Source organism: Plecotus auritus, assembly GCF_963455305.1.
Source record: "Plecotus auritus genome assembly, chromosome: 9".
NCBI lineage: Eukaryota > Metazoa > Chordata > Mammalia > Chiroptera > Vespertilionidae > Plecotus > Plecotus auritus.
The window spans coordinates 117,166,675-117,238,763 of record NC_137783.1 but is presented as its reverse complement, the minus strand read 5'-3'; the positions used below and the strand labels follow the sequence as shown (position 1 = coordinate 117,238,763).

The 72,089-nt window shown below is 38.0% G+C and overlaps 1 protein-coding gene and 1 pseudogene across 2 annotated transcripts; one reads left to right on the top strand and one right to left on the bottom strand.

The window, feature by feature from the left end:
- Positions 1-11,544: 11,544 nt before the first annotated feature.
- On the bottom strand, positions 11,545-70,201 carry IPO7 (importin 7). Its single transcript, XM_080641018.1, has 25 exons — positions 69,961-70,201; positions 54,710-54,791; positions 48,594-48,747; positions 47,992-48,150; positions 44,686-44,842; positions 42,939-43,028; positions 40,972-41,066; positions 40,783-40,867; positions 38,790-38,924; positions 38,066-38,165; positions 36,128-36,204; positions 35,622-35,738; positions 31,956-32,045; positions 30,737-30,902; positions 30,391-30,551; positions 24,872-25,000; positions 21,367-21,433; positions 21,158-21,283; positions 20,587-20,684; positions 18,920-19,015; positions 18,015-18,235; positions 17,712-17,917; positions 16,828-17,034; positions 14,383-14,499; positions 11,545-13,655 (listed from the first exon to the last, which is right to left on the bottom strand). Exons 1-25 carry the CDS (start codon positions 70,042-70,044, stop codon positions 13,558-13,560), a joined length of 3,117 nt encoding a protein of 1,038 aa, XP_080497144.1. The 5' UTR covers positions 70,045-70,201; the 3' UTR covers positions 11,545-13,557.
- LOC308233945 (large ribosomal subunit protein uL22-like) lies at positions 31,213-31,763 on the top strand (annotated as a pseudogene). The gene has a single exon. The product of its transcript is annotated as a large ribosomal subunit protein uL22-like (transcript).
- Positions 70,202-72,089: the final 1,888 nt, after the last annotated feature.

Here is a 72,089-nt window from a genome sequence, read left to right as displayed (position 1 = left end):
CCATTGTTACAGGAGGTGCGTGCTCTGCTTGCAAAGATTGGAGAGAGCCGGATGATGTTAGATTTAGTGTCTGACATTTCAGATGGTTATGAAGTGGCCAAAGGGGTAAATATCTAAAGGAAGTTAAAAATAGTTAAGTGAGGATTATTTAAATGTCTTGATTGACAGGTGAGTCTAGTTTGAGATTTTAACTGATACTTTATTTCTTGGTGGAGCATGGGGGGCATAATCGATGCCCAAATGCCATTTGGAGGAAAATAGAGATTTTGAGTTTCATTTGAATACTATTACTTAGACATTGAAAGAAGTTATTTTTTTTCACTCCCTTATAAAAATGAAAAATGTGACAAAAATTGGATTAGGTTATTTAAATTGGAGGAATTGGCTCATTTAAAACAGCTTCATACCCAATGCATAGATTCCTTTCGTCATATGGGAGTACAGTATAAGAATTCAAATGAAAACCAAGGTGTATCTTTAAAAAAAAGTGTTTAAATTTTTATTTTCTTAACCTTCCAGGTGTTATAATTGTATTTGGTAATCAGAAATGTTATTAAACCCTGGGGGCGGGGGGAGTAGGTCAGTTGGTTAGTGTTTTCCTGATAACGCTAAGATTGCCTGTTCCATCCACCATCAGGGCACATACTAGTACAAGAAGCTACCAATGAATGCATAACTAAGTGTGGAGCAACAAATCAATGTTAAAAAAGAAAGAAATGTTATTAGAAGAATCAGAATACTTTTATGCAGTTCAGCTATTTATTACTAAGTCTCATGCCTGTAGACTATTCCTTAAAACACTAATAATTTTTAAATTACCAGTTAATTGCAGATTGCAGCCACAGGACATCTTTTTGTTTTGTTTTCTTTTAGTCCCCCTTTTCAAAAAATTTAAAATTATTTTACATACAATATTATTTTGTGTTAGTTTCAGGTGTACAGCATAGTGGTTAGCCAATCATACTTTACAAAGTGTTCCTCCTGATATTTACATTACCCAACTGGCAGCATGCATAGTTATTGCAATATTATTGACTATATTTGCTATGCTGTGTTTAACATCCTCATGACTATTATGTAACTACCAGTCTGTACTCAGTCCCTTCCATCTTTTACAGCATCCCTCAACCCTGTTCCCTTCTGGCAACATGAATCTGTTGTACTCTATGAGTCTGTTTCTTTTTTTATTTCAGAGAGGAAGGGAGAGAGAGAGAGAGAGAAACATCATTGATAAGAGAGAATCATTGATAGGCTGCCTCCTGCATGCCCCACACAGGGGATCAAGCCCCAACCTGGGTGTGTGCCCTGACCAGGAATTGAACCGTCACCTTCTGGTTCATAGGCTGATGCTCAACCACTGAGCCACTGCAGCCAGGCTATGAGTCTGTTTCTTATAGGACATCTTTGTATCCCCAGAATTGAGTAGTTATAAAAATTAAATGGTGGTGGTGGATAGAATGCTGTAATTCTAATCTGATTCAGAGAGAAATCTTAATTCTGATTTTGTCACAGGTAATGGAACTTAGTGTTAACAGTACTTACCAGTGACTATAGAGTTCAAATGTACAAAGTATTCAGGGTGGTGATCCATAATCTTCATATTTTCTCCAAATCACTTCCTGTCCCTTATATCTTGATTTAATGGCTTGAAAATATTTAACTTCCAACCATTGCGAGTCCAGGCTCTTAAATAAAGCTGGACCATTTGGCCAATTTTCTCAGTAGGCTAATTTATCACTACTTTAAACACTATTACCGTCATGTTTTTAAGAACATTTCGGTAACAAAACTTTCTGGAGAATTGGTTGAATTTGGCATATTTCTACCATGATAACCATTAAAGTATTATCCTATATAATAAAAGAATAATACAAACAGCTGAACAACTGGTCGCTATGATGGGCATTGACCACCAGGGGGCAGATGCTCAATGCAGGAGCTGCCCCCCTGGTGGTCAGTACACTCCCACAGGGGGAGTGCTGCTCAGCCAGAAGCCAGGCTCACAGCTGGTGAGCTCAGTGGCGGTGGGAGCCGGGCTGAGAGACACCCCCTCCTCAGTTCACTAATTGTGTGCACTGGGCCTCTAGTCCCATGGTTGGCAAATTGCAGCTCGCGAGCCACATGCGGCTCTTTGGCCCCTTGAGTGTGGCTCTTCCACAAAATACCACAGCCTGGGGGAGTCTATTTTGAAGAAGTGGCGTTAGAAGAAGTTTAAGTTTAAAAAATTTGGCTCTCAAAAGAAACTTCAATCATTGTACTGTTGATATTTGGCTCTGTTGACTAATGAGTTTGCCAACCACTGCTCTAGTCCTATCTAATAAAGAGGGAATATGCTAATTGACCATCACTCTGTCACAAAGATGGCTGCATCCACAGCTGAGGCAAAGTTCCTATAAGGAGCCTTAACGAGCAATCAGCAGGGACCTGAGGCTACTCCCTCACCCCCATGGGGCTTGACAGGGGACCTCAGGCCCCGCCCCCCACCCGGCAGGGCTTGACAGGGGACCTCAGGCTGCGCCCCCACCCTGGCGTCAAGCTGGGGGACCTCAGGCTGCACCCCCTGCCCCAGTGCCAGGCCAGGGGACCTGAGGCCATGCCCCCCACCCGGCGGGGCTTGATGGGGGACCTCGAGGTACACTTCCTGTCCTGGTGCTGGGCTAGGGGACCTCAGGCTGCTCCCCCAGCGCCAGGCCAGGGGACCTCAGGCAGTGCCCCTCACCAGGTGGGGCTTGACGGGACTTCAGTCCATGCCCCCCACCCCGGCACCAGGCTGGGGGACCTCAGGCCGTGCCCCCCGCCCCAGCACTGGGCCAAGGGACCTGAGGCTGCGCCCCCCTGCCTGGCTGGGCTTGACAAAGGACCTCAGGCCATGCCCCCCACCCAGCGGGGCTTGGTGGGGGACCTCAAGGTGCACCCCCAGTGCTGGGTCAGGGGAACTCAGGCTGCGCCCCCCGCCTAGCGGGGCTTGATGGGGGACCTGAGGCTATGCCCCCTTCCCGGTGCTGGGCCGGGGGACCTGAGGCTGTGCCCTCCTGCCTGGCAGGGCTTGATGGGGGACCTCAGGCCATGCCCCCCACCCAGCAGGGCTTGACAGGGGATCTCAGGCCATGTCCCCCACCTGGCGGGGCTTGATGGAGGACCTCAAGCCATGCCCCTGCCCCAGTCTGGGCTGGGGGACCTCAGGCTACGCCCCCCATCCTGGCGCTGGGCCAGGGGACCTGAGGCTATGCCCCCTGCCCCGCAGGGCTTGACAAGGGTGGGACTGGCCGGGTCTGGATCTAGCCCAGTGCGGGGGCTGGCTGGGTCTGGGTCTCATGCGATTTTGAGGTGCATGTGGGTGGGTGGGAACTTGACTCTGGGTCCCATGGTGTGCCCCAGACTCTTGACAGGAGGAAGGTTTTCATATACATTTTACTAATTTTCTTTCATCTCTGACACTTCTATTATAGAGAAAGGGCAAATAGCAATATTAAATTATTTCCTCTAATTAATCCCCTTTTAATGTGCACGAATTTCGTGCACTGGGTCACTAGTTATCTATATAAAAAGCTAATATGCAGTGTCCCCTCCGGAGTTTGATTGCTTGCTATGACGTGCCCTGACCACCAGGGGGGCGGCACTGAGCGAAGGCAAGCCCTGGCTGGCAGCCAGCAGCTGGGGAAGGAAGGCTCAGATTGCTGGACAGGCCTAGGGACCCTACCTGTGCACGAATTTCATGCACCGGGCCTCTAGTATGTGTACAAAAAAGATAGAAATGATGCATTAAATCCTTAAAAGTATCTCTGGGAGAAAGTGTTATAGAGATGACTTGGATTTATTAAATTATTTTTGCAATACATTTGAATATTTTTAAATCATGGATTTGTAGATTTTTAAACACTCAAGAATTTTATTTCAATTTTAAAAATGTTTATTTTTGAAAGTATTACATATGTCCCCTATTTTTCCCATTGATTCCCTTCAGCCCACCCCCACCTTAGGCCTTCACCACGATATTGCCTGTCCATGGGCTATTCATATATGCATACAAGTGTTTTGGTTGATCACTTCCCACCCACCCACCCTCCTTTGCCTTCCCTCCGAGATTCCCCACTCTGTCCCATGCTTCCATGTTTCTGAATCTGCTCTGTTCATCAGTTTATTTTGTTAATTAGGTTCCACATATGAGTGAACAGTCAAGAATTTTAAACCAAACTAGTAGCTTTGTATTGGTAGATGTGGCTGTAAGTGTATCACTTGTTTCAGAACCTGTTGCCTCATCTGAAAGGTAAAAACACTTAGGTGTGGTGTGATTGGCAGGATATCTGAGAATGCAAGTGAACAAATGTAGCTCAGTGCCTATCAGAGATGAACTCAAGTACAATGGAACTTCAGTTTTCAAACTGAATTTGTTTGGGAAGGCTGTTCAAGAAGCGATTTATTTGAAAACGGAATCATTTTCCCCCATTAGAAATAATGTAAATTGAATTAATCCTTTCAAGACCTCCAAATGATTCCTTGTTTTAACCTTTCTTATGTACTGTTTAATCCATAAATAAACACTTTTCTTAAATGTATCAAACCACTCCCTATTTGCCTTATAAACAAAATTTTCATATATCACTGCTTCCAAAATATTATCCCCGGCTGCTTTTCATTTATCCAATCAACAACAGTTTTGCTAGCTATTAAACTGCCAGTGATTGTTGTTTTGTGAGCACTTTCACACCCTTAGCAACATTAGCACTCATTAAAATTGTGCTAATCATCAATCTCATCAGCAACTAAAGCATCTCTTCTTTGTTGCCTGGAGACCAGCTTGTCATGCTGAGGTATCAGCATGAAAAGGTTAAGTTGAAAAGTTTTGGTTGACAACGGAAACATTTTTTTCTGTGAACAACTTGGTCAAGAATGGAATTGTTCCAGGTGGGAAACATTTGAGAAACCAGGTTTGACTGTACTTAATAAATGTTAGCCCATCTTTCTTCATTTTTCACTTTAATGGCCTCTATAGCAATTCTTAAGCACTCTGATATAGACTCCTTGAGATTCTGATGAAAAATACACTAAAAAGTTTATAGTTTAATGGGTCTCCTGGAAGTCCTTGGCCTGTAGACTAAACTCATTCAGTAAATCTCAGCCAGCTTCTATACTGAAAGCATTAATGAGGGCTTAATAAAAATATATTTTGGAAGTGTATAATTAGGTTAAAATGCTCCTTTCCAATCTCAGATAAATGGTTCTTTCTGTATATATGATGACATAAGCATTGCTATACTACAACTGGTAATGTTTTGTTAGTGGCTAATTGCATGATTCCCCTCATTCCCCTGATGTAATTTCAGTATGAATGCAAGTTTTCCATTTACCAACTCTACCCTTGGACCACTTGTTAACCCTCCCATTCATTCTACCTTTGAGAAATCACTCAGTAGTGTTCTCCAAGTTTACCAATTGTGGTTAATGTGTATTAGTTTGTTTTAGTGGCAAAATAAGGGAAATATACTCTTAATTTACAAATTGTGGTTAATCTTGTGAAGCCCTTGAAGATTCCAGGTGTCCCTTTGAAACTGGCTACCTCCACAAAATTCTGCCTTCATTTTGGCTTCTAATTACATTTATTTAAATTTAAAGTAGAGCATCCTAAACAAGGAAAACAAAGTTTCATTAATACAATAAGTCTGCAGTATTTAAGCAGTAGAGTTAAATAGTGCATAATACATGAATGAAGCCACTGTTTTTAACATCTTTTTATTACACTCATGAAACAGAACATTTTTGCTTTTGTGCTGAAGCTCATGTCTCCAAATAAGCAATAAGACATATTGTTTTATAGAAAAACACTAAGTGCTGTAATTGGGGGGAGAGGAGAAGATTTGTATTACATTGAAAGACTTAACAGGCCCGGCCAGTGGCTCAGTGATTGAACATTGACCCATGAACCAGGAGGTCACAGTTTGATTCACAGTCGGCACATGCCCAATCCCTAGTGTGGGGCTTGCAGGAGGCAGCCTCTCTCATTGATGTTTCTATCTCTGCTTCTTCTTTCCTCTCTGAAATCAATAAAAATATGTTTGATAGGGTAACAAGAATTAAAAAACAAGACTATTCTCCCCCTAATATGGTGACAGATACATAACCATGAATAAAACTATTCTTAATTTGTATAAAACAGTTCATACTACATTTTAGAGAACTTGAACCAAATTTGAAACTTGCTCTAAACAAAACTAAAAATTGAGATAATCATATACCATAAAATTTACCATCTTAAGTGTGCACCTAAAGTAGTTTTTATATTACAAGGCCATGGAACTATTAATATATGATAAAAAATATTTTCATTCCCAAAAGACCCTGTACCCATTAACCAGTTAACTGCCACGATATTCTGAATATAATTAAAAAAGGTCCGCCGCTTGAGTCTATAGATGCTTATGGCATACAAATGGCTAATAATCACTTCATTTCTTCCCCTGGCAACCACTAATCTACTTTCTGCTTCTATGGATTTGACAATTCTGCAATCTTTTGTCTGACTTTTTTCACTTTGTTTTCAAGGCTTATACACGTTGTATGTAACAGTACTCCATTCCTTTTTATTGCTAAATATCTGATTTTACATACACAACACTTTTTTATTCTTCAAATGACAGCTACTTGGGTTATATCCATATCTGGTTATAATGCTAGTATTAATCATATACAAGTTCTTATGTGGACATGGCTTCCATTTCTCTTGAATATGTGTATCTAGGAGTGGAATGTTCTGACGAACTGCTAAACTTCAAACTTTTCCACAACACAACAGGTAACCATTTAATGTATTAGTGGTGTATGAGGTTCCTAATTTCTCTACATCTTCACCAATACTTGTAAATTGCCCACTTTCTTGATTATAGACAAACTAGGTATGAAATATTTGTATTCTAATTTGCATTTCCCTAATGACTAGTGATGTTGAGCACCTATCCAATGATAGTGGCTATCTTTGGAGAAATGTCTACTTGGATTATTTCCCATCAAAATATTTTGCTATTGAATTATGAGTTCCTATATACTTAGGATTTGCATCTGCTTTACTTTTTTAAAAAAATATATATTTTGATTTTTTACAGAGAGGAAGGGAGAGGGATAGAGTTAGAAACATCGATGAGAGAGAAACATCAATCAGCTGCCTCCTGCACACCTCCTACTGGGGATGTGCCTGCAACCAAGGTACATGCTCCTGGCCGGAATCGAACCTGGGACCCTTCAGTCCACAGGCCGATGCTCTATCCACTGAGCCAAACCGGTTAGGGCTCTGCTTTGCTCTTATATCCAAGAAACCATTGCATTGCCTAATCCATAGTCACAGACTGTTGCCTACATTTCCCCCCTTGAGTTTTATACTTTGAGATCTTATTAAATCTTTGAATCACTTTCATTTTTGTGTGAGGTAACCATCCAACTTCAGGCTTTAGCATGTAAATACCCAGCTGTCGTAGAGCCATTTGTTGAAAAGATTCTTACCCTTGTTGAAAACCAATTGACCACAAATTTTAAGTTTATATCTGGATGCAATTTTATACCATTGGTCAGCATATCTGTCCTTATGCCAGTACCACTGTCACAGTTACTAAATCATATTCCCATTTAAGATTGTTTTGGAAAAAGAAAAAAAAGGGGAGGGGATTGTTTTGGCTATTCTAAATCCCTTGTATTTACATTTTAGGATCCCTTTGTCAATCTTGCAAAAAAAGGTAGCTGGGATTTTATAGGAATTACACTGAATCTGTAGGTGAACTTTGGGAATATTTGAACATGGGATTTCATTTTTTAAGGTCTTCTTTCAAGTTTTTATGTTTTTCATTTTGTTAAATATATCCATAAGTACACTTTCATGCTATTGTATATCGAGTTTCCTTATTTCATTGCTATATAGTACAACTGATTTAAGATTTTTTATTTTTAGAGGGAAACATTGATGTGAGAGTGAATCCTGTATTGGCTGCCTCCTGCAGGCACCCCACCAGAAATCTAGCTCACAACCTGGGTATGTGCCTGATTGGGAATTGAACTGGCAGCCTTCCCCTGCACAGGACAATGCTCAACCAAGCCACACTGGCCAGGGCACAACTAATATTTGTATATTGATCTTTGTCCTACAACCTTGATGGTCATTAGTTCTTTTTGCATGGATTTCTTAGGGTCTTCTGTAAGATTTGTCATCTGTGAACTCACGCCTTTTCCATCTAGATGTCTTATTTCCTCCTTTAGTGTAATTGCCCTGGCTAGAACCTCATGCAAATGTTGAATGAAAATGGCAACAGGGGGGCATCCTCATCTGGTTCTTTTGTTGTTAATCTTCACTGAAGGATGAGAGAGAGAGACAGAAACATCAATTGGTTGCCTCCTGCACTTGCCCCAACTGGGGATCAAACTAGTTGAGGTACGCGTCCTTGACCAGAATCAAACCTGAAACACTTCAGTCCATGAGCTGCTGAAGCTCTAACCACAGAGCCAAACTGGCTAGGTCTGGTTCTTGATCTTAGGGGGAAGGTTTTTAAGTTTTGTTTTTTTAAAAATTGATTTCAAAGAAAGGAGGAGAGATAGAAACATCAATGATGAGAATGATCAGCTGCCTCCTGCATGCCCCACACTGGGGATGGAGCCCACAACCTGGGGCATGTACCCTGACCTGGAATCAAACTTCAACCTTCTGGTTCATACGCTGAAGCTCAACCACCAGCCACATCAGCCGGGTGGTTTTTAAGTCTTTTTAGGTTTGGGATAGATGCCATTTTTCAGCGTAAGGAAGTCCCCTGTAATTTTGGTTTGAGTTTATTAAAAGGATTTTGAAAGAAATATTAAAAGACTGATAGGAAGCATTTCAATACAGAATTCAAATAGAATGTAACCGACAAAATTTTCAATCTATGTAAGATCTAAGAATATATAAAAGAATTAACATGTATACTTTAATGAAATCTGGAGGGGAATTCCCTCAGACAAAAAAATAGAATTACTTAAAAAGATATCTATTCCTTCCATAGTGATAAAAACCTAGCTAGGACCTAGTTTCCCTTTTTAAGAAATACATGTACCAAAGCATTATTGCAAGGGTGGCTAACTTCATCAAGGTTTTGCAAAACCTAAAGTTCATATGGGATACTAATAGTCACAGGTAATCATCAACAAAACTATGTAGAACAGAGCTGACATTTTTATGACTGATGTGTTAAAGTAGTTTTAGGTCATTTGTCTTACAAACTGTAATGCCTACTACAGGCAATCCTCGGGTTACGTCGGACTCGACGTACATCATTTAGTGGTTACATTGCCTTCTCCCATTTATGTATAAAAAAAAAAGTCCTGTCATTTCAACATACGTACATATGTGCTTCATGTTTTTTGTTATTTATTTACCACAAGTAAAGGTCAGGAATTGTTACCTTTTAAATTTTTTTTACTGTTTCACTTCATGACTGCTGTGTATGTGCTCCATGTGAGTGACGTAGGTGCTTAAGTAGGTGGGTTGACTTATGGTGAAAATCGTGTTATGTCGCACTGGTGGAACAGATCTCCAACATAACCCAAGGAACTACTGTATATGCTTAAAGCATTATGCCAGATCTTCCCAGAGTTGTATTAATACAATTCTCAATGACTTTTTCTTTATGCTTGCCTCAGGTACTATATCTGGGGGTGAACAGCAGCATATAACCAACTAGAGGGCCCGGTTCATGAAATTCATACGGCGCGGGGGGGTGGGGGGGGGGAAGGAGAGAGGTGGTGGCGGTGTCCCTCAGTCTGGATTGCAAGAGGGCGTAGGCCAGACTGAGGAACCCATGGCATGTCCAGCACATCTTGCTCAGTCCAGTTGGCCGGACCCCAGCAGCAAGCTAACCTACTGGCCAGAGTGTCTGCCCCCCTGGTTGCACCTTATAGTGAGTGGTTGAGCGGCCTTAGCATATCACACTTTGGTTGAATGACAACTGGCCACTTAACATATTAGGCTATTATATAGGACTAGAGGCCAGGTGCACAAATTCGTGCACAGGTGAGATCCCTCTGGGCAGCCTGCAGGGATTGAGTTGAAACCTGCAGTCCAACGCCACCTGCTGCTTCCAGTCATCCCTGTCCCACTGTGCTTGCTGCAGGTTCGTGCCCAAATAGTCCCAATTGGAAGAGGCTCATGCTGCTGCAGCAGCACTTGCCAGCCATGAGCCCTTTGTCTGGTGCCCTCCCAAGGGGAGTGGCCTGCGGGATCAGGCTGAAACTGGTTCTCCAATATCCCGATTGCGAGAGGGTGCAGGCCAGGCTGAGGGATCCCACCAGTGCACAATTGAGCCGGGGAGAGACCGCAGGACGGCTCCAGGGCATGTCCGGCCCATCTTGCTCAGCCCCGATTGGCTGGACCCCAGCAGCAAGCTAACCTACCAGCCAGAGCATCTGCCCCCTGGTGGTCAGTGCACATCATAGCGAGCGGTTGAGCATCCTTAGCATATTATTAGAATACTAGAAGGCCCAGTGCACAAAATTTGTGTACTGGGTCGAGGGGGGGTCCCTCAGCCCAGCCTGCACCCTCTCCAATCTGGGACCCCTTGGGGGACATCCTTCTCACAATCCGGGACTGATGGCTCCCAACTGCTTGCCTGCCTGATTGCCCCTAACCGCTTCACCCTGCCAGACTGATTACCCCCTAACCACTCCCCTGCCGGCCTGATTGCCCCCAACTGCCCTCCCCTGCCGGCAATCTTGTGGGAGGGTCAATTTATATATTATTTCTTTATTATATAGGATTATACTTTGGTTGTTCTGCTGTTACCTAAGATAGGGCTGTGGTTTTATCAATTCTGTTTTTTGTTGTTTTTGAGAGGAGAAACATTGATATGAGAGCAAAATATCAATTGGCCTTCTGCATGTGCCTCAAACAGCAATCAAACCTGAAACCCAGGCATGTGCCCTGGACCCAGAAATCCAACCAGCAACCTTTCCATGCACAGGACAACCCCCAGCTGAGCCACAGTGGCCATGGTGGATCAACCCTGCTCTATACTCTAGTCTCTTCTGGAGGTGAACATAGTAGTCACCATTTGATAACCTGCAGAGAAACAAATAAACTTCCTTTATTTAATACTGATAATAAGTTTTTAAAAGATGGATAGCTTAAGTTTACAAAAAAGTCAAGACTATACGCTGTTTACCTCTTAAAAAAACAAATACTGAAACCCATACAAAATCAGATTCCTAGAAATTAAAAATAAGTTATAGGTCAGTGAAATTGTGGGAAAGACTGTTAAATAAAACATAGATATATCAAGATTCATAATCTATTAAGAAACTATAATTCAATGCATAAGAAAAATAATTGAGGTATATATTAGATGCATTAGAAACTACCATTTGAACACTATTCAATATTAAATGTAGTTTAGTTTTAAGGTCTTTAATTTCAGTTAAAATCCCTAAGTGGAAATTAGTTTGGATTGTCTGATAAAAGAAACAATAAAACTTGTTCTCAAAGACATACCAATACATTTTCTTGAAACATAAGGTCAGCAAATGAGAATTTTCATACTATGCACTGGAATAACTAAAACTTTTATTAGATATGATTTTCCAATAACAATGTGAAAACTGGAATTATCAGTTCAAAGAGCAGTGAAGTCTGGAATTTTAAAAAGTAGACTAAATATTAGGGGATAAAAGATAAAGGAAGACAAAAATGTTTAATACTATTCAATATCTCCCTTCTGTACACAATGTTTCATATATACAACTACTCCATTTTATTGATTTTATCTAATAGTGAAATCCCCTTAAGTTGCCTAGGGTATACAGATGGTGTCCAATTTTGGGGAAAAGAAACACACTTGATTAACAGTTTTCACTCACACACTTTAGACAGACAATTCTTTTTTTTTTTTTTTTGCAAGATTTTCATAGTAAATTCATAAATATAGGAAATACTTTCACTCCTTTCAGTGTTAAAATAGAAAACCAAACAGTGCCAACATTAATGGCTTAATTATTGGCATACAAGAAAAACACAACACCAATGAGTTTTCTTCATTATGCATTTTAAATATCAATAAATTTTCTAATCTGTTATAGATAACAGCATTTAGTAGTTTGAATTCATTGAGATGTTGCTTTCAATTTGAAATATTGTTGTATACATGTATATAAAAAATAACCCAATGTATGACCCATCTGACAGATGTTTAAGATCAATAAAGGCTTATTTTTTAACATGCAGTTAGGAGAGGGAAGCAAGCCAACCTCTCTACATTGTCTTGTTGCTGGCTTACTTTTGCAGTGGTATCAATAGTGGTTTTGGAGGGAACCATGTGCCATCAGCCTATCTATTTGAGATCAGATACCACAAAAGGGGTTAGGGGGGAGGGTATGTATTGAATGTCAAATTTTAAAAGTGTGCATTTTGCACTCTTTCTAGGTACAGGATAAAAACAGGCCAATGAGGAAAAAGTTCTTATGAGGAAAACACTGCAATCAAATCAAGACATAATAGCCGAATTAAGTCCTTTTAATAGATTGCATATATCGATGGTTAGCCATAACTCTTGATAACTCTTTAAGAGTAGAACTTTATATCCAATTTACATGCTTCAAGTATCACCTTTCTTATTACAGTAAGGTCTTGTATCCAAATGTCCACTTGTACACTGAGAGCTTTAAGAAAAGCAGGACACAGAGGGAATTGCCATTTTTTTAGCAGCAATGAAATATCATTATCCCCTTTTAACATACCGAATTCAAGTCACTATCAGAGGTGAGTGCACCACAAAGTCACCAGGTACAAAATTGCTAGTTCATTTTTAAATTAATAACTTGAAATTACCCCTGCCCCCCACCCCATTATATCCCTTCTTTTTATAAACAGCAAACATTTTGCTATTTTATACATAGGCTAGCAGGCTTGTTTCAATATGAAAGTGCTAATTCATTTACAGATTTTTAAAAATCAGTTATGTAGTGCTACAATAAATGTCCAATAATCTACATAGGAACAATCTTTGATGAGTGAAAAGATGAAAATGGAATAAGGTTGTCAATTACCTTATTTATATATGGAGAATAGATACCCAACGATGAGGAAGAGACAGAAATCGGACAAATACTCATAGGCGTAGAAATTACATCTACCTTTTGAGCTTATACTGTAAATGAGACAGTTTAAATAGTCCTGTAGCCCATGCCTATTTTTTCCTCAGAAAAAGAAAAGCTGCCTTCATGACATCCCCTCTTGTTTCATATTTCCACAGTGTCACTTGAATTTTCAGTCAGAATCTTACTTTCTTCAAAAAATAAAGGAAATACCTCCCTCCAAGGTGCCTCCCTCCCCCCACAAAATCCCTCTGGTTTCCTTTTCATTGCCAAGTTCCATGATCAGGTCTGACCTCTTGTTTTTTTTTGTGTATTTTTTTGGTGGGTTTTTTTTTGTTTGTTTTTTTTTTGTCCATCTATTGATCAATTAGTTTAGAGTGGATAACATGAACCAGTTCTGAAACCGCTACTAGGAGGAACACAAGCTCATCACTACAATCACACAGCAGGAAAGAAAGTGGTAACTCAGTTCATCCCTGGTGCCGGGCCTCCAAAATTGAAAGAACTTGGCACAACTGGAGCACTGAATTTGTATCCTCCATGCTTCTCAATCATTTTGGATTCTAGAAAACAAATAAGTGGTAATTTAATAGAACATGTGGTCATCTTACTACTTTGGAGAACAAAGTTCCAAATTTAGAGTAACCTCTAAAATGTCCTTAAAATTAAAAAAAAAAAAAATACGTATATATATAGTTTAGAGAGGAAAGGAGAGGGAGTGAGATAGAAACATCAATGATGAGAGAGAATCATTGATCGACTGCTTCCTGCAAGCCCCACACTACGGATGGAGTCCACAACCCAGGCATATGCCCTGGTGGGGAATCGGAATTGTGACCTCCCAGTTCATAGGTCAACACTCAACCACTGAGCCTTGCTGGCCAGGCAAAAGTGTCCTTTTTTTGAAATGCATACTACTGGCTAGCATGTTTAAAGATAAAGAGATAAGGTAATGTCTGAGATTTTCTTTACTGTAATTCTAAAGAGTTGTTTCTATAACTTTTAATTTTTTTACACTTTTAGTAAGATTTTCAACTACAAGCCATCACCATGTGCTTGAGCAACCATAAAGCTTCTACACACTGAAAGTAGTCTTCAACTACACTTAAAATCAATAAAGTAGCCAAACACAGAATTCACTTCATTTAATTTCATTCCTTCAGGTTAGAGTGGATTCCTATCACCAACAACTGGAGCAATTACATAGCTAAAAATAATTTAATATAAAATTTTAAACCTATAGCAAGTCATGAACTGCATTCAAGACAGGTTATGGTCAAATTAACATACCATGGGCGGCCCTTCTTTGATCAGCCAGAGTTGCTATATCCTGTAACTGTTTTCTTTGTTCTTCATTAAGACCATGAGTCAGAGCCTGATACCACACAGGATTACGATTTTGTATAGCTATCAAAAAGAAACAAAACGGGGAAAAGGAAATAGTAAGAGTGACCTGGTAGCTCCTTTCTAGTTTGTCCCCTGAACTTCACCTCCAGTACTAAAATTCTGATCTATTTTATATTCCCTCAACAGTAATTTTAAATTACTTGTGAAACAAATGATATAGGGAGAAAAAATTCTGGTTTAGCATTTATGCCTTCTTATACAATAAGTAACAAATTAGCAAAAGTTTAGAGATAAAATTAACACAACCCACTTAAAAACAAAAACAAGAAACATTAAGTAGATGCATATAAAGGCTGAATGGTACAAAATAAATACATCATTTCTTTCTTGCCTATTCAAAAACTTCTCTTAAACACATCTAGTGTCTTTCCATAGAATGCTCTAGCAGGGGTCCTCAAACTTTTTAAACAGGGGGCCAGTTCACTGTCCCTCAGACCATTGGAGGGCCGGACTATAGTTTTAAAAAAAAACTGAACAAATTCCTATGCGCACTGCAGGCCCGGGACGTGTTGGCTGTTAAGCAGGACAGGCAGCGGCACCCGGCAGGCCGGATAAATGTCCTTGGCGGGCGGCATGTGGCCCACAGGCCGTAGTTTGAGGACCCCTGCTACAGGATTTAAGTAAAAATCGATGTTCACACATTTTTAATATTATTGTCTAAATAATGGTCAAACTCAATCTGTGACAAAGGGAGAATGAATTTTCCCAGCATGTCACAAGACCAGGTATAAAAACCTCACAATGCTTGAAGAAAACAAGCATTAGATAAGTTGATATATAATGGTAGCAAGTCTGACCATGTATTTCCCTATTTCAATTAAATAGGTATACAAGAGGCATGTGTGTGGTGAGACATAAAACGAGAGAAAATGTTCTCTATAAAGATTTTTTAAAAGGAATATTTTTTATGGAGTAATTTCAAGAATGAAAATTGACTCTCTCATGTACTAGTTGTGCCAGGAATTTTGTGGGGAAAATCTCTCATTCCATCACACAAATTTATATTTCTACTTTAGAGCATTTACGGTGCATAGGCCCTCTAGTATAATTCCTTAATACTTTAGGGATTAACATGTGTTTAATTCTATAAAGTATAAAACCATGGATAAAAGCAAGCAAGTAGTTCTTGGTACCTCAATCAATTTTTGCTGCCTGTTTCTGCAACCTTGTATCAAAATTACTTTGTCATGGGCTTAGAAAACTAATGCCTTGGTTATGAGAAAACTTATTCTACATCAAAGTTCATAATGCATAGGAATGATAAATAGCGCAATAGTTAACTCTGGGAGAAAAGGGTATTTCAAATATGCCAATTTTAACTTCTAAGCTGAATGATGAGACAGATATTTTGTTGAAATCCAAGTACATGATGATAAATAAGGAAAAAAAAAAAAGGGCACCAAATAATCTGTAGCCATCCATACTGTGACACAGGGAAAAAGGAAAAGGGATCCCAATGCCATCTAAAATAATAAAAGTATAATATGCTAATTAGACCAGACATCCCTTCCTTATGGATGAAGCTGCGGTGGGCGGGGCCACGGCAGAGGCCAGCAGCCACTGTGGTGGCGGGGGGGTGGGGGTGGGGGCCGAGCCCCTTGCACGAATTTTGTGCATCAGGCCTCTAGTTATTTATAAACTGTCCAATTCTCAGACAGCTAAGTGTGGATTTGGCTGGGAAGATACACAAACACAAGAGTGAATACTTCTGGGGTAAGCTGGGAGGCTAGAAATCAGAAGTGGGAAAGAGGAAGTATCATCATATAAACTTTTTGAACTGTACTATTTTCCTTTAATATTTATGTTTCAAAATTATAATCTAAATAAAAATAATAAAAGAAAATGCTTTCAAACTATGGCAACAGTAGAAATAACTTTGGTTACTTTGCCTAACAATCCTAAGTCATATTCTATTGGGTTTGATATACAGTAGGTCCTCAGGTTATGTCAGAGATCAGTTCCTACAGCACGACTAACATGATTTTCGCCCTAAGCCAGAACCCACCTATGCCATTCACATGGAGCACGTACACAGCAGTAATGAAGTGAAACAGTAAAAAAAAAATTTAAAAGGAAGATAACAATTCCTGACCTTTACTTGTGGTAAATAAATAATAAAAAACATAAAGCACATATGTACATATGTTAAAATGATGGAACTTTTTTTTTTTTAAATAAATCGGAGATGGTGACAAAACCATGAACGTCGAATCTGACGTAACCCGAGGACTGCCTGTAGTCAAATCCCTTTAAGGGACAGATCTAAGAACAGATGGGTTCATGGAAATTAATATTAGAAGTATATAAATTACGTAAGACATGACTTACTTTGAAATATAGCTTTAAATATTTGATACTCATCAACAGGGTTATCTTCATCATCAATGATTGTGGAATAACCTTCCAGAGCAGTCTCCTCAGCATCATTTTCTTCCCATTCGTCATCATCTCCATCTTCACCTGCTTGCTTAGCCAGAATCTCTAAGTATTCTTGACCATCTTCATCAATATCATCTTCATCACTCCCCAGTTCCTCTGCAAAGCCATAAAATAGGCCCTTTTGTTAATATTGCAATATTTTGTTACTCAGCGAACTGACAGTGATAACAGTAAACTGCAAATCCTAACTGAATAAATTCAGGGAAGAGTTCCAGGAACTGGTGTTTAGGTATGTGTTCAGCAATAAATAGGAAAAAAACTCTCACAGGAATGCAAGAAACCTATCCACAACTCTTAATAATATTAGAGATTTGAAAAATGACTGCATAATGAGATTCAGCACTTGGTATACCCTGAGCCATATGACAATATACCAAACCAAACACAAACCGTCATGTAGTTTATATTACATCCACAGAAAACATTTTGTAAGACTTTTTAATGGCTAAGTTACTAAATAATAAAAGACAAAAATGGCAATTGTTACCTTATTTTGGAACCATTATAATAATTTCTCTTAACAAACATTCTATTAATTTACTGAGAACCATAAATGCCTAGAAGTCCTTTATGTGCTGAAGATACAGCTGAGTTCCTGCCTTCTTAGATCTTACCTTAGTGGGAAGGTAAGACTGTTTTTCTATGAATAATGGAAATGAAAAAATCTGGCCATAATTTCACATTTCTTTAGAAGAAGGGCTAATAAAACAAGTTAAAGTCTAGTGATATTTCTAACTAGGTAAGTTTGGCTTCCTCCGTCCCAAATCCCTTACCCGTTTCATCATCATCATCAGCTTCATCATCGTCATCACTGTCATTTTCATGTTCTGCATGGCAAGCATATGCTCTTTTTAATCCATTAAATAAAAGGATAAAAGCTGGCAAAATCTGTCCAGAAACCTGATTTAAAACTTGTGGTATCTGTTCCATATCAATAAGAGCACACAGGCCCAGAACACACATCTTTCTGTCATGTAGCCTAAAAAATAAAATAAGGATATTTTCTTTTTTTTTCTTATTAAGCAGTTCCTTACAAAGTTAAATAAATAAATAAATATCCAATATATACCACTCACCCCAAGAAACAATCAACATCATTAAGCCACTGTGTAATAAAATGATTTGTAACTGGTTCAACGTTATTAGGGAAGCGAAGATTTTCTAAGGTATTAAGAAGGAGGTGTGGATTATAATACAAAGCTGCAATGGCAACTTGCAGGCACATTGTTCGAAGTTCACTTGTCTTCACTTCTCTTGTCAGTCTCTCTAATGCTGCTTCCACGAATAAGGGAATGCACTATTAAGAAAGGAAAATATTCCAAAATTACAAATTAACAGCAATTTAATTATCCTACCCATATTAACTTACTTGTTCCTCCATTTCATCCCCTTCCCCCATTAAATGATACAATAGTTTTTTTGTTGAGGCATTTCACTGGGAAATCTAATTTTAGAGAGAGGTAAGTCATCATCGAGATAGAGCCTCACCAGCAAAAGCTATCATGGATTCACAATATTCCAAGTGGCTAACCTTACCATGGCAATAATTTCTGCAATATATACATGTATCAACTCATCACATTGTATATCTTCAACTTACACAATGTTATATTTCAATTATATCTCAATAAAGCTGGGGAAAATTCTTATTGAAACTGACAGTGGAAATTTAATGACTAAATCTATTTTATTGAAAAGTAATAACAGCAAGCAATACTATCACAACATACTGTAAGAAAATCTAGTCAAAACTTACCTTGCACGATAACAAGTAGCCATAAAACTTGCCAGTCATATTGAACACATATATATATTACACATGATCATTATATATTTGTTAAATTTTAAACCAATTTATCTAGGTGTCATAATAAACAACAATGTACAGAATATGTAACAAATGGCCAAAAAGAAAAAGTGGAGGGAAAGGTTTCCTCTCTGAAGTCTCACATCCAAATCATTAATAGTTAGCCTTACTGACCTGGTCAATGCCACGCCCTTTGCACTGTAGAATGATGACCTCTAATAATTTTGCTGCATGACACTCTGCATCTTCTCCTGCAACCCCTGTAAGAACCTGATCAATACAATATAAATTTAAGTGAGGGGTCATGAAACTTTCCAATCTGAAAATTTCTGTCCTGTCTTCAGTCTCTGTAGTATTTAAAATACTCTAAATATGAATGATTGCAATATTCAGACTGTAATCTAAAGCACCTGGGAGGATGTGCAGTTTTTTTTGTCATATTCTAGCAATCTGGATCCTGGTCTACATAATCGAAGCTCCTCCCCATAGTGCCATTCCAAACAGTAGCACATTGACAACCACTACTTTTCAGAGAAACATGCCAAAGGACCCTACCTTTCTCAGGGATATCTGGCTCTTATATAAAGAACTACAAAAAAACTAAGCTGATATTGTTAAGAAAATCTTCTCTACACAAGACTCAAAAATAAAAAATACTGTGTGGGACAGGAAGAAGCAAGAGGCAGACAAGAAATGTCCCCAGACAAGAAATAAAAAAGATGGAGGTGTGCTCGTTAGTACTAAAGGGCTGAAAATGTTAATGACAGTGTTCTTCAATATGATGGTGTAGATATCTATTCCCAGAATATTAACATGATAATAGTACTGGCAATAAATATTAAATAACAAGTAGATGATTATTTTGTGACTAAATTATCAGAAAGGAAATGAGGACAAACACATCTAAAAACTTCATGGAACAAAATAATTTTTTAAATGCCTGATGTTAAACAGCCTGCTGCCTATTAACAAGCACTTTTAGAAAATTAAATGCTATCAATTATAGTGACTTTGATATTGAAGAACCCCAATTCAAGTATTTTATTCCCTCTAACTGAAGAAAAGCATTTTTTAAAAAAACATTCACCATAAATTTATCTTATACTTTTTCCAAGAAATGACATACTACTTTTGACTTTAAAACAAAACCTCACATTACAATCTTGCCATTTACTAAATAATTAGTGTATAGCCTCCATAAACCCACTGACTCCAGAAATTTTCTTTTTCTTTTTTTTTTTTAAATATATTTTATTGCTTTTTTACAGAGAGGAAGGGAGAGGGATAGAGAGTTAGAAACATCGATGAGAAAGAAACATCGATCAGCTGCCTCCTGCACACCTCCTACTGGGGATGTGCCCGCAACCAAGGTACATGCCCTTGACCGGAATCGAACCTGGGACCTTTCAGTCCGCAGGTCGACGCTCTATCCACTGAGCCAAACCGGTTAGGGCTAGAAATTTTCTTTATAAAGTAACTGTAATGATTCCTGATCCTTTCAAAAATATCTCAAGTTTTAGATACTTTCCTTCTTTGGATTCAAAGCCTAGAAAAGGACTAGGCTAAAGTTAAGCCCCAAGCACTCTGAAAAATCAAAAACATTTATAACTCTTAAATAAATGTCAGTGGACAGACAGAAGGCAAATAATTGTCAAAGCCATTAAGTACTATGGCATCAAAGGAATCAAGGTCTTATTTAGTTTAAACTTTTAAAGGCCTTATTCTGTTAGACCCATATAATCTGTTTGCCATAATGTGGTATCATGTAGCTTAACAATTTTATACTTTTTATAGCACCAGCTTCATAAAATACGTTCTTCTATTAATTAAAAATGACCTACCTTTTTGCACATACTGTATATCATTTCAAGATACTTGGTATCAGATAGAAGTGTGTCTGTATCAACTGTCACATAATTATGAAGCAGAGGCATCATATCTGTATTAAAAAGCACCAGTTAATTACCTTTACTAATATAAATACTTTGGTTTGGAAAAATCTCCTTAGAAAAAGAAAGCAAATCTGAGGTTGTTTTTTTCTGTAACATTTGCTTTTAATTAAGGTATATTTATAATTAGATGTAGGTATGAACCATTATTGAAATGAATTCCTTTATAGTTAGTAGTTAAAACACAAAGATTATATAAAGAATATGGACAGGGAGCCAAAGGGTGAGAATATGTGTTAAAAGGGGGAAAAAAAAACCACACACATAAAACACACCACCAAAACACTAAATAACTAAATCAAAATATACAACAGAAGTCAATGCTATGGATCCTTGGGCATTAACTGTTATTGAAAATTTATCCAAACAAATTGTGCTCTTAGAATATTCAAAAGTGCATGTTCAATTGATAAACATTGAAATGGAAAAAAATCTTAAGTATTTCTATGCTGATTTAACTTACCTGTAAAGTAATCAAAGCCATCTTGTTGAAAAACCTCAAATACCAGAGGTAGAAGCTGCCACATCTGTGGAGACACTTGTTGACATGTCAAACTATGTGCTAAAGAGAAGATCTCCTCATAGAATTCTAAAAGAGAACATGGAGACATTAGTATAATGCTTGCTGATGTGAAAGAGCAGTAAATTCTTACCACAACTAGAGGTATATACCTAAGACATGCTGTTGTAAAACAGTTCCAATGACCTGTAAGCAGATTCCCTCAAGCTGCTGAGTTATCTAAAAGAAAGGGAAAAAAAATTACATGGAGGAATCACAGCACACTGAACGAATTACTGAGCAATGTATAATGTAATTCAGTGTATTAAAATATAAAATCAGTATTGTTAAAAAGTCATTTTAGGTCTCTGCGCTGAAATGATTCACTCATAATATTACAATGTTGTGAACCCTAACAATGAGACAATAACACGTAGTTTACCCAAAAATTAAAGGAGCCACAAACATTCTGTAGACAGACTTTAAATCCTTTTGTGTGTAAGTATTAATTCAACCCAGATATAACTGAAAAGTCACTGTCAGTGACTTACAAAACAATTATTTGAAAGAAAACATTATTCTAACCACTTCCAATAATTCTTAAATGACCTCCATTTATATAATTATAGTAGATACAGAGAACCAGGCCCCCAATCATATAAGACAGAAAATACAAGTTCTTTTTAATTGTTAGTGTGGTCTTCAATTGGATCCCAAATACCTGAAATACATCAGAATGTTTATAAAGGTGCAAGGGGAAATAATATAAAAATTTACTATTCATATATAAAAACAGAACAACCATCTCAAATACATATTATGCTTAATACATTTTCTTCCAATATAGTAAATAATTGACTTGCTAACCATAAATTAGCTTAACTATATGGCTTCTGCCTATCTATTTTCAAAAATAAAAAATAATTTACTAAAGTCTGATGTTGCAAAAGGCAATTTGTAGATAATCTGAAAGCATAATTTGTGGATATAAATATCTACATTGGAATTAAAACAGCAAGTTCAGGACAGTGATTACTTCTAAGGGAAGGAAATAGAGAAATGGGATTAGGAAGTGGTAACCCAAGAACTTTAATTACATAAATCTGAAATTGCTTTTCTTACTGGAAATAAAATCTAAAGCAGTGGTTCTCAACCTTTCTAATGCTGCGACCCTTTAATACAGTTCCTCATGTTGTGGTGACCCCCAACCATAAAATTATTTTCGTTGCTACTTCATAACTGTAATTTTTCTACTGTTATGAATCGTAATGTAAATATCTGTGTTTTCCGATGGTCTTAGATTCTACTTTGCTACTGTTATGAATCATAATGTAAATATCTGTGTTTTCTGATGGTCTTAGACTCTACAGCGTAGAGATGGTGTAGAGTCTAAGACAGCCGTGGGCAAACTACGGCCCGCGGGCCGGATCCGGCCCGTTCGGCTGTTCTTTCCGGCCCACGGAGCCGAAAGAGCAGAGGGTTCTCTTGCTCTCCCCTCCGCTCCTTTACTTTGAATTTATATTAGTTCACACAAACACTCCATCCATGCTTTCTTTCCGGCCCTCCGGTCCAATTTAAGAACCCATTGTGGCCCTCGAGTCAAAAAGTTTGCCCACCCCTGGAAGACCATAGGAAAACACAGATATTTACATTACGATTCATAACAGTAGCAAAATTACAGTTATGAAGTAGCAACGAAAATAATTTTATGGCTGGGGGTTACCACAACATGAGGAACTGTATTAGAGGGTTGCGGCATTAGAAATGTTGCGAACCACTGGTCTAAAGGATATACTGAAAAATGTTAAAATCTAATACATTTAGGTGGTGGTTAAAGGATATTGGGTATAGTTTTTCTCTTATATTTCTCTTTTCTGTATAATCTAGAAGCCAATGCACAAAGATTTGTGCAGAATGGGCCTTCCTTTCCCGGGCTGCTGGCCCTGCATTTCCGCTCCAGCCCCAGAGCTGCCTCTTTCTGTTCCGGCCCCACCTTCCCATGCTGCCTAGAGGCCCTGAGCAGCTGGGGTGGTGTGAAACACCTGTGTCCTGCCCTGCCCCCGCCACTCAGTACCTGTGTATGCAAATAAACCCACCATCATTGTTGGGTTAATTTGCATACTCACTCTTGATTGGCTGGTGGGCATCACAAAGGTATGGCCAATTTGCATCTTTCTCTTTTATTAGTGATTTTGAATAATTCCATTTTAAAAATTCATTTACAGTTCACACCTTTCTAAAAGATAACAATAAAAGAAAACTAGAAAGATGATGATTATGGTTGCACAACAATGTGAATGTACATAACACTACTGAACTATACATGTAAAAATAGCTAAGATGGTAATTTTATGTTATGTGTATTCTACCATAGTTAAAAAAATTTTTTTATTGATAAGAAAAACCAAGTAGAATATATTTTCCTAGGAATCACACTTTTGGATCTGGGAAAGGTAACCTAAGAGGGAGTCAAAAATCCTCAGCCTTGGGGCAAAGATATCCTATCTACACTAATAAAAGAGAAACATGCAAATTACTGTCACTCCACTACGCCCAACAGCCAATCAGAGCGAGTATGCAAATTAACTTGAAAAGATGGCAGCAGGCCCGCCTCCCAGCCACTCCAGGCCTGTGGGAGTTGGAGAAGTCCAGCACCAGCACCTGAGGCTGGCTGCAGCCAGGGAGACCAAGAAGCCGCCTGCCCCGTGATCCCAGGCTGCAGCCAGCAGCAGAAACCTCACATCTGCCTGCCCCATGTCCTGGGGGAGACAGAGCAACCGGGCCCCAGGGCCTAAGGCTGGCTGCATCCCGGAAGACGAAGAAGCTGCCTGACCTGTGATACCGGGCCACTAGTATAATAAAAGCCTAATATGCTCAGTGTCTGGTCATCTGGTTGTCTGTTCAACCGATCAAAGCATAGTATGCTAACGATATGCTAAAGGCTGCTCAACCACTCGCACTGACCACCAGGGGGCAGACACTCCGACTGATAGGTTAGCTTGCTGCTGGGGTCCGTCAGATTGGGACTGAGCAAGACGGGCTTGGACACACCCTGGAGCCCTCTCTGGCACTGATTGTCCCTCCCTGGCCCTGATCATGCACCTGTGGGATCCCTCAGCCTGGATTGCACCCTCTCACAATCTGGGACCCCTCAGGGGATGTCAGAGAGCTGGTCTCGGCCGATCTTGCTCAATGCAGGAGCTGCCCCCTGTTGGTCAGTGCGCTTCCACAGGGGGAGCACTGCTCAGCCAGAAGCCGGGCTCACGGCTGGTGAGCACAGCGGTGGGGGTGGGAGCCTCTCCCACCTCTGTGGCAGCGCTAAGGATATCCAACTGACGGATTGGGCCTATGCCATTCAGTTGGACATCCCCTGAGGGCTCCCAGACTGCGCGAGGACGCAGGCCAGGCTGAGGGACCCCTCCCTCCCAAATGCATGGATTTCGTGCACTGGGCCTCTAGTGGTAATATAAATATAGTGTTCCTTCTAGTAGTAAGGAACCTAAAACAAGGTACTACTCTTATCCTTACAATAGGGAACTATTTAAAAGATGGCAGAATCAAGGTGCATGAGAAAATGACCAAAATTATATGTAAGAGCCATCCAAAAAACATAGAATAGTTGATAAGGAATGGCTTGAAATAACCTAAAACCTTTACAACACTAGATCAATTCCTTACCTCTTTATGATCTTCAACTACACTAAGAAGTGTGTCAATCGTATTCAAGATCCCCATAGCCGTAACAGCTTTGTCATCACTTCCTTCTTCATCAGGCCCAGTCTGGATTACTTGATTAAATGTCATTGCCTAGATTAAAAAGAATATAACTTAGGTTTGCGGTTAAAACAGCATAAACATTTTTTGGTCTGAAACTTTTAATTTTAAAATGTTCTCACTGGGACAACACAAGCAATCAATGTTTCCAAACTGATCAGTAATAATTAAGAGCTTGGACACTATAATCAAATGGTACTTCTCTGTGAATTTCTGGGTGACCTTAAACAACTTATTTGAACTCTGTTTCCTGACATCTCATTTGGAAACTTCACAGAAAAACTGAAAATTAAATGAGGCAAGGGACAGAAATGGTTTAATATTATGAATATTTTTTCTTTATTGATTAAGGTATTATATGTGTCCTTATCTCCCCATTGCCCCCCCTATTATGAATATTTTAATTAATATTACTGGCTAATAGGTGATAATGCCCAAATACAGGTATCAGGTATATTAATCATCAAGGTTTTGTTATTGCAATATTCAACTATTTGAAACAAACTTCTGAGTCATAACTAATAATCAGACCAATATATTATAAATGCAATATACATACATAATGGTATTACATTTATTCAAATGTCCTCATCCATTGCAAAATCGACTGTTCCAACCCTGTTTGAAGTGGCTCAGTTGGTTAAGCATTGTCCCATGAATCTGAAGGGTTGCCAGTTTGATTCCCAGGCAGGCCACATACCCAGGTTTCAGGCTTGATCCCAGTAGGGGGTGTGAAGGAGGCAGCTGATCAATGTTTCCCTCTCATATCAATGTTTCTCTCTCTTTCCCTTCCTATCTAAAAATTAAAAAAAGAGAAAACTTTAAAAATGTATACTTTTCCAGGAAACTACTTCTAAATTTTTTTTTACTGAATTTGTTGGGGTAACATTGGTTAATAAAATTATGTTTCAGGTGTACAATTCTAAAATATACACCTGTATATTGTGTGTTCACCATCCAACATCAGTCAAGTCTCTTTCCATCACAATTTATCCATCTTTTACCCTCGCCTACCTTCCCCACCACCCTTTCCCTTATAATCACCATAACTGTTGTCCGTGTTTATGTGGTTTTGCTTAATCCCTTTACCCTTTTCACCCAGACCTCCAACTTCCTCCCCTGACAGGTATCAGTCTGCTTTCTCTATCTTTGAGTCTGTTTCTATTTTATTTTGTTCAGTAGATTCTACATAAGTCTTTCTCTGACTGATTTATTTCACTTAGCATAATATTCTCACAGTCCATCCATGCGGTTCCAAAAGGTACCATTTTCCTTTCTTTTTACAGCCGAGTAGTATTCCACTGTGTAAATATACCACAGCTTTTTATGCACTCATCTACTGATGGGCACTTGGGCTGCTTCCAAATCTTAACTATTGTAAATAAAGCTGCAATGAACACAGAGGTGCATACATTCTTTCAAATTAGTATTTCGAGTTTCTTTAGATAAATTCCCAGAAGTGGAATTGCTGGATCATAGGCAGTTCCATTTTTAATTTTTTCAGGTAACTCCATACTGCTTTCCACAGAGGCTATACCAATCTACATTCCCAACAACAGTGCACAAGGGTTCACTTTTCTCCACATCCCTGCTAACACAGACTTAGTGACTTGATGATAGCCATTCTGACAGGTGTGAGGCTGTATATCATGGTGGTTTTAATTTGCATTTCTCTGACGATTAGTGACCTTAAGCATCTATATCTATATATATATAAAAGCCTAAGCAACCGAACGACTGGTCGCTATGACTGGCATTGACCACCAGGTCGCAGACACTCAATGCAGGAGCTGCCTGCTGGTGGTCAGTGTGCCCCCAGAGCAGTAGCACTGCTCAGCTGACGGATGGGCACCAGACACCAGGTTCACAGCTGGCGAGCGCACCTGCAGTGTCACGAGCCTCTCCTGCTTCTGTGGCAGCACAACTGAGCAATGGCAGCAGCAGGCCCAGAGGGGCCAGGAAAAGCGGGAGAAACGTGGCACCCAGCCCAAGCTCCTCCCTGGCTGCTTTGTGCTCTACTACATCTTGGGGGATGTCGGACTGCCAGGGATCAGACCGAAACCAGCAGTCCGACATCCCACAAGGGGTCCTGGATTGTGAGAGGGCACAGGCCAAGCTGAGGGAACCCACCGGTGCACGAATCCGTGCACTGGGCCTCTAGTCTTTTCATATATATGTCCATCTGTATGTCCTTTTTCAAGAAGTGTCTATAGAGGTCCTTTGCCCATTCTTTTAATTGGATTCTTTTGTGTTGAGTTGTATAAATCCTTTATAAATTCTGTATATTAACCCCTTATCAGATCTATCATTGGCAAATACATTATCCTTTTCATTTTGTTGATGTTTTCCTTTGTTGTGCAAAAACCTTCTAGCCCAGCAAGTGTGGCTTGGTGATTGAGCATCACCTCATGAACCATGAGGTCGTGGTTCGATTTCCGGTCAGGGCACATACCCATGTTACAAGCTTAATCCCCAGTGGGGGGTGTGCAGGAGGCAGCCAATCAATGATTCTCTTTCATCATTGATGTTTCTCTCTCCCACTTCCTTTCTGAAATCAATAAAAACTTATTAAAAAACAACAACAAACCTTTTAGTTTATGTAGTTCCATTTTTAAACTTTCCGTATTTCCTTTGCCCAAACAAATATATCAGAAAAAATATTGCCCTGACCGGTTTGGCGCAGTGGATAGAGCATTGGCCTGCAGACTGAAGGGTCCCCGATTCAATTCCGGTCAAGGGCATGTACCTTGGTTGCAGGCACATCCCCAGTGGGGGGTGTGCAGGAGGCCGTTGATCGATGTTTCTCTCTCATCCATGTTCCTAACTCTCTATCCCTCTCCCTATCTCTCTGTTAAAAAAATACTTTTTTTAAAAAAGAAAAAATATTGCTAAGAGAAATATCAGAGACTTTACCACCTATGTTTTCTTCTAGGAGTTTTATGGTTTTGAGTTTTACATTTAAGTTTTTAATTCATTTTGAGTTTATACTTAGTGTGAGAAGGTAGTCTATTTTCATTTTTTTGTATGTATCTGTCCAATTTTCCAAACACCATTTATTGAATAGACTTATCTTTACCCCATTGTATGTTCTTGCCTCCTTTGTCATATACTAATTGACCATAAAGACATGGATTTATTTCTGGGCTCTCTAGTCTGTTCTATTGCTCTATATGTGTGATTTTATTCCAGTACTATCCTATTTTGATTACTATGGCCTTATAGGTATAGTTTGATACCAGGTAGCATGATTTCTTTGTTCTTTCTCAAGATTACTGTTGCTATTCAGGGTCTTTTATGGTTCCATATAAATTTTTGGGATATTTGTTCTAGTTCTGTGAAATATGCCATTGGAATTGCATTGAATCTATAGAATGCTTTCGGTAATACGGACATTTTAATGAAGTTAATTCTTCCTACCCATGAACACAGCATATGCTTCCATTTATTTGTTATTGTCTACAATTTCTTTCTTCGGTGTCTAATAATTTTCAAAGGACAGGTCCATTTACATCCTTGGTTAAATTTACTCCTAGGTTGTTTTGTTTTTTTATGCAATTGTAAATGGGATTGTTTTCTTAATTTCCCTTCCTGATAGTTCATTATCTATACTAATAAAAGCCTCGGTGGTGTCTCGCCCTCGTGTCATCACAAGATGGCCGCCCCCATGTTGTCACAAGGTGGCCACCACAAGATGGCCGGGAGGGGAGGGCAGTTGTGGGCGATCAGGACAACAGGGGAGGGCAGTTATGGGCAACTGGGCCTGCAGAGGAGCGGTTAGGGGGTGATCAGGCTGGCAGACCGAAGTGGTTAGGGGCAATCAGACAGGCGAATGGTTAGGAGTGAGCAGTCCCAGATTGTGAGAGGGATGTCTAACTGCCGGTTTAGGCCTGATCCTGCAGGGGTCCCTTTTACCCGATCTGGCAGTTGGATATCCCCTGAGGGGTGCAGGCTGGACTGAGGTACACCCCCCCCCCAACCAGTGCACAAATTTCATGCACCGGGCCTTTAGTTCATATATAAAAATGAAACCAATTTCTGGACATTTTGTATCCTGCTACTTTACTGAATTCATTTATCAATTCTCATTTTTTTGGCTGAATATTTAGGGTTCAACAGTAACATGTCATCTGCAAATAATGATAATTTTACTTCTTCTTCCTTCCCATTTTGGATGTCTTTTATTTCTTCTCCTTGTCTGATCAATGTGGCCAGGAATTCTAGTACTATGTTGAATAAGAGTGGTGAAAGCAGACATCCCTGTCTTGTTCCTGATCTTTAGGGAAATGGTTTTAAGTCTTGTCCATTGAGTCTGATGTTGGTTGTGGGTTTGTCATATATGGCCTTTATTATGTTGAGGTATCTTCCCTATATTTCCACATTGCTGAATTTATTTTATTTTAAGCATAAATGGGTGCTGGATTCACAAAACTGTTTGCCTTAAATTCACAACGAATACCATGAGTTACTAATAGATTCTTGAAACCTTAATACTTAGAAATATAAATTGCATAAAATAAACCTTTATCTAGGGAAAAGGGAGGGGTAATTGTTGGGCACATCACATGTTCATACTTTCTATTACCCGTAAATAATTTACTTGGTTCTCAGAAGATTGGGTCTATGTACAGTAAACAGACCATGTATAAAATAAGTGTTTAAACAAATTTCATTTTAACAACATTTAAAACTAGTATGTCTACTTCATCTTTAAGTTGGTCTAAAATATTCCAGTAAAACAGGCAATCATAATGCAGTGTGAGATAGCAGTTAAGAATGTGAATCATGCCTAGCTGGCATGGCTTATTGGTTTGAGCATTGACCTATGAACCAGAAGGTCATGGTTCGATTCCCAGTCAGGTCACATGCCTGGGTTTTGGGTTCGATCCCCAGTGTGGGGCATGGAGGAGGTACTTGACAGATGTTTCTATCTTCCTATCCCTTGCCAGTTCTCTCCCTCTAAAATCAATAAAAAACATAAAAACTAGTGTCAGCCTGTGGACTGCAGGGTCCTGGGTTCAATTTCGGTAAAGGGCACATGCCTGGGTTGTGGGATAGATCCCCAGTAGGGGGTGTGCAGGAAGCAGCCAATCAATGATTCTCTCTCATCATTGATACTTCTCTGTCTCTCTCCCTCTCCCTCTCCCCCTTCCTCTCTGAAATCAATAAAAAATTTTTTAAAAAAGGGATGTGCACTGTAAAGATATACAGCTCAAATGTGAATTCTAGCCCCACCCATTCTAACTATGGGCAAGCTACTTAACCTTTTTATACCTCACACAGGATTGTATAAGAATTAAACAAGTTAAATATATATATCCATATATTTATCAAGGGCTTACAGTGTTATCTGGCATACAGTAAGCTCTGTGAAAATGCTTTCCATAAGAGAAGTAATGCATGAATGATTGGTTCAAATAACATACCAAATGCTGTGTCATTTCTACGGCAATAGGAGTAACTTCTTCACTATACTCGCAGATCATTTTCTGAATTACATTGGTAAGATCATCGTTTTCTGTTTCTCTTATAATATGAAGAAGAGCTTGCATTACAGGTCTGATGAATGGTGTGATGTATTCTTTAGCTGTAAGAGTTGAAAAAAAAAATTAGGCTAAAACTCCTTAAACCTGATACAACATGCACCAAATGGTAAAAAAGACATACTTTCATATAAAAAGGAAGATTATGTGTCAAGTATCTAGGATTATGCCTTGTACAGTTATGGGGGGGGGGGGGAATGCTACACTATTTGAGATATAAACCCTTTACCTTTTTCTTGATTGCTGATTAACACCTGAAGTGCAATGGCAGCTTCCACTTTCACAGGCATTTCCCTATCATCAATTAGACATCTTCGTGTCAGCTCTAAGGCTGTTTGCAGGTTCTGGTCACTTTTGAACTTAACTTCACAAAAATAGTGAAGGACCCAGCAAGCCTTTAAAAAAAATGCAGTGAGTTATTATAGATATCTTAAATTTCCAAAAGCTATACAGTATCTCTATTCACAAAATTCTGTATGGGAATTTGGAGGCTGGCCAGTGGTAAATTATGTCCAATGAGACAACACTAGACCAGTACTATGATCCCAACTTAATCTTTGGCTGCATGATGTTTGTGTGGATAGCAAGTTCTGAATGCAAAACACAGACAGAAACTGCTATCAGACACAGATGAAAACTATGCACACATTACATCAGCCATTTACATAAGCTCTTCCCCAAAGCGGCCAGAGGTGACCTCTGAAAATGGTTCACTATTCACTTGAATCAGAAAACCCCACAATATCAGGCAAATCAAGAGGCTCAAATCTTCGTGTTCACTTTAAGAACATTCATGAAACCGCCCAGGCCATCAAAAGTATATATGTTCGAAAGCCACCAAGTATCTTAAAGATGTCACTTTAAAGAAGCAGTGTGTACCATTCCATCGTTACAATGGTGGAATTGGTAGGTGTACCCAGGCAAAACAGTGGAATTGGACACAGACTTGGTGGCCCAAAAAGAGGGCTGAATTTTTGCTGCACATGCTTAAAAATGCAGAGAGCAATGCTGAACTTTAAGGGTTTAGATGCAGATTCTCTGGTCATTGAGCACATCCAGGTGAACAAAGCTCTAAGATGCGGTGTAGAACTTACAGAGCTCATGGGTGGATTAACCCATAAATGAGCTCTCCCTGCCACAGAGTGATCCTCACTGAAAAAGAGCAGATTGTTCCCAAGCCAGAAGAGGAGGTTGCACAGAAGAAAAAAATATCCCAGAAGAAACTAAAGAAACAAAAACTCGTGGTCCAAGAGTAAATTCAGAATAAAATAAATATGAATAAAAGTACAAGCAGAAAGAAAAAAATTTACATAATATAAAGTCAAAAATAAAATATGGCTTTAAAAATGAACACTATAAATTTTTCATTTAAAAGTCAACACAAGCAGTCATTCATTATAAGCATTATAAGACATAACTAAATAAATTAATACAGCATTAAAACTTACCCTTGCTCTCATGTAGCCTAGTTCACTGCTGAAGAGAGGGAATACATGATTCTGCAACATGTATTCCATCTGATCTTTATATATTTTTTTCTGTAAATATAAACAAAAATTATTTTTGAAAGAGTTCCAAATATAATAATCTCAAATGTCTGATACACCCAGTGTTAAAAATGACTATTGATGCCAAAACATATTTACTCTGGTTCTTTGAACCCCAAGATCCACATCCAATTTTCTAATTTTCACACTACCATAAAAAACACACAGAATACTTTTTTTTTTTTTTTTAACCTTTTTGTATTATTTGTTAAGAAAGCAATCGCACCAAGTCTTAGCAGCAGTGGTGGTTGAGTAATGGTGTGTGGTTAATTTTATTCCTTACCTTATAAAACTTTTTTCTTATAAAACTATTATAATTTTTTTAAATCCCTGTAAAGATTCTAAATGAACAAAACATAGACTGAGAAACATCCTGCTTTCAAGGTAATAATCTGAATATCTAAAAAGATATTTGTATTTTCTAAGAGTAAGATGTTTTAAAGAAAAGTTCATGGAATTGCATATTAATATTAAAAACTGATAAATACTAATAAATCTAAGAATACTAATGAGACATGAGAACTAAATGCAATATGGGATCCTGGAATGATTGATGGACCAGAAAGGACATTAGTGAGAAATCTTATAAAATGTGAAATGGGTCTATAGATTAGTTTGCTTTCTTTAAAATATATTTTTATTGATTTTTTACAGAGAAGCAGGGAGAGGGATAGAGAGCTAGAAACATTGATGAGAGAGAAATATTGATCAGCTGCCTTCTGCACACCCCCCACTGGGTATGTGCCCACAACCAAGGTACATGCCCTTGACTGGAATCGAACCTGGGACCCTTCTGTCTGCAGGCTGACGCTCTATCCACTAAGCCAAACTGGCCAGGGCTATAGATTAGTTTATAATATCAATATTAATTTCCTGGTTTTGAGAATTATGGCATAGCTATCTAAGATGTTAACATTAGTACCCTAATCAGTATGGTTCGGTGGATAGAATGTTGGCATGCAGACTGAAGGGTCCCAGGTTTGATTCTGGTCAAGGGCATGTACCTTGGTTGCAGGCACATCCCCAGTAGGAGGTGTGCAGGAGGCAGCTGATCAATGTTTCCCTCTCATTGATATTTCTAACTCTCTATCCCTTCCTCTCTTTAAAAAAAAATCAATTAAAAAAAAAAGATGTTAACATTAGTGGAAGCTGGATGAAGAGTAATGAGAACTGTTTTTACAATTTTTCTGTAATCTAAAATTATCCTATATAATAAAAGCCCAATATGCAAATCAACCAAACAGCAGGATGACCGGTCGCTATGATACGCACTGACCACCAGGGGGCAGATGCCAACGTAGGAGCTGCCCCCAGCCCACAGGCACCAGCAAGGCAGGTGTCAGCGGGGGTCCCGACCACCCCGCCGGTCACCCCACAGATCGGCCCTGATCGCTGGCCAGGCTTAGAGATCCTACCCATGCACAAATCTCGTGCACCAGGCCTCTAGTTTAAAAATAGTTAAAACAAAAAATCTGATCCAAGAGAATTCAGCCTTTTACACAAATAATTACTTTATGAACTAATAAAAGGATGGCTGGACAGGTATAGTAAAGCTGAAAGATATACAAATATACCCACAAATTAACGGTAACCAATTCAATACAGCACCATATGGAACAAAGCTACTAGGAGTTGGGTGTATTGTGAACAAATACTTACAATTTGAATAGGTCTCATTTATTAACTTTAAAATGAAAACAAATTCAGATCACATTTATGAAAAAGTCAGACATAATGTGTACAATTAAGTTGAGGATTCTAAAGATAAATCTAATCCAGTCATTCATTCTTTCCTAAAAAATTTGTCACAGAAGCATGATATTCCTCGACTGCAAATGCATTCATGTATATAAATTTCCTTAAAGGTCAATTATTTGAGAAGAAAAAAGCCCACTATTTTATAATTATCTTGCAGCATTAAAAAAACAACTCACATTAAAAGAAGCACTTTTAGCTCCTGCAACAAAGAAAATATAAACTGGACATCATTTCAAAATCATATCAAAATGTATACCTTCAAAGGACACCATCAAGAAAGTGAAAAGGTAACCCACAGAATGGCAGAAAATATTTACAAATCACATATATGAAAAAGGTACAGAACTCTACAATTCAACAACATAATTAAAATTAGACAAAAGATTTACATAGACGTTTCTTTTCTTTTTATAAATTATTTTATTGATTTTTTTACAGAGAGGAAGGGGGAGGGATAGAGAGTTAGAAACATCGATGAGAGAGAAACATTGATCAGCTGCCTCCTGCACACTCCCTACTGGATACATGCCCGCAACCAAGGTACATGCCCTTGACTGGAATCGAACCCGGGACCCTTCAGTCCGTAGGCCGACGCTCTATCCACTGAGCCAAACTGGTTAGGGCTACATAGACATTTCTCCAAAGATATACAATGGCCAATAAGCATAAAAAGATTCTCAATTATGCCCTAACTGGTTTGGCTCAATGTATAGAACGTCGGCATGCAGACTGAAGGGTCCAAGGTTGTAGGCTTGATCCCCAGTGTGGGGTGTGCAGAAGGCCACCAATCAATGATTCTCTCTCATCATTGATATTTCCCTTTCTCTCTCCCTCTCCCTTCCTCTCTGAAATCAATAAAAATATATTTAAAGATTCTCATTTATCATTCACAAAATTAGTACAAGGGGCTCCAAGGGCTGAGGGAGCAGCTCTGGCTGCTGCCCCAGCCCTCGAAGAAGCAGCCCCAGCTTCATCCTGAAGGACGTCCAATCTAATTAGCATATTATGCCTTTATTATTATAGATTAATCATCAGGGTAATGTAAATTAAAAGCATAACGAGAAAACATCTGACACCAAGTAGGATGGCTATAGAAAAAAGGACAGATAATAAGTATTGGTGAGGACTTAGCAACTAGAACCTTCATACACTGCTGGTGAAAATACAAAATACAGCCAGACACTTTGGAAAAGTGGTAATTTCTCAAAATATCACCTGCAATTTGACTTCTAGGTGTGTATTACCCAAATGAAATAAAAAAATACGTCCACACACAAATGTACACACACACACACACACACACACACACACACACACACATGAGTACACAAATGTTTATAGCTCCATTGTTCATATAGTCAAAAGTGGAAACAATGCAAAGGTCCATCAAATGATAAGCAAATAAGTAAAATGGAATATATCAATACAACTCCTGGAATATTATTTGGCAATAAAAAGGAATGGAAGTACTGTGACCTGTCATAATATGATGAACTTTTGAACATATTTATGCTAAGTTTAAAAAACCACTCATAAAGGACCAAATGTTGTATCACTTCATTTACATGAATGTCCAGAGTAGGCAAAATTCATAGAGAAGACATAAAATAGGTTAGCCATATCTTAGGGTTGGGAGGTCTCAGAGAAAATGGAGAGTAACTGCTAATAAATAAGATTCCTTTTTGGAATTCTGTGAATATAAGAGAAACCACTGAACTGTAAACTTTAAATGGGCCAATTTTATGGTGTGTGAATTGTATCTCAATAAAACTGTTATCAAACTGTGTGCACACCCACAAAAAGAAATACCTTTAGAAGTATTTCAGCTAAAGAGCCAATCATATGCAGGGCTCCATCTTTTTTTCGAGGATCAGCATTTGGTTCTGTAAGAATCTGGTAGCAAAATCCCATAGTCTTTTGCAGTACCTAAATTAAAAAGAGGAAATCCTTAAAAAACATTAATGACAGAAATGACTTACATACGGCTAACATTAAAAGCAGGGTATCTGGCCCGGCCAGCAGGCTCAGTGGTTGAGCATCAACCTATGAACCAGAATGTCACAAAGTTCAATTCCCAGCCAGGGCACATGCCTGGGTTGCCAGCTGGATTCCAGTGTGCAGGGTGCAGGAGGCAGCCAATCAATGACTCTCATCATTGATGTTTCTCTCTCTCTCCTTCTTCCTCTCTAAAAACCAACTAAACATATTAAAAAAACAAACAAAACACATTAAAAGAAAAAAAGCAGTGTATCTGAACAAATTTTAAATATTGAAATTCATAAAAGCGAAAGTATTACACACATTAAATAACCTACCTCTTTCCTCTTACTACAGGCAGTAAACAAAAGTGTCTGGGCAGCAGTGGTAGGAGAAATGAAATCTTCAAACACATCTAGAGAATAAATTGAAATACAGAAAACAGTAATTTCAATTTCTTCAACAAACACTGCCACATAATTTATAAATAATGTTGGTTAAAAAAGGGGGGGGGGGGGCAACCTTAAAATTTTGCTATATTTTGACACAAGGTGAATTTGAAAATGAACCCAATCCTAGTATATAAAAAACCTGGGTCTGTCCCGACAGGAGGCTCGGCCAACCAGAAGTCAGTCCTGCAGTCACCACTGGGTTGCCGTGGTGACCGAGCACTGACTGCTACCGCAGCAGGTGCAGTGACCCAGCACTGACTGCTAAGGGGGCTGCGAATCAGGCCTGGAGAGAGGCCTGAAGAGAGAAGCAAGGTCTGATCCATAGCCTGTGTGGCAGCTGTTAATCAGTACTTGCCTCTCTCTTTCTCTCTGGGCCGGGACAGCAGCCACACCTCCATTTCTCTCCAGGCCTCCACCAGGGCTGCTGATCAGCCCCGCCTTTCTAATCAGGCCCCCTTGATAGGCTCAGAGATGCTGACTGGCATAGAAACCAACCAATCAGAACCAAATTGGCTGGCAGAGGAGGACGAGATCAGGCCTGCAGGGGAGTGCAGTTAGGGGTAATCAGACAGGCAGAGGCAGTTAGGGTCGATAAGGCTGGTAGGGAAGGGCAGTTGGGGGCGATCAGGCAGGCCGGCAGGGGAGAGCATTGGGGGCGAGATCAGGTCAGCAGGGGGGCGATCAGGCAGGCCGGCAGAGGCAGTTAGGGGCGAACAGGCAGGCAGGCAGGTGAGTGGTTAGAAGCCAGCAGTCCCAGATTGCGAGAGGGATGTCCCCCCCTCCGTGCACGAATTTTGTGCACCGGGCTACTAGTTACCCATATAATTGTGTGAAAGCCTAATTCCATGTCTTTTCTGTACAAGATAAATGTTAATAATCCATCAATTTATCCCAATGATTATTTTCCTTCATACAAAACACTACTACTATGAGAATTCACAATAGGGTCACAAAAATACAAACTACTAAAAGTACTAAGATTCTTTGATTGAAACTTTATAAGAGATCTTGAAGCAGAGAATTCTAAGCCATGCCCAGATTCCTGATTCCCAGAAACAGATAATTAATGTGTTATTTTAAACCAATAAAAACACAGTAACACAAAAAATAAGATTTTGCTAGGAAGAAGGACTAATACTCAAATTAGTCAAATTACAATCTTTAGTTCCATGGAGACTCCCTGTGACTCTAGCTTCTAGTATGCATCTTCTCAATTCGCACATATATAACTGACTGACATGGGATCCAAAAGTATAGTTTAGACCAGTGGTCGCAAACTTTTCAGACCTCACGGACCACTCAGTGTTAAGGTATAATCTTGACTTTTTAATAGTTTTGGAATGTGCCAGAAGCACATCTAATAACTTAATAACACTACTGTATTTGTCTGCTAAAAATGATCAAATGCCATAATTAAGGAATAGCCCCCCTCTCAAAGGTCTAAAGCAGTGATTTGTAACCGCAGTACTGCAATAATTTTTAAAACATTAAATACCCGAACGCTTTTCCCTTATATTGTCAAATAAAAAAATGACAGTAGCCAATACAACAATAGGCATCCAGTGTGAATGAATCAAAATTATACCTGTTTTTTGGGCAGATTGGCAAAAAATATATATTTTGGAGTGCCGCAGTATTTTAGTAATTAGTTTATGTGTGCCATGAGATGAAAAAAAGCTGAAAATCTCTGGTCTAACCAATGAATAAATTACATTGAAACACCAAAGATACTATAGTGCCAAAGGTAAGAAGCCTTGATACCACCTAGGTTTACTAGATACAACCTTAACTGACATTTTATTTCTTAAAGTAAAAATTCCTTACCAAACTTCATGCGTATATATTCATAAGGGTCTTCTTGCCAAAGTTCTTCATCAGCATCTGTATAGCACATCAATGGGAAAATAACATCTTGGATAATGCCCTGCGATTTAAAAGTTAAGAAAGTAACAATCTTGAGTCAGTATTGAAATTCAAACCTTCAAATTTCTGTTAAGTGGTAAAACAAAAGTAACCCTATAATTTATAATATGTTTTTAAAAGCTTAGTATCAAACTTTACATTCTCAGATCAACTATCAATGTACATATTCTTCCTTCTATGCAACAAATAATTATGAAATAAAACATGGATAGCAATTAAGTATTCTGAGACAATACAACATGAAATTTTAGTCCATGAAGTCCTAAAGTTCTAAATAAAGCAAAAAATTACTCATAAAAATAAGGCAATTATCCTCACAACTAACCTGGCAAAATAGTCCTTTGCTTGTTCCAAATTACATATATAAAATATTAACTAATTATAATCTAACAGTAAGAAGTTTTAGATGAAAACATAATATGAATATTCACAAAATTCCTTTTACTAGAATAAGTTTATGCAAGGTGTTTTACCTCGTTTTCATAATCTACTCTCAAAACAATGACCAGAATTACAATAAACAACACAAGTCAACAAAAAATGCATGTTAAAAAAACACCTTTATGGTAATTAATGTTATTTCCATTATATTTTCTAGAAAATATTTCAGATAGAAAATTATTACTTGTATATGAGGCTTCAGGTTCTTCCAGGTGAGAGCATGAGAAACTCCTTGATTTATATAATTTAATGTCTGTTGCAAAACTCGAGGAGCCATATATTGCTTCTCCTTGTATTGATATAACACCTTCAATAAAACCTTTGGGAAAAATTTTTTAACAAAAAACAAAATTTAAATAGAAAATTAACAAGTTATAAGCCAGCAAAAAGACCTGACACTTACCTTAATATCCAGATCACCATCATAAAATCATAAGCATATAATTTAAAGAAAGTAATTTTTATTTTATTTATTTTTTAACTGAACCAGCAACCTGGGTATGTGCCCTGACCAAGAATCAAACCTGCCACCTTTTGGTGTATGGGATGATACTCCAGCCAACTGAGCCACACCAGCCAGGGCGGAGAAAAAAAATTTTAAATTATATATTGGAGAACCACATTTATTGGCATTTAAATAAACAAACTGAAGTAATACAATGTCAAAGGATTAGTTTCCGATTAAATATAAAAAGAAGAGAAAATCATATGCTACTTATTGAACATACCACAATATTCTGAAACATCCCCATATTGCTAAAATCACCTTCTAGAAAAATCTTACCCAAACTACTCACCTACCTATTGAATGTCTGGCAACAGCTTTTATTCTACTTCACATTTCAGAACAGGGATTGTCAAAATCTGGGTCACAAACCTCTCAAAGGAGAAGAATGCAAGCTCTGACTGACTTGGCTCAGTGATTGGAGAATCGGCCTGCAGACCCAAGGGTCTCAGGTTCAATCCCCCTCCCACTTTGGGGTCCGTGTGAGAGGCAACTAATTTTTGTGTCACTCTCAAGTCAATGTTTCTCTCTTCCCCCACCTCTCCTCCCTCTCTTCCACTCCATTTGAGAATCAATGGAAAACATATTGAGTGAGGATTTTTTTAAAAAGCTAAATCATTATATGTCCTTTTTATTGTGTTAAAAAAGGCATGGATGGCACAAAAGTATTGGCAGCAAAACTTTCTGTACCTAACATGAATAAAGGAAGTGGCACTGAAATGTATGAGCAGTCATCATATTCTTTTTTTTTTTTTTTAATATATTTTATTGATATTTCACAGAGAGGAAGGGAGAGGGATAGAGAGCTAGAAACATCGATGAGAGAGAGACATCGATCAGCTGCCTCCTGCACACCCCCCACTGGGGACGTGCCCACAACCAAGGTACATGCCCTTGACCGGAATCGAACCCGGGACCCTTCAGTCCACAGGCCGACGCTCCATCCACTGAGCCAAACCGGTTTTGGCTCATCATATTCTTTACAGCCATATAATTACAGAACAAGCTTTCCTTAAGAATGTCCTTTAAAAAAAAAGTTCTTAATGAAGAAGAAATATTAATATCACTAAATGGGAAGTATACATACAGCACTTCTGCTATATACTGAAGAACAATTGTTAGAAGAAAAGCTGAAATAGTGGCTTCTTCCATCAAATACTATCATATACTTGAAAGAAAACTAATAAACCAAATATGGTTATTTAGACCTGAATATATGGCATTATCATTGATCGGCTGCCTCCTGAACGTCCCACACATTGGGGATTGAGCTGCAACCTGGGCATGTGCTCTTGACCGGAATCAAACCCAGGACCCTTCAGTCCGCATGCTGACGCTCTATCCACTGAGCCAAACTAGCTAGGGCTTTTTTACTCTTTTTTAAAGCCTTACCCGAGGACATGTTTTTTGTTTTTGTTTTTTTAATTGATTTTAGATAGGAAGGGAGAGGGGGAGAGAGAAACATCAATGTGAGACACTGATCGGTTCCCTCCCATACATGCCCTGACCAGAAATGAACCTTCAACCCTTCGGCGCAAGGGACAATGCTCCAATCAACTGAGTCACATTGGCCAGGGCTTTATAATTTTATTTTATATACTAATAAAATAGCATGACTGAAATCAATCTAATAATGACATGTTTCTACTTAGAAAAATTATCTTAGACTTACTTGCTGGACACCAACAGCAAAAGCTTTCAGAAATACTTCAGCAAATTCATTATACTCCTTGGAAACATTGCCAGGGCTTCCATATCTAAAAGAACATTAAAATGTTGATTGTTTCTTTATAATGCTTTATGTCAACACTTACAAAACCAAAAGACTGAAAAATAAATCATCATGTATCTGGGAGCTTACCTTTCAAAAAGCCTTGCTAAAATATGTAAAGCCCACTTCTTACATTTCCACCATGGTAACTCAGGTCTATCATCTTCTTCAACTTGAAGTGTTTCCTTATTTAAAGAGACATTTATTTAATAATAGATATAGTAAGAGATGATCGAATTTAAGAGAATATGAGGTGAGAACAGATTCTCAAAAACATGAATGGCTCCTCTAATGTTGGCCTTTCATATTAAAAAGGTAGATTTGAAAAAGTACTAACTACCTATTTATGAAGGATATACTTTTAAAAATTCCGTTAGGTGCCCTGCCCTTGAGATCATGCCCACCCCTTTCTCCTCCTCTCGCCCCCACCCTCCCCACCAAAGCATCACCTTTGCCTTTCCTTCTCTTAAGCTCCAAGAGACCTTCTTCTGTTTCTGTAACTTGTTTTCTGAGCCTACCACCCAGCACAGATGGCTCACTTCTACTACCTCCATAACTTCCTCCCATAAATTGGCGGGGGGGGGGGGGGGGGGGATTTTTTTTAAAGCTTAAACCCATTTTATTCAAGACCCAAATTAAAGTCAAGGTCATGGCAAGTAGTTTAATCAAAACCTGCATAGTTCAAATCAAAAGGCAAGAGAAAATCCATTTCAGCCCTCTAGTTTCAGAAATATTAGTACAAATACACAAAGATATATATATATACATATATATATGCGCGATTGCAAAGACTTGTGTAAGAACATTCATAGCAGCTTTAACTAATACTAAAATTTGGAAACCACTAAGATGTCCATCAACTAGTATATCCAACTAGCATATAAATGGTAGTACATCCATATAATGGAATACTACTTGGCAATAAAAAGGAACAAACTACCATAACACAACATAACCCATCTGATAAATAAATTAAGCCAAAGAAGGTACATATAAAATAATTACTTTCAGCTTATTAGTTCTTCCCCGTTCACAGATGTCTGCAAATTATTAGGCTAAAAATTTAGCTATGGACTTTTAAAAAATATATAATTTATATGTAACATTGTATTAGTTTAAGGTATACAACATAATGATTTGATATATATAGGTTGTTCCAAAAAACTATATACACCCTATAACAGCTGATAAGTCAATTTTCATTCCTTTTAAGATTTAACTGATTTGAAATAATGGGTGAAGCCAGACTAAGCTTTGAACAAAGAAATTTTATCCTAAAGCCCACTAGACTTTTAAGGGGATACATAAGAAATAAAGTTTATGGTACAAAACTGGCAAAAATTAAAAAATTAAGGGTGCACAAATGCCGAACTAAAGGATTCTTAAAGTCTGAGATTCCACTGCTTCACAGTATTACCAGTGCTTAGACCAATGAACGGTCATCAGTTTGAAAGAGGCATGAACCAAAAAAATTATTCATTTCTGTAGATTCTTTTAAAATTTGAAAATGAACTATATGTTAATAAACACTGATTTTATAATCATTCAGTATACATACATTTTTGGGGGATACCCTGTATGTATATATTGTAAAACGATCACCACAGTAATCATTAGGAAGGTGGTCAAAAGGCACAAATTTCCAGTTATAAGTTCTGGAAATGTAACGTATAGCATGATGATTGTAGTTAACAATGTTGTATTATATTGTTATATATGTGAAGGTTGCTAAGAGAGGAGATCTTAAAAGTTCACATAAGAAAAAATGTATTACTCTGTGAGGTGATACATTTTATAAGCTCTTAATTAAAAACTGAGAAGAAACAGAAGAATTAGGATGAAATTAACAGATATATAAGCATTTAAACAATATAAAAACCCTTTACATACTTTGTATATGCACATATGTAAACAACTAAATTTTGTCTTATCTCGAAAAATTTGCATAGTCAATTATGTAAGTTTATAAAGAATGTTACAGGAAATGGCAGTTAAAATTCTCAAAAGATAACTAAATATTTATGTTTAGTAATATAAGAGAACATAAAGAGACTTACGTTAGGTACATCTCTGTTCACAACAGTCTTTAATATTTCTATCCATTCTGTCAGGTTCTGTTGGTTTATCAGCTCCAGTGGTAGTGTATACTAAATTAAAATCAGAATTAATTATATTAAAAATCCTTACAAAAGAGAATTCCACTTCCTTTTATTATTCACAAAACCTACAAAAAGTATTTCCTTCAATATGTATTTCTTGTTTTTCGTACATAGGCAAATTTGATTAGTTACCTACACCGGGGAATTGTGGCAATGACAGTGGCATCCTTGTCTTATTGCCAAATTACTGGGAATATATTCCCTTTTCACCATAAGGTATGATATTTATTGTGGATTTCTAGTGAACATTTTTTTTTATCATGTTAAGGAATACCAGGATTCTTAAAATTTTACTTAGACCAGGAATGACATCCTCTTTCCATATAAGAATTTTAACCACAAAACTGATTTCTTACTGTTGATCCATTCTTGCATTCCTGAAATAAATCCTATCTCTTAATAGGCTTATAAAATCAATATCCTATTTAGGATTTTAGGACATTTTAACCAGTAAGAAGAGGCTAAACTTTTATATCAGGGTATGCTAATCTCAAAAAAAAATTCATTGCAAGGATAAACATTTTGTCCTATGCCCTAATATAATTAACAAAAAGAACTTATTTTTAATCTAAAAGATGGGGTTACTACCAGTGGGGGGGGGGGGGGGGGGGCGGGCGGGGAGAATAGAAGCAGTACTAACATTGCCTATTCAAATCACTTTTAAAAAATTGTAAGAATGCCGAAACCGGTTTGGCTCAGTGGATAGAGTGTCGGCCTGTGGACTGAAGGGTCCCGGGTTCGATTCCAGTCAAGGGCATGTACCTTGGTTGCGGGCACATCCCCAGTGGGAGGTGTGCAGGAGGCAGCTGATCGATGTTTCTCTCTCATCGATGTTTCTAGCTCTCTATCCCTCTCCCTTCCTCTCTGTAAAATATCAATAAAATACATTTTAAAAAAAATTGCATAAGAAGGAACCAAATGGAATGGTGGTATTAAAATAAAGTGCCCTTAGGTTAAGACTTGGAGATTGTCTTTAAAGATCTAGCAAAGACATGCAAAATCCAACCAAACAATAGAATGAGTCAGCTATAGTTTCAGTGAAGGTATATTAAAATGCAATTTAAAAAGAAAGGCATGAATTGAACCAAAAGTCCTGGTAGATGAAATGAATCCTTTTATGTTTTAATCCTGATAAAAAATTCTATTTCTTAACTAATTACATGCCACTGAGAATGCAGACACAACCATTTCCTTAGCCTATAACATTTGTCCCAAAAAGATTTATTAGGACAAAATACAAAAATAATGAGGCTCATTATGTGCCAGTCAAGCCCACAGTATTAGTATTTTTGTGTAACATAAGTTTAGGAATAGGTTTTGTAGTTATTGGGACAATCTATGTATATTTGGAATATCAGAGTACTTCTTAGATATAAACTATAATCAAGTAACTGATTTTCAGACTTGTAAAAGGTACAAGAAAAATTTACTAATTTTGTAAATAGTGTTGGATGGTTTAAGAGAACTTAAGATTGATCACTTATAATTTAAGATTTATTAGCTTTGTTTGTATATTTGGGTAAGTATGCTTGGTTAGACTTTTAACATATTTATAATTTTGGCAACTTATATTTGACTAGCAAATCATTCCCTTAATCTAGATACACTGATTTTTTATACTTAAAAACTGCTTTATAAAGATTACCTGAACAAGAGCATAGAAGATCTTGAAAATTTGTTTCTGAATGAGAACAGACTGATCAGACTGATCAGAAAGAAGCTGAATAAAACGGTCCTTTAGCACTGGCAGGAAATGCTGCATTGCTGCTACCAATGGAGTCCGTTCCTCTGGTTTCTTGTACCTTTAGGTAAGAATACAAACTATTTCTGTAAGAATTTATTTTACAATTTTATTTATAGATAACATATCAATTTAAACTACTTGTTTGTTCACACAAATATAAGCAAAATAGAAGAAAAACCTACTATGCAACCAAAAGCAACTTTAGAAAAACCTCAAATAATAATAGGATATCTAAAATTTACTCAACATTATCATGAGGTCTAATCTTCAAGGTCCCATTAGTATCCTCTTTTCTATAGCTGAGGAAACTGAGGCATAGACAAGTTAGATATCTTTCCCAGTATACACATCTAGGTATGAACCTTAATAGTCAAGAACCAGGGTCTGTACTGTTAACCACTCCACTATGCTATTTCTAATTCTGAATACTGTATAACCGAGGAGGTACAATGGTTTGGCTTTTAAACTCAGCAGTTGATGGATATAAAAGCAATTATATTTTTATCATCCTTAAGTAATTTATATACTGAGTATTAACAGAGTGGTATCTATAAAACAAAAATACTCTAAAAGCATCATAAACCAAAAGTTTTTTTAAATAACTCATCTGGCAACAAAAACTGACCTCAATAGGCTATTTATGATTTCATTTATTCCATTTGGAGAGAATATTCACATACTTTATAGCCAATACAATAACAATACTATTGAGTGCTGATACAGATTTCAATAGGAACATTACATAACATTTATTATGTGAATCTTTCTAAAATAAAATAAAAATCCTGAATTCTGAATCACATTTTGCTCCAAGATTATGTGTAAAGCATTGCTGACCTAAGATATTTTCACATTCAGATTCTTTAGCATTTTAACTGTATTGTTAAAAAGTTTGATGCTTTATTTCAAAAAGGAAACTTTAAACATCGAATTTTTAAATTGTTATTTAGAAGGCTTTAAATTGGCTTTCTTTTACCAGAATCCAGTTTTATCTACTGGTAGACTTTTTGGAGAGGGGAAATGTATTTAAGAATTGCATATGTGAGCACCTTTTTAAAAGGTAAAGGTAGACACTCTTAAAAAGCTACATTCTTTTTAGCTATTGGGGAAAATGAGAACCGAGGTCAATTGCCAAGAATAAAAAATACCAAGAGAAATGTTCACACAAATAATGCCTGAGACTGTTAAACAATAAAACTGACCGATTATCTGCTGAGAACACAACTGAAAAGGTTACCCCTCCATTTCTGAGTCAATATAACAATTTACATAAAAGGAAGCCATTTGCACTCTCCATAAGACCTGAAAGTTCCTGTGAAAATGTGACACCAATAAAAGCTGACTACAAGGTTATGGTGTGTCCATCTGGTGAGCCATGTTGATAGAAAATCCTTAAATACTAGCCCATAACTTGTGTTAAAACAAAAACAAAAAACAACTACAACAACAACAACACAAAAACCTTCAATGGTTCATCAGTATCTAAAGCATCACATACAAATTTCCCATCATGACATTAAAAACCCTCTTTAACACAGTTCCAAAACTACCCCCAAATTCTCAACAGAAAGTATCCATACCATAGTAGTCTCCTAACTACCCACTAAAGACAGTATCTCATTTCCACCTCTGTACCTTTCTTTTTGTTCACACTATTCCATATAGTGTGACATGCCTTCCTCTTCAAATGCTCCTTCTGTGCTCCTTCAACTGACAAGTATTTCCTGAGGATCTATGCTCCTGAAGGCCACCACAACTTCCAATTTCTCCATGAATTTTCTTAGAACTGCTTCAGTCCACACAGATCCCTTGTGAACACCTTGTGCTCCACAATCAAACACTGGCTGAAAATGAACTGGAAATCCAATATTGTAGCAGCCTCCTGTCTCCCATTTTAAAAAAATCCCTGTCAAATTCTCTCCTGCTAAGATTATAGGATAGGAGAGACGTGAACTTCCTCAGACAACAACAGCTTATTATTGTTATTCTCTCTCATTTTAGTCACTCACTTACCAGAACTACAACTGGCACTCTGACAGAGGTTGGAGCAACAGCTGGAACATTCCTTAGCAGAAAGATGGGTAGCTGGTGGAAACACAAGAAAACACCAGTACCAATGCTGTAAATGGTATATTTCTCTCCTGCTCAGAACAAAAGCAGCAGTTCATGAGCTACTTTGAATTGGGACCCAAAAGGGTTTCGTAGGCTAACTACAAGCCCCAGAATTAGAGGGCTCACAATGGCATCTGTGTAGCTATTAGGACTGGAAATAAAGTCACCGTCATGGTGTAAGCATTCCTCAATCCTTCCTCATAATTTTCTAATGTCGAAACTTTAATGTGCCTATCAATTTCATTATTTTCACCACACCACTAGAGAAAACCCCTTTTACATTTGACTTACTACTTTTAGTGCTATATACCTCAACTTCCAAGGTTAGACTTTTTTCCCCTGATTCCTAAACCCAGATCTAAGATGATTCCTTAGTCTAAAACAATGTCTTACTGATACTGATATGAATTCTAATTTGCTCAAATATGCAAACACTGAAATAGGTGATTGTGATTCCCTCAAAACACAATAATTAAAACTAGTCATATAAAATTCCAACATATTCTTCTTAAAGAATTAGAAGTAGGTTCTTGTATGTTATCAAGATCCCAAATTAAGATAAAAATTCACAGAAAGCCTGAATAGAGCTCTAATGCTCAATGTATTCTGATTCCCTTCACATTTTAAAAAAGCCTTTATTAGCCCATATTGAAGAGTTAGAGATAACTTAGTTTTTGAATAGGGAAACAAGCCTGCCTGGCTTGGCTCAGTGGTTGAGCGTCAACCTATGAACCAGGTGGTCCCAGTTCAATTCCCGACCAGGGCACATGCCCAGGTTGCAAGCTCGATCCCCAGTAGGGGGCATGTAGGAGGCAGCCGATCAATGATTCTCATCATTGATGTTTCTATCTCTCCCTCTCCCTTCTTCTCTGAAATAAATAAAAACATATTTTAAAAAATGAATAGGGAAACATGATTAAGAAAAAAGGGCACAAGTTTATTAGTTGAATGAACAGAGGACACTACAGAAGTAAATAAGAATACTATTTCAGAAAGAAAAACTGAATTCAAATAACATAATTCACTAAATTTAATGTATAAAATTTCCCAACTTTCCTACTTCTCAAAACTATAGGAATTGAAAGAGACACTTACTCATAATTTTTCACAAGCTGATAAAGGCAAAGAAGAATTCCTAGCCAACAAGCACTGTTATCAGACTGAAGATAAAAGCCAATTTTGTCCACAATGGCAGTCCAGCGGCTTGGGTAATCATGTTTGATGATATGATGAATGCATGTAGTAAGCTGTACCCTGAAAGTAAAAAAATAAACAATAAGAAATAAATGCTACCTAGATAAAATTTTATTAACCAAAAAAATATTTTTCTTAATGTCTGTTTAGACAAAAATTAGTTACTGAGCAAAAACTTACCAGTTCCTACTATTTCAAAGATCAAAAGACTATAATATAAATTACATAACAACATTCTAGTTTTCTTTACCTCCTTTCATCTGATCACAGTGTTTCACACGTTTTACATGAAGTTTAAGTTATTGGTTTTATAAATGTAAAATTTAATTGCAGTACGAAAATAAAACAAATTCTCCTGTAATAGCATTTGTTAAGTTTTCTGAAATGACTCCCCTACCTTATTCCCCCCTCCCAAAACCCCCACAAATTATATACCTGCAAATCTGGATAAGCTTAAAAAAATACATGTGTGTGTATATATATACATATATACATATATATACCTGATGAGCTCAGGAGAGTGGATAATGGCCTCTACAATATTTTCTCGAATACAATGTCGATCTTCTTCTGGAATAGTATAAGGGGATATATCCCGTGGTGCTGTCTCGCGATCTGGCCAATACTGCGTTATCATATTCTTCAAATAGATAACACCTAAAATATAGATTAATTTTTAAAAATTATTTGAGCCCTAGCCGGTTTGGCTCAGTGGATAGAGCGCTGCAGACCAAAGGAGCCCGGGTTCGACTCCGGTCAAGGCATGTACCTCGGTTGCTGGCTCCTCCCTGGCCCAGGACCTGGTCAGGATGTGTGCAAGAGGCAACTGATCAATGTATTTCTCTCACATTTATGTTTCTCTCTGTCTTTCCCTCTCTGATCCACTCTCTCTAAAAATTCAATGGAAATCCTTAGGTGAGGATTAACAACAACAACAAAAATAATAAAAATGATTTGTGAGAGAGGAAGAGAGAGAAAAACATTGATTTCTTGTCCCACTTATCTGTGCATTCATTGGTTAATTCTTGTATGTTCCCTGACCAGAGACTGAACCCACAATCTTGGTGTATCAGGACAACGCTCTAATTAACCAAGTTATCTAGCCATGGGTAGAGATTAATTTGACAAAGGAGTATTTACTATGAAAGCAGTGAGAATATCCCTTATAAATGTCCACACTTCCATTTTTCTTTCAGACCAACCATTGTTGTAACACTATCCTTTTAAAAATAAAACACATTTATTTTAAAAGTTGATAATCAAACACAAATTTAATAATTAGCTACAGTAGTCATCTAAAACATTTTTATTAAACAGAGACTAAGGTAACTTTGCAAGTAAACACACTATAAATTAAACTGTTAGGACCTTTTATATCACATTTATTCATAATAATTTTTACCCTATTTTCTGTAGGAAAGCTATTTAGATTAATTTTAACAAATTAGTTTTCTAAATGAAGGCTCTAAAGACAAAACCACCTACACACACCAATAGCACTTCTACAACTAGTATCACTGCTACAGAGTTAATGTTTGTGGCCCCCAAAATTCAGATTGAAATCCTAATCCCCAATTGTGATGCCATTAAGGCCTTTGGTATGTGACTGGGCACTCTGTCCTCATGAATGAGATTAATGCTCTTAATAATAACAGAGACCTTAGAGAACTTGCTCACTGCTCCTACTATCTGAGGTTCTGTGAACCAGAAAGTGGATCCTCAGCAGATACCAAATCTGCCAGTGCCTTGATCTTGGACTTCTCAGTCTGCAGAAATGTGATAAAGAAATTCTGTTTATAAGCCACCCTGTGTATGGTGTTCTGTTACAGCAGCCCAACTAAGACACACACAAAGGTTATTTTTATCATAGAAAAATTATAGTATGTAAAGAATCTTAGTCTACAAATCTAAGCACTTCAATCATACACCACAATTACACTGCTTCAAAATTACATATTATTTTCTGTCAGCTAGCAAACTGCTATAATGTTCATTGCTAATTAACTTGAATTAAACTAGATCACTAACAATGCTTTTTATCCAGCACTCTCCCCCAAAATGAAGGGGGTAGAGTGGGATGAACAGGGAGAGGGAACCCTCAATCACAAATGTATAGGAAAAGGAAGTTAAATTAAAATACCCCACCTTATAATATTTCAAAAAAGATTAAGACTACATATTAAAATACCCTTCAACAAAAGTTTTAAGGTAAAATACATCTACAGTAAACACTGACTCAGTATTTCGGACTGATATATTTCAGATTAATAATACTACTAGAATTTTGATTCTTTAGCTCCAAACCAGAACACAGACCAAAATAAGACTTGATATAATATTTCCTTCTACTGTTATGCACAAAGGAATGGGGTATAGATACTTAATTGTAAAACAATGATTTGGTATTTTAAAAGTTGACTGGTCCAACAAGTGAGAAGTGCACTGCAAGAAATCTCATGGATTCAGTCTACTCCATCCAGAATGTAGGAACTCCACTACAACTATAAAGACAGAAACTTTCAAAGTCTAGTAGATGAAACTACAGAGTACACACACTACGCAGGGGTCCTCAAACTACAGCCCGCGGGCCACATGCGGCCCGCCAAGGACATTTATCCCGCCCACCGGGTGCCGCTGCCTGTCCTGCTTAGCAGCCAACTCATCCCGGGCCCGCAGTGCGCATAGGAATTTGTTCATAGTTTTTTTTTTTAAACTATATATAGTCTGGCCCTCCAACGGTCTGAGGGACAGTGAACTGGCCCCCTGTTTAAAAAGTTTGAGGACCCCTGCCAGAGTACCATTCAATTATTACAAGATGTACCTTTTAAAAGAATGATTATGAACAATCCAATAAAAAAAGGGGCAAAGGACCCAAACAGACACTTTTCGAAAGAGGACATACAGAAGGCCGGGACATATGAAAACATGCTCAAAAGTCACAAATCATCCAAGAGATGCTAATCAAAACAACAATGAGGCCAAAACCGGTTTGGCTCAGTGGATAGAGCGTCGGCCTGCGGACTGAAGGGTCCCAGGTTCGATTCCGGTCAAGGGCATGTACCTTGGTTGCGGGCACATCCCCAGTGGGGGGTGTGCAAGAGGCAGCTGGTCGATGTTTCTCTCTCATCGATGTTTCTAACTCTCTATCCCTCTTCCTTCCTCTCTGTAAAATATCAATAAAATATATATAAAAAAAAAACAACAACAATGAGGTACCATCTCACACCTGTCAGAATGGCTATCATCAACAAATCAACAAACGACAAGTGCTAGCCAGGATGTAGAGAAAAAGGAACCCTCATGCACTGCTGGTGGGAATGCAGACTGGTGCAGCCACTGTGGAAAACAGTATGGAGTTTCCTCAAAAAGTGGGATTACTGGAACTCCCATTTGACCCAGTAATCCCACTTCTAGGACTACATCCCAAGAAACTAGAAACAACAATCAGAAAGGATATATGCACCCCTATGTTCATAGCAGCACAATTTACATAGCTAAGATTTGGAAACAGCCTAAGTGCCCATCAGCAGATGAATGGATTAAAAAACTGTGATACATTGCCACAATGGAATACTATGCTGCTATAAAAAAGAAGGAACTTTTACCATTTGCGACAGCAAAGATGGAACTGGAGAGCATTATGCTAAGCGAAATAAGCCAGTCAGAGAAAGATAAATATCACGTGATCTCACTCATATGTGAGATATAATGAACAATATAAACTCATGAACAAAAATAGATCCAGAGACAAGGGGCAGGGGAGGGGGCCGTTTAGAGATCAACCAAAGGACTTGTATGCAGCATATTAGCATAACCAATGGACACAGACACTGGGGCAGTAGGGGCTTGCCCTCAGGGTTGGGAGTGGCTGGGGGGTGTCAATGGGAAAAAGGAGACATATGTAATACTTTAAACAAAACAACAACAAAAAAGAATGATTATGTTTTTTAAGTATTTTACTGATTCCATAGTTTGGTTGCTTCTGTTTTTGTAATACTAAACAAAAACCTTCCTAGTAACATTTAATTTTATTCTACAGATACCCTGGACTACCAGAAAGACGAACAAGTGAATCCTAGAGCAAATTAAGCCTGAAACATCACTGGAGACAAAAATGACAAAACTGAAGCTGTTCTACTTTTGGCACATCATAAGAAGGCATGGTTCTTTGGAAAAGACAATAATACTGGGAAAAATATGAGGCACCAAGAAAACAGGAAGAATAAATATGAGATGGATTGACTCCATAAAAGAAGCCATAGGCACAATTCTATATGAACTGTGCAAGGGCTGTTGAGGATGGGATTTTGTGTACCTCCCTTGTTCATAGGGTAACCAGGAATCAGAGCCACATAACACACACTAACATAATGAAGTCTCTAAAATGTGTTAAGGTCCCCCTAAATGCCAAACACTTCCAACATATTAGTAAAAACTGAGATTTAAAAGCGAAGATTCTTATCTAAAAAAAATAACCAAATGGGAAAATGTCAACTTCGTTAGTAAAACAAAGAAATGACAGTTAAAATAATCAAAGCAACATTTTTCTATTTAATTAGAAATTTATAAAAAGATTCACTGGCCCAGCTGGTGTGGCTCAATGGTTGAGCATCAACCTATGAACCAGGAGGTCTCTGGTTTGATTCCTGGTCAGGACACATGCCCAGGTTGCAGGTTGGATCCCCAGTGGAGGGGTGTGCAGGAGGCAGCCAAGCAATGATTCTCTGTCATCATTGATATTTCTATCACTCTCTTCCTCTCTGAAATCAATAAAAAATATTAAAAAAAAAAAAAAAAAAGATTTACTGCTGATCAGGACCCAGTTAATTACTACATTTTCTAGGTACAAAAAAGGTTCCATTGCCCTAGCTGGTTTGGCTCAGTGGATAGAGCATCAGCCTGCAGACTGAAGGGTCCCAGGTTTGATTCCACTCAAGGGCACATACCCGGCTTGCGGGCTTGATCTCCAGTAGGGGGCATGCAGGAGGCAGCCAAGCAATGATTATCTCTCATCATTGATGTTTCTCTCTCTCTCCCTTCCTCTCTGAAATCAATAAAAATATATATTTTAAAAAAAGGTTCCATTATTATGTAATTTATATACCAATTTATTTTTTAAAAAACCATAAAGCAATTACATTATATTCAGTTATTTATTAACTGAGTATCCTCAATGTGTCAGGCAATATTTTAGGCACTGGAAATACTGTTAATGTTCAGACCTGAGATTAAATCCTAACAACTGAGAAATAGTTTACCGCATATGGCACTTTATGATGAATATATAACTTTTTTTTAAATTATATTTTTATTGATTTCAGAGAGGAAGGGAGAGGGAGAGAGAGAGATGGAAACATCCATGACAAGAGAGAATCATGGATCGGCTGCCTCCCACACACCCCACACTGGGGATCGAGCCCACAACCCGGGCATGTGGCCTGACCGGGAATCGAACCATGACCTCCTGGTTCATAGGTCGATGCTCAACCCCTGAGCCACGCCTGGCTGGGCAAAGACTAACATTATGTAAAGAAAAGGCAAATGCTTAATATACACTTAAGCAGGGGTGTGGGATGTCTGGCCATCGAGCCATATAAGGCCTGAGAAATCATTTGGTCTGGTCCTGTCAAGGCATTTGGGGTGAGTTAATTAAATGTTTGACTAAATATAGCAGGCTAATTTTTAAGTTGGTAATTCTGTATCGCCTGTGTGAATGATGTTATAAATATCCAAATGGCCCTTGGCAGAAAAAAGGTTCCCCACCCCTGCACCAAAGAAAGAAAAAGAGCAGCCTTTTTTTAAAAAAAATAAAATTGGTGTAACGGTAAAAAATAACACCATAATATAAATTATAAATTGTTTTTCTAGAATGATGAAATTATTAGTATTTTATATTTCCTATGAAATTTATATATCTGCAAGTAAATAAAAATAAAACATGAACATATGAAGTCCATTATTTTGCAGACAAACAGATATTATAAGAAGTAGTGTGCCACATTTTCAGACTCTGATACTGAAGGAATTGCTCAATATCTCGCTAAAATCTGAACTAAGAAATAGTACTTTTTAAAATGTTGTAATAAACAGTAAAAGCAAATAGCTATAAGGAACAATCACATAAACAGAGAATCTTTTTGTGTTGTTGTTAATCCTCACCTGAGGATATTTTCTCCATTGGTGTTTTTAGAGAGATTGGAAGGGAGGCAGGGAGACAAAGAGAAATAACAATGTGAGAGAGACACATTAATTGGTTGGGGATGGAGCCTGCAACCAAGGTGCCCTTGACCAGAATATCAAACCCGGAACCCTTTAGTCCACAGGCTGATACTCTATCCACTGAGCCAAACCAGCTAGGGCAGCAAAGAGTCTTTTAATAAACCCCATCAATTTTTCTTTCCCGCTTCTCTTCTAAGCCAATGAAATACTACATTCCTTTAAATTAAACTCTGTCACCAAATATCAAGGCACCTGCTGTTTGTAGTAAACACATAAGGGTAAACTGATTTTCAGGGAAGAAAATCACTGAAGGGCCATCCAGGATATTTCTGTTATTCAACTGTAAACCTTTTAAACAAGTTATTTACATACACTCAAGAAAATAATTCAGGAAACTTGCCTGCTTGTCTCACAGGTAAATCCAGTTGTTCTGACATAGTAATCTGAAGCAGTGTCGAAACAAAATTCAGAGACTTGTGTGCCTATAAACAAAAACATACATTTTAAATTTCAGCAAACAAATATTCTCAGTATTCTATTTCACGGTTTGGCTGTCACAAAAGGCTCTCTGTAAATTGGTCCCAGCCTTATTTTCTGTCACTCACCTATAATAACTCAAAAAAATTTAACATCCTAACTCCTAAAACATTTGGGATGTTTGCATTTGCCTACATTCTACTGCATTTCCCATTTACCCCAGTTAGCATTCTTAACCTATACTGGTATCAGTAGCTCAAAATCAGTATTCTCTGTGACACCTATTTCCCCAATTCAGTAATAATTTCTCCATAGAAACGTTGTGTTCAGTTTGTAAAAATCAATCAACTGTATCCTAATGATCACTTTTCTATATGCATGTTATATTTCAATATAAAAATTAAAAAGCAATATTTTGAACATTCAATAAAAGTAGGATACAAACTATGACAATAATTTAATAAATACTTTTATAAGCATATGCATTGCAACATATATAGAAACGAAATACATCGAAAATGCTAATTATCTCTGGGATAGTGGGATTATAGAGGAGCTATTCTTTTTTTTAAAAAAAAAAACACACGTTTTTATTGATTTCCGAGAGAGACTGGGGGATAGAAACATCAATGATGAGAGAGCATCACTGATTGGCTGCCTCCTGCATGACCCACACTGGGATTGAGCTGGCAATCTGGGCATGTGCTTTGACCAGGAATCAAACCATGACCTTCTGGTTTATAGGTCGACACTCAACCACTGAGCCACGCTGGACGGGCCAAAATTTATTTATGTAGGTGTTCCTGGTGCAAGACACCATTGCCAGGAGCTGTAAATCTATAGGTTTGAACAGAACAAATGAGGCTCCCTGACCTCATGGAAATTTAAGACTTTAATGAAGAAAAACAAGGTAAACAGGTAATTGCAATAAAGAAGTCGAGGACATAATGGAAGAATCAAAAGGAGAATCTCCTAATTCAGAGAAGTAATGCTTAAATTCAAGATCTGAACAGGAGTAACTAAGTGCATGAAGGGGAAGTATTTGCTCCTTTCAGTGCTCTATAAATAGATCTGAACACATTTAACGACTATTAGTTTCTTGAAACACCCTTTAATCTATGCAATTCATACACCACTTTTCCTGGCCCTTTCTCAGACTCTTTTGCTAGTTTCTCATTCTATTAATATATAAATGCTAGAACCTGGTGTCAGGACTCAGTCATAGGATGTCTTTTCCACTCCCAGGCGATTTATCCAACCCATCTTTAAACAAAATGTCAAATATGTTATATCCAGCCCAAATCATTATAACAGATCTATTTAATAATACCCTATCTTCATTCTCCCAAGTTGCTCACATTTATTATGTTCAAACTATCTTTTCCCCTAAAAGCTGTGACTCTTTCCTTGCACTACCTCATCGCTATCCTCAGTCATGCATGTCTGAAACCTGAATGTCATCTTTAATACTTCCCTTTTCAATACATCAGGCCCTATCAACCCAATACCCAAAATGCTTATCTAATTAATATATCCACTTTCTCCATTCCCATCAACACCAACCTAGTCCTGGCTTTACACCTCCCTTTCCTATTAATTAGACTTTAAGCTTCAGTGACAGTAGGGACTATACTGTTTGTATACCCAGTACCTCATGAGGGTTGGCATTTAAAATATTTTTTTAAATTACTGATTGAGTCAAAAAAACAAACAAAAAACGCCTTGGAAGCTGTTGTGATCATCCAGGGGCATTGTAGAGTGAAAAAGGGTATTTATATTTAAGGGGTAGACAGCCCACAAAGGACACTACTATCCATATTATGACTATGGCACTTTTAAGGCCACTTATATTACAGAATATATCTTATCTGTTGCATCAAATTATGAACACCTGGAATGGACTGCTGAGATCAGATAGTCTTAGCTATAAATACAGGATGGGGCCAAAGTAGATTTACATTTGTGAGTACCTGAAACAGTGTATTCCTGTATTATTATGTATTAATTATTGTATTATTTTCCATATAAACAATTATAAGCCTACTTTTATCCCACCCTGTACAGGTGATGTCACTTTCTACATTTTTAACTCTTGAGCAAGTTAATTCAGTAAATCTAAGTCCTTTTTAATTTTTTTAAATTATTTTTTATTGATTGCAGAGAGGAATGGAGAGGGGGAGAGAGATAGAAACAACAAGGGTGAGAAAGAATTATTAATCAGCTGCCTCCTGCACGCCACCACTGGGGGCTAAGCCCGCAACCTGGGCATGTGCCCTGACCAGAATCGAACCATGACCTCCTGGTTCATAGGATGACGCTCAACCACTGAACCACGCTGCTGGGCTAGTAAATAAGTCTTAAATATGGAAAACATTTAAGCAAATATCAAAACATAACAAATGTTGTTTCTATATCCATATAGAGTAGAATCTCATCTTTCTCAGAGTGTATGTACTAAAGCATAAATATTGCCAAATCAATCTTTAGCTCTTTAAATCCCCATAAAATACAGCATACATCTATGGTTTTGTATATACAACACTCTCTCGAGGTCCCAATTTTGCATTTTTCCTTCTGAGTTGAAAAAGACTGCTTTCAGTGATTGGAACCCCCAATGAAGTTATTGGTTTATGCTTAGGAGTCATGCTAAAACAACAAAACCACCACAACCACCAGTTTTTGTTGGGTGGATAGCTACGCATAAGTGAGCATGTTCCACTCACTATATCTTCCTACAGCACAACAGGTACTCCCTAAGTGTTACATTAACACAGGACCTCTACCAATTTCTAACGTCAAGTTTAAGTATAAAAAAATAAAACTGCAAGAGTAATTAAAGGGAACCACGGTATCTACCTTTTTTAAAATGTATTGATTTTAGACAGAGAGGAAGAGAAAGAGAAACATCGACTTGCTCTACTTATTCATGCATTCACTGGTTGCTTCTTTTATGTGCCCTGACTGGAGATCAAACCCCACAACCTTGGTGTATTGGGACGATGCTCTAATCCAGTGGTTCTCAACCTTTCTAATGCCGCGACCCTTTAATACAGTTCCTCATGTTGTGGTGACCCCCAAACATAAAATTACTTTCGTTGCTACTTCATAACTGTAATTTTGCTACTGTTATGAATCGTAATATAAATATCTATGTTTTCCGATGGTCTTAGGCGACCCTGCTAGCGGTTCTCAACCTGTGGGTTGCGACCGACAAGTTGAGAACCACTGCTGTGAGCCTAAGACCATCGGAAAACACAGATATTTACATTACGATTCATTAACAGTAGCAAAATTACAGTTATGAAGTACAATCCATACAAGAAAATACTATACAACTTAAAAAAATAAAACCAACCTACAGAATCAAGCAATACAGTTCTAAAACAAAAACAAAATACATATTATGAAGCCAATCTCCCTGGGTACAATGGGATTTTCTCATATGTAATGAAGTTCAATGACAGGCAAATCTAATCTATAGCTAACAGAAGTCAGAATAATGGTAACCTGAAGGAGGAAAGGTATTGAGAAGAGTCTAAAGGAAACAGAAATCTCTCTCTCTCTCTCTCTCACACACACACACACACACACACACACACACACACACACACACATCTTTGTCTTTCTTTTCATTTTATTTTTTATTTTAATACTAGAGTCCTGGTGCACGAATTCATGCACGGGTGGGGGCCGGCTGAGGAGAAGGGCCGTGGGCCGCCCCGGTCCCCTGGTCGAACTTCGGGTCAAACTCCCTGCCTTTTTTTTTTTTTTTTTTAAATATAGTTTATTAATTTTTTACAGAGAGGAAGGAAGAGGGATAGAGAGTTAGAAACATCAATCAGCTGCCTCCTGCACACTCCCCACTGGGGATGTGCCCGCAACCAAGGTACATGCTCTTGACCGGAATCGAACCTGGGACCCTTCAGTCCTCAGGCTGACGCTCTATCCACTGAGCCAAACAGGTTAGGGCAGGTCAAACTCCCTGTTAAACTCCTGGTCGAGGGGACAATTTGCATATTAGCCTTTTATTATATAGGAATATGTGTGTGTGTATCCTATCTAATAAAGAGGGAATATGCAAATTGACCATCACGCTATGACAAAGATGACAGCACCCATAGCCACAAGATCCTGGTGCCCAGTCCCCTCAGCCCTGCTGGAGTCCCCCAGTCCTTTCAGACCAGCCGGGAGGAGGGTCGGCAGGTGCACAGGGCGGCGGGACCGCCCTCAGCCCCCCAGCCGCCCAGGGCCACCCGAGGCTCAGGTAACCAGGGCCAGCCGAGGCTTGTACTGCTGGCAGTGGCAGCAGCAGAGGTGTGATGGGGTGTTGCCTTCCCCTGATTGCCGGGTCACCTCCCGCCCCTTAGGGACTCCCCCTCCAGTGCATGAATTTTCATGCACCGGACCGTGTGTGCGTGCGTGCGTGTGTGCGTGCGTGCGTGTGTGTGTGTGTGTGTCTTGATCTGGATGGTGGTTATCTAGGTAAAAATTGATAGAGGTGAATATATTTTTGAGCTTTGTATTACATGTAAATTATCCCTCAATTAAAAAAAATTCAACAGAATTGCCTTTGCCTGAACATTTACAGCAGTATTATTCATAATAGCCCCAAAATGGAAACAACCCACATGTTCATCAACTGATGAATAAGTAAACAAAATATGGCATACATTTGTATAGAATGGAGCATCATTTGGCAGTAAAAAGAATGAGATGCTGATACATGAAACAACATGTATGAACCTTAAAACCATTATGCTATATGAAGAAAGCCAGTCACAAAAGACATATCATCTGATTTCATTTATATGAAATGTAGAGAAAAGACAAATCTATATAGACAGAAAATAGCCAAAAACAGGAGGTATAGGGGAAAACAGTTTTGAAGTTTGTGGTGATGACTGCATAACTCTGAATATATTAAAACCCACTAAATTGGATATTTTATGTGGCTGAACTCAATAAAATTATTTTTTAAAACTAAACTATGAAAATGATTTAATAATTTAATTACTTTGTTTTTGTCACTTTGCCTTCAAAATACAGGATAGCCCTAACCGGTTTGGCTCAGTGGATAGAGCATCAGCCTGCGGACTGAAAGGTCCCAGGTTCGATTCCGGTCAAGGGCATGTACCTTGGTTGCGGGCACATCCCCAGTGGGGGGTGTGCAGGAGGCAGCTGATAAATGTTTCTCTCTCATTGATGTTTCTAACTCTCTATTCCTCTTCCTTCCTCTCTGTAAAAAATCAATAAAATATATTAAAAACAACAACAACAACAAAATACAGGATAAATCTAAAAGGTGAAACTGACAAAAAGTATTTCTTTCAGACAACTGAGCTTAGATAGACTAAGGTTAAGAAAGAAAGGATTATTTCAGTAATCGAGAATGGCACAAGTTAGCAAAGTCAACCTGGGACATCTACTTACCTGTCATATACTCATTTCCATGCTGTTGAAATCCCTAATGCAGGAAGTCTTGTAATTCTCCCAAGAAGGTAACAAATGTACTTAATGTAATACTGAATATCAGACACCAGATTTCTAAGAAAATTGAGACATAGAGTAGATAGCAACTGTCTGGGGCTGGGATAGGAGATTAAGTGTAAACTGGAAGAAGTAATTATTGGGGTAATGAAAATGTTCCAAAACTGGATTGTGGTTAATAGTTGTAAGTCTACTAAAATCACTGATTTTCAACACTTAAAACAGGTGAATTTTATAGAATGTAAATTATACCTCAATTAAGCTTAAAAAATAAAAAGACCAAGAAAAAAAAAATAAAAAAATAAAAAGACCATTATAAAACACAAATCAAATAAATCATACATTAAATGTTCAAATTTAGAAAAAATCATTTTTCGAGTCATTGGATGATCAACAACTTTCTGGCATTATTGGGTATAGCGAACTATAACATATTTAAAAGAATTTCTATCACATATTAACTATTATTATATTTATTATCATATATTAAAGATCTTTATATTTTTATGGTAATTTAAAAAATAAGTAAAATATCACTAGCATCAATATCACAAAAAAACTCTTTAAAATTTGAATAATTATGGTATTATTCTCAACTGCTTGGCAAACTTTGATATAGTCCTCAGAAAATGCTCCAATAAATATATTGTGTCAATGTATAAATGTAACTTCTGAGTGCTGGCACTAATTACAGATCCCAGAACTATAGAAACAAATCGGCCATTAAACATCATTAAATAGAGCTAAAACTACCAATACTCAAGCTTAAAAGCTACTAATCATAACACAAAAACCTTTCTAGACAATTTCTCATCTTGTCAGTATTTATTATCAGCCCAGATAATTCAACATTCACCCTCAATTCATCTAATCAAAATTCTTCAAGGGTTCCAACTCCATCTTTTTTTTAAGTATTTTATTTTATTTTTAATATAGTTTATTGATTTTTTACAGAAAGGAAAGAAAGGGAGAGGGATAGTTAGAAACATCGATGAGAGAAACATGGATGAGCTGCCTCCTGCACACCTGCTACGAGGGATGTGCCTGCAACCAAGGTACATGCCCTTGACCGGAATCGAACCTGGGACCCTTCAGTCCATAGGCCGACGCTTTATCCACTGAACCAAACCGGTTAGGGCCAACTCCATCTCTTTTAACAACACTCCATTTACTAGTACTTAAGTGCAAGACACCACAGAGATAAAAGATCACTATAAGGTAGGTTGGGAAATAAATTCTAATTGGACTACCAGGTAAAATTTTGAGTTAGACCCTAAAGGACTTAAACCCACAGAAACAGGCAGAAGGATTTTTAAAAGGAAAGATGTATGGGTTGTGTTAAAGAGATTATTAGGAGGAGGAAAGAGAATAGTGAAAGGCAAAAATGAATAGCCAAATTATACCCACATCAAGATCTAGTAAGTGTGAACTTTTTTTGCAAAAATTTTACATGATCAGATTTATGCTATAGGAAGATAAGGTCTTAAAGCAGTATAAAGGATGTAATTCTAAGATAGGTGACTATAAAACATTACAGGTAGGAAACTATTGTTACAACAGGGCATAATCGGCCTGAAAAACTACTCCACAGGCAGCTTTCCCTGCTCCCCCTCCTCAAATAAAGTCTAACTTGACAAAAGAAAAAAATACATAGAAAAATACATCTATCCACATAATCACTCCCCTGACCCTGCAACCCTTTTAACCTACAATCTTTTCCCTACTCCCTTGCTAGCATTCTACTCAGGGTTACTTGCTTTTTCCAAGTTTACAGTATTTTAAAAGCTTTCTCCCTCAAAAGTCATTTTACTTTAACCTCTCTCAGTTTGAAATGTCAACAACCCTTTCCTCCCCCTAATAGCCTTTTACTTATTACTAAAGTAATTCATGTTTACTGGCAGAAAATTTATGAAATTCATTTAAGAAAAAAGGAAACTAAATTGCCCACAACCAACCTTCTTACTTAAAATTCCTTTTATTGGCTTTCTTCTACTTTTATGCACAATTGTCCAGTCTCCTTTTTCTTATGTTTCTCAAAGTCCCCAAAATGGGCATGGCCCAAAGTGTAGCCCTTTAGTCCACCCCACATCTCTGGATCATACTTCCTTTCTCTTAATTCACCTGCAGAAAAAATTTTGATTTTCCACTGATGCTTTCTCGCCTAAACTTCAATCCCACATTTCTAACTACTTACCAGACATTTTCTCCTGGATGATTACCAGCACATCAAACCAGATTTAAAAATTAAATCATGTTCTCTCCAATATTAGTTTCCCTTCTAGACCCACATTTTCCAATGCACACCTAATGTCGCTATCTTTTAAAAAAATATTTTAATTGAATTTTAAAGAGAGGAAGGGAGAGAAACATCGATGTGATATTACAACATGGATCAGCCTCCTGCACGCCCCCTACTGAGGATTGAGCCCAAAACCCAGGCATGTGCCCTGGCCAGAATTCAACTGGCAGCAGAACAATCTCTCTGTGCACGGGACAATGCCCAACTGACTGAGCCACACTGGCCAGGACTGTCTCTCTTTTAATGCTTACTCTTGAAGCGATTACTTTTCATTATTTCTCTCCATGGAATGCAATCAAACAGGCCTTCAATTAGCTACTATACTTTAACACCCAAGTATAAGAGAGAGAGTGGCTTTAATGTATAAGAGAGAGGGGCTTTAAGGGTACTGTGACATCAGAATTTACATAAAATAAATACAACCAGATAATTTCAAGAGTGTGGGAATTTCTAACCTTTCTCTTTTACTAAAGAATTTGATAAAGGCAAATACTTTATCTTGCCTAGATGAAATATGAGACACAGTGAGGTTAAATCATCATAGTGGTAAATCAAGACTAAAGCTCTTTACTGTGTCCTCCTGTCTTTCATTAAATAGTGACACTTAAATGCTTTCCAACTAAAGAGTTTTTAAAAACTTTTACATTATATTACTTAGTGACCAAAAGAAAATCCCACTTTAAATCAAACTTATCATTAATGTCCCACTGACAGGAACAAACAGTAAGTAAAATTATGTATATAACAATATATCTGAAAAATAAAATTGTTTTCTTACAAATATTAATATAGTGCTTTCTTCTTTTAGAACTTTAATGTGCTGTGTCATTGAATAACTTCCAGGCCAACAGCCAAAGTATCCAGGGACATTTTCTCTCCCAAATTCAAAACAATATCTACTTAGCAACATTCTTCTTGTTGTTGTCTAAATCTTCACCCAACGTGCCCTAACCAGTTTGGCTCAGTGGATAGAGCGTAGGCCTGCAGACTGAAGGGTCCCAGGTTCGATGCCGGTCAAGGGCATGTACCTTGGTTGCCCTGGATATGTGTCCTGACCAGGCATCAAACCTGCCACCTTTTGGTGTACAGGAGGATGCTCCAACCCACTGAGCCACCTGGCCAGGGTCTTAGCAATATTCTTAATTAAAGAATGTTACCTGCTCAGACTACATACTGTCTTCAAAATTATATACACTTTTTCAGACCTAAAATTCTCATTAAACAATGCATATATCCTTTAATAAAATCAAGTTAAGCATTTATAAATAAAATATATAACTTACAGTAATAATAGTCACCATCTGTGAAGATCCCAAAAGTGACTCAGGGTAGTTTATAAATTTAATAATAAACATAAAATACCAAGAAACTAATCAAAGCTAAGCCGCTTACTTTTTCACATAAAGAATGTGAGAAAGAAGCATTTCTGCCTACATAACCATTTTTTTTTTTATCATACTAAGCTTAGAAATAGAGGGTTTAAAAGGTTCCTAGGTAAGCCTTCTAATTCCACTTAGGGCATTTTTCTTGGCTGCAAGTATGAGAGAATATTGATGCTAAGATCATATCCGCCTTAACCAAAGTCAAATTTAATATCTTCCTCATCTAAAACTTACAGATAGCTCTATTATAACCTGACCACATATGAGGGCTGTGTTCACTATAGAGCTCCAAAAAGGCAGGAATCATTAATTTCTTTATATCTACAACTTAGCTCAGTGCTTAGTACAGAGACATTGCTATTAAATGAACCAGACTAGAAATTGTCATTCAAAATAAATATTTCAAAATATTGTTTCCTAACATTACACTTAAAACTTCAGTTCAGCCCAGCTGTTGTGGCTCAGTGTTGAGAGTTGCCTTATGAACCAGGAGGTCACAGTTCGATTCCCAGTCAAGGAATATGCCCAGGTTGTGGGCTCAATCCCCAGTGTTGGGTGTGCAGGAAGTAGCCAATCAATGATTCTCTCATTGATGTTTCTTTTCTTCTTTTAAATATATATGTATTATTTCAGAGAGGAAATGAGAAAGATAGAAACATCAATGATGAGAGAGAATCACTGACTGGCTGCCTCCTGCAGGCCCCCTACTGGGGATCAGCCCACAACCTGGGCATGTGCCCTTGACTGGAATCGAACCTGGGACCTTTCAGTCTGCAGGCCGACACTCTACCACTGAGACAAACCAGCTAGAGCATCATTGATGTTTCTATCTCTCCCTCTCCCTTCCTCTCTGAAATCAATAATATATATATATATATATATATATTTTTTTTTTAATAATATATTTTTTTAAAAACTTCAGCCCTAGCTGGTTTGGTTCAGTGGATAGAGCGTCAGCCTATTCCGGTCAAGGGCACATGCCCGGGTTGCAGGCTCAATCCCCAGTAGGGGGCGTGCAGGAGGCAGCCGATCAATGATTCTCATCATTGATTTCTCTCTCTCTCCCTCTTCCTTCAACTCTGAAACCAATAAAAATATATTTAAAAAAAAAAACAAACACTTCAGTTCAAATGTGAGCTACATGACAACCACGACTTTATGTACATTATTGGATCACCAACACCAAAGACAGTATTTGCCACATGACTGGCACTCAAATATATTTTAAATAACAGAAATAATTATTTGTTGAATGTCTACTCTCATCTAATACTTCAGGGTCTAAAAAAAATTATTTTTTTACCTAAAGATTTAATTCCTACTGGAGATAAATTTTTTAAAACCAATGAACTTTATAGTAGAAAGGACAGCAATCGCCTAGTTTAAATAAAATTAAAATAGTTCAAATAAAATTAAAATATAAGGGAGAACACATAAGATTAGATGTTTAAACAAAGACAAATTTCTAGTTTACACTAGCACAAAAGATCAGAGTGGGGGGAAAATGACATTTAAAATGAGATTCATCAGACTTATGGGAAACACTTTAGTTTTGGGTGTTAAGAACTTAACAGGAGGGATGAGCAGCATGAGTAAAGGCTTAGAAAGGCTTTCACTAAAGAAAACTGGCAGGAAGAGAGCAAAGAGTGCTGTCTATTAAAATAATCTGTCAAAAACCTTCAGAGATGTTTCATCTGTCTCATAAGTGAAGAACCAAGTTTTTCAGTGCCTGTGCGTGCGTGCGTGCGTGCGTGTGTGTACATAAAGAAGAGTCTCTGTATCACCCAGAGCAAATAGTCTCTGGAACATAATAAACAATGCTGAATGAATATCAAATGTCATATTTTAGATTACCTAAACAAAACAAGTCTTTAAAAGTTGCACTTCTAGGTATACAGAAGTCAACTAATCTCAAGGTGTAGGTTTGTGTTTTTCTGAGCGAAAGCAAAATTTTATTACAGAAAAGCTCCCTGCTACAGGGAGGGGACCCAAGCAGGTTGCCCTCAAAGTATAGAATTTAAGTGAGAAGTGACAGGTCCCTGTAACACAAATCTACTTTAAAGATTCAAAGATGAGTGCTCTTAACATTTCTGACTATTATTCAAGTTCTTATTTGCTGAATGCAAGAGAAATATTTACTGAGAGACTATAATGTATGTGCCAGGGCACTGTGCTTATAATTGTGCCAATTTTCATGTTACAGTAATGCTATCTACTTAGTGATCTCAGTGTTCAAAGAACATATACTGTGTTCTTTTGAGATTAGTACTGATGATTTTCCAATGAGATGTATTACTTAGTTAAGAGTAAAATAGGAAATAAAATGTATGGTATGTTGGATTGGTTAATCAACTGGCAGTTCAAATAATCTGGAGAACTTAGTAAATGCCAAACACTTTCTGCAATTTTTTACATGCCATCATCTCACTCAACCCACATAACACAATGGCATACATACTATAACTTCTTTCATTTCATAAAATGGGAAAATGACACTTTGAGATTAAATAGCTTTCCCAGGATCCCCCAGCTAGTACAGAATTCTTCAGGTTTTATTTTTAAAGATAAGGTGGTTTTTAATTATATTTACAATACTATTTGTACAAATGGTTTTCTCCAATCTTTGAGGCCAAGTTTGTTATAATTATAGTAGCAGCTCAAAAAAAATTTTCATAACATACTGTAGAGTAAGTCAGTGGGGAATAACTAAATATCTTTAAAAAATATCTGCCAAACAATCCTTACTGTGGCCTCTAACAGTCTAATGGCTTTCTTAACTTAATCTATATGTAATATAAAAATATATATATAAATACCTCAAAAATCCTTGCAGTAGAGGTGATTAACATACTAAAGCCTATGTTGTTATTATAATAAGTCAATAAAGCTTAACATTAACAAAGAACTGCAGTAACAAAATAAAAATTTCAGACCTCATGAAACTAAAAAATTTTATGATATATGATAAATCAGTGCTATAGAGAAAATAAACAGGCGAAGGGAGATAAGGGAGTATGGTAGTCTGGGAACTCTTTAGTGATATGGAGACAGTTGAACAGAGATAAAGAGAATTGAGAGAACAAGTCTAGGAGATAACTGAGTAATATGGGCTCCAAGCAGATGGAATCATGAAGTGCAATCTTTCTGAGGCAGGAGCACTTTTTAAAAATAACTATTTGCACTATAATACTTAGATAACATTTATAATTTTTAGTGATTACTTCACTTAGCTGAAGAGATTCATTCAAATGTCAATGATCTTTTTTTTTTTTTTAACTAAACGAACCAAATTTTGCTTTAGTTAAGACATCATGGAATGATTGGTTCATCCTATCTTAGCCCAGCAAGAAGAGCCTGCCAGAAATAAAATATGACTTCCTCATTTTTACTAGTCAAGCTTCTTCAAGATTTATCTGGAATGTATTTCCCAAATCAAAGTTCTGCCACAGAAAATTAAAAAAGTATTCAAATGAAATCACTTCATTAAAATGAAGATTGGAGATGAGAATATTCTGAGAGAAGTTATCTTAGGAAAATTCTAAAAAATCTAGGAGTAATAACTGAAAGAAATTTACAAAACACAAGTAGCTAACTATCACAGAAATGCAGGCCAGATACCAAATTTTCTTTGACAGAATAGATATGCAGAATTGGCTGTTCTACAGTATTCCAAAACCCTAACAGCAATTTAGCAGTTAAATTAAAAAAAAAAAAAAAAGCTTTGAATACTGTTTTATTTATTTTCTAAAAACTAGCTGTGAAATACTTAACCCAGGTCTCTATTACAAGATGTTAGTACATAGAACTAGACATTCAATACCTGTTTGAGGTATAAATAAATTTCAAATTTGCAGGAAGTAGTCTTTATCCAATTTTCTACAAGGGAACCAATTTTTTCTCCAAATAATACTTTTTAAAATAATTAGCCCTAGCCCATTTGGCTCAGTGTATAGAGTGTCGGCCTGCGGAATCAAGGGTCCCGGGTTTGATTCTGGTCAAGGGCACATGCCCGGGTTGGGGGCTCAGTCCCCAGAAGGGAGCATGCAGGAGGCAGCCAATCAATGATTCCCTCTGATCATTGATGTTTCTATTTTCCTCTCTGAAATCAATAAAAATATATTTAAAAAAATAAAAATTAAATTAATAATTACATGCAAGTATGTTAAGATAATGTTATTAGAGCAAGGCCATGGTAGATATAACTATGACAACTTTTAGAGTGTGTAGGCTTATAAATACATTGTTCATCTTAACCTATCACAAAACAAATCAAAATAAAGTGATCCAGCCCCTGCAGTATGGCTCAGTGGTTGCCTATGAACCAGGAGGTCATGTTTGATTCCTGGTCAGGGCACATGCCTAGGTTGCAGGCTCCATCCCTAGTAGGGAGTGTGCAGGAGGCAGCTGATCAATGATTTGTATCATTGATGTTTCTAACTCTCTCCATCTCCCTTCCTCTCTGAAATCAGTAAAAATATATTAATAAAATAAAGTGATCCATAATTCCACCTATAGTTTACTAATGGTCCAAATTGGGAATTTGTTTCAGCTCATTATTTTGTACCCAAAAGAAATCTAAGTATTCCAAGGTTACTTTAAGCCTAAGAATTAGGGTATCACTCTCAGTATGACCTAATGATGGTCTCACTTGTAAAATAATTTGTTTGACCTCGCCTGCTGGCTCAGTTGGTTGCAGCATCCTCCCTTCTTCACTTCCTAATAATCAATAAAAAAAACATGTCCTCGGGTGAGGATTAAAAAAAAAAATTAATTAAAAAAAACAATTTTAGACTTAATTTGTCTAACTCTGTGGGTGCTCTTCTTAAAATAGAAGTCCCTTAAGGGCAGGGATCTCTAAAACAGCATTGTACACTGAAGATGTTCAATTAGAAATACTCCTGAAGCTTCTATTAAGTCAATGTTCATATTTTTTAAGAGTTCCATTCCGATCAGGGCACATACCTAGGTTACGGATTTGATCCCTAGTTCGGTGAGTACGAAAGGCAATCTCTCATGTTTCTTTCTCTCTCTCTCTCTCCCACTTCCTCTCTAAAATCAATAAACATATATCCTCTAGTGAGGATAAATATATACATACATACACACACATATAAAATATATGAAATTTAAAAACAAAGAATGAAACTAAAGATAGAACAATAAAATATCCATCTAAGTCTGTTTTCCAAGGAGTGGTCCTCAAAAAGTATGGGGGAAAAGAACACCATCCTCTGCGAGTTGACAGGGAGTTTGGCAAGTTTCAAGCACTCTCACTTGTGGCCTAATTTTATGAATGGAAAAAACTCTGCATCAAAAGGCGCGACTTGTCCAAGGTCAGTCAAGAAGTTAGTGTTGCAGCTCTACCTAGAAGAGTGCACTTCACCTGACACTTTCCACTACATCGTCCTGCCTCCTCTGCCGCCAGAGGTAGAGTGAATCAGTCTCCCGCACTATCCTCAATCTGCTAAAGAGACGGGTGAAAGCTTTCGGTAGCAGGTCAACCTAGGGGAGAAAGTTGTGCAGGTCACCGATCAGCCCAGTGAAGTGACATGCTGACAGGCTCAGCTCCCAAAGGAACAGTTCTGCATTCCCAGGAGCCCCTCCAAACCTGGCGCCAGCGTGACTGCTCCCGGAAACGTCTGAAAAACCTCCCAGTGAGTTTCGCCCCCTCCTGGGCGTGAGGAACGACCGGGGAATGAGCAGAGGACGGCCGGCCACCCGACCCAGCCATGTGTCCAGCCCGTCACGCCCGCCTTCGCCCCAGCCGGTTCCTCGTGCCTCGACCGCAGCCAGAGGCCCAGCTCGGGACCCGACGCAAAGGCTGTCTGGGCCGCCGCCACCACCGCAGCAGCCCGAGGCGTCCCGGCGTGGCACTCGCCGTCTGGTCCCCGCCCCACCTCTCAAGCTGAGCCTCTAAGCGACGCTGTCCGCGTCCCTAGCCAGGCCCGGAGGGATCGGCCTGCCAGTCCGCCCGACCGCCCGCTGCCGCCAGCCCGGCGTCCTTACTTCATTAAGCTGGCGCTCCGCGGCCTCACGTAGGGCAGGATCCATGGTGCCCCGCAGGGCCTCGATAATGGTGTTGGGGTCCATCGCAGCGCGGACTTGCTAAAACCCCAAGGCTCGGGTGCTTCTGAGCCAGGAACAGCACCGCTCACTGCGCACATGGACCCGCCGCGCTCCGCAGCGGCAACCGGCGCGAAAGGAAAGAGAAGCGCCAAAGCCCCGGATAGAACCTCTTCGCCTCGGCGTGGAGGCGGGAGATGTTCCGGAGATTTCCTGTCAGCAGGCCGCGGAGCACCTTGGGATGTGTAGTCCGCATGTGCAGTCCGCAACCCACGTGGTCCCGAGCTGTCCCTCATACAAATCAAAAAGGAAAAATGTTCAGACTGCACAGAAAGAAATTTAAAACAATCAATTAAAAATATTTCACATTATAGTATACTTATGGTGACTATAAGATGTATCTGACACAATAAGTGATGAAGTCCATTGTTAGTAGCTGTGTAATTGAAGGAAAGCTTTTCAAAAAGCATTTTGAGACAGTGTTTCTATATGCCATAAAAATGTTTATACCCAAGTAAAAAAAAATATTTGACCCAAGTAATCCCATTTATGAGACTTTCCTAAGAAATAACACAAAAGATTAAATGAGCCTTACATGTGAGAGGTATTTACCACATTGTATATTTATTATAATCACCAAATACTAAAATTATGGCTTTTTATTGAGCATCCAAATTTTGTCAGGAACGTTATATAAATAACATCTAAGTTCAGAACAAAAGCATAATCCCTATTAAAACCCACCTTCTTTAAAACAGTTAAACGGTTTAGAAAGGTTAAATAACTTGCCCAAGTTCACTTAGATATTAAGAGGTTCACCTAGGATTTCAAAACTAGGACATTTCTGTTTTCAAAGTTTTCATTCCATTGAATTACTCTGCCTCCCCAGATAAATGTAGGCCTGGCCTATGTGGCTCAGTGTTTGAGTGTCGACCTATGAACCAGGAGGTCATGTCCAGGAGGTCACTGTTGGATTCCAGGTCAGGGCACATGCCCAGGTTGTGGGCTCGATCCCCAGTGTGGGGTGTTCAGGAGGCAGCTGATCAATGATTTTCTCTCATTTATGTTTCTATCTCTCTCCTTCTCCCTTCCTCCCTGAAATCAATAAAAAATAATATAAAAAATAAAATACATAGAACTTTTTTTAAAAAGAGAGAAATGTCAGACAATAAAGGAACCCTACTTTGCTATTTCCATCCATTTTGGCCTCCCTAAATTCTCTAAACTCTGTCTCCTTGACTCAGTGAGACCACAGTGCTTTTTATGGGAATCCCTTCTTGTCGTATGGTCCAGATAGTGCCTTCAGACACAAAACTGAGGAAACTATTTGGCTTACTTTACTTGTTTTCTTTCTCTCAGGGACCACAATTCTAATCTGCTTCTTATTTGAAATCTGAAAACAGTTGTTTCACATATTAAGTTCTACTTGTTTACAACATGGGTGTTCACTGTTACTCTACCATGGGTGGAAGCAAAAGATACTCTGAAATTTTTAAGTACTACGCACAGGTGGATACTCTTTTTATCAACTAAAGTATTCAGGGTAGCCATGAGGATCAAAAAAGAAATCACATATCAGAATTATTCTTTTAACTCACAACAGAAAAGTTTCCTTTTATCTGCCCACTCATAATGTGGAGGAGATATGCTACTTACTTTGTCCTTTAATATGTCAGATATATAATAGTTTTTTAATATGCAGAGTCAGTGCAACAGAATCTGAAAGGAATAAAAAGTCAGAATATATATGAGGTAGCTTTAGGCCACAATACCCCCAAAACTCTAACCTGAGATCTGTCTGATTACCCCATTTCCCAGGAAGGAGGTATGTGGATATTTGGTAGTCTTTATTTTTCTAGGAGGGCAATCTAATTGAGAGCTCACTTAGAAACACATAGATCCCCAATACGCAGGGGTCCTCAAACTTTTTAAACAGGGGCCAGTTCACTGTCCCTCAGACCATTGGAGGGCCTGACTATAGTTTTAAAAAAAAACTATGAACAAATTCCTATGCGCACTGCGGGCCCAGGACGAGTCCGCTGCTAAGCAGGACAGGCAGCGGCACCCGGCGG

What these genes read in the sequence shown, in the direction of transcription:
- IPO7 (XM_080641018.1), bottom strand. Translation starts at nt 70,044, where the DNA reads ATGGACCCCAACACCATTATCGAGGCCCTGCGGGGCACCATGGATCCT. An exon ending in CCTGTAGTAAGAGGAAAGAG is followed by an intron (nt 35,739 to 36,127) that starts GTAGGTTATTTA and finishes TTTTTAATTTAG; the next exon opens with GTACTGCAAAAGACTATGGG. An exon ending in TAGTTGAAGATCATAAAGAG is followed by an intron (nt 21,434 to 24,871) that starts GTAAGGAATTGA and finishes CCTTTCTTTTAG; the next exon opens with ATAACTCAGCAGCTTGAGGG.